We start from the raw sequence: 72089 nt of genomic DNA on the forward strand, positions 1-72089 counted from the left end.
ACTTTTAAATGCAGGGAAATTAGAAACATATGTTTTCTTAATCATACTCTGTTATCTAGGATAGAGGCCTTATGAAAGTGTATTGTGTACAGCCTTGGTGGAGTTTCAGGTGCTTTGTATAATAAATACTGGTGTTGATCAAGTACTTTTTGATTCCTCCGGGTAGAAGGTGTGCTATTATAGGCAAAAGAACATAATGAATTTTGGTCCCTGATACTAGTCACTTGAGTATCAATTATAACCAACATTACAAGAAACACAAAAAAAATAATTGAAAAAAACAAAAAGCAAAACAAAATGGATATATATCTTTTCATATATAGAACTGATATTTCTGTAGGTATTGGCATGCTGAATTAAAGAATGCCTATATATTTGCAAAGTCTTCATGTGCAAAGATTTGCAGAGGGAAAATAATTGAATACATCTTTTTATGTTATCATTGTATATTGGAATGAAAATTTGATGTAAACACTGCACTATTATTGAGGAAGTCTTTAAAATTCCTGGTGGACAGTTTTGAAGCCAAAATTAATTACTTTTTTAATTAACAGGGTGTGTACAGACTTAGTATAGACATTCAGAAATATCTTATAATTAGTTTAAGACATGGCACTACCTTTTGCTTACCTGCCACTGTCTTGTGTATGCAGGACATTTGCTGCTATCTTGACCGCACTCCACATATCAGTATTTAGATAAGATTCCAACTGTATAGTTGCAACGCTGGAGACAAAAGGAGATATAGAGAGTACTATTATTCATTGCTTAGGTCTAGAGCTCAGATTTCTACTGGTTTTCCCAGTATAATCTCCTTTTCCACCTTGGATATTTAACTAACATTATTTATTTTTCTTTAATTCTAATGCACTGAAAAATGAAAAGGAAGAGTGGGATACGTTCATATAACTCTAAATTTATTTGGAGCCTAAAGAGGTAGACTTTATGTTCTGTGTAAACTTTAGGTCACATGAGTGTCCCAGATTTCATTTGAAAATTAAGAGAGTCCTACTTATGTAGCTTCAATAGACCTATGAAAAGGAAACAGTTATTGGTCCCAGGATACCAGTATCATTGCTGCAACTAATATCTCCCACAGGTTCAGGTACAGGCTTTGAATATCATAAAGAGTTCACCAGGTCTGGTAAATGAAGGAGATTCATATGCCTATGCCCCTAGATAATTAAAGCTCCTCCTGCTACATTTCACATTTTGGGATTTCACCCAGCCTTGCAGAGGAGAAGCTGGGTCTTTCATATCTGCTGGTGAGGGAAAAGGAGCCGTTTGGTTGCCATGACTATGAAACAACCCATGAACCAGAGATACAAAACAGCATGAACTGGCTGTTGGAGAGACTATATAAATTGTCTGTTTGGCTATACCCTGTAAAGTCTTGCCCAAGTGATTTAGTAATGCTTTATTTAAATATATATTCTACGATATTTAGAATACATGGGTTGGTATTTCTAATTAAAGTCTGTTTAATTAGGAAGCAGGAATATTTTTAATTTATTATAGTGATGACGAGTGAAGAAAATTTGTATTATTTGCAGTATGATAAGGTTTATCCCACTAGCGGCAGCATTTTCCATTCAAAGTATAGTCTGTGCAAATATAAGAATACTGCATACCATTTAGTTGTTATGGTAGAATAATAAAGGTTTCAATAACCAGCTATCTCAAAGGTGGAAGAATCATATTTCCCCTGTTTGAGGCCCTGGCAATGGTATATTGAGATTACCTGACTAACAGCATTTATTTGCCATTGCTTGCCAATGATCTTAAGAATAGATTGTTTTCCATTTTCTACAACATAACCACTGAACTTGTTTGATTGTAGCATAAAGTAGGACATGACTGTAAACACACACATTAGCTTCCAGGGAGAATGCTGATGTTGACCAAGATTTAAGCAGGGCAGTTGTGGAGTGAATAAGTTTACATTTACTGATTTTTATTTGATGTTCACATGATTAATTATTTACAAGAAAAGTAAACATATTCACACCTTCATTGGAGTTTCAATTTAATTTCATTGAGTTTCAAATATTTAACAAAGTTCAAATACAACTTATAATGGAATATGTAATTTATAATAGTAAATACTGTGAAGTAAAGGTTTGTAGGAGAGGGGTAGGCTTATACAAATGGGGTATTTTAGAGAGAATGTCTACAGTAAATCTATCTATAATAAATATCTATTTAAATAGCTGAGATGTTGCTATGAGACTTGTAGATGGTACATCCATTATTCCACCATCTATCAAGTCATGTTTAATTACCGTTATTATTTTTTGCTATATCAACAAAAAAATAAAGTGTCCCTTTGTTCTTCCTTTTCCTTTACAATAATAATTTTAAGTGGCTCAAACACAAAGTTAATTGTCAAGTTTAACATATTTAGAAAATTTCATAACATGGACAAACTAAGCTGATCTTCATTTCCATTATTTTTCTTCATTCGTTTTGTTATTCTTGACAACGAACTCGCACACGTAAATGCTGTTTCATTATGCGAGTATCTGAGGTTAATATAAATGTTATGTGTTATGTGTATCAAAATTGCTTTGTAATCAATTAGAAGGCATAACTCAAAACAATCATCAAGGTTTATTAATTTAGAAAACTTCTAGATTAATTGATTTAAACACAGCAATAAAACTTTATTGACAAATAATAAATTGCTCTGTCCATATTGATGTGTAAATCACCGGTATTCAAACTGTATTTGTACATGTACAGTGGTAATTCCAGAGCAATGTAGCACAATGACTTAAGTCACTTGTATACATCCTGTTGGCACACTGTAGAGGATAATTCAAGCTTGACCTAACTGCTTGTCATCATTATATGGCAGAACATAGGACAACTAAACCCATCATGATGATGAAAATACAGTCATTAGCGAAGACAGCCCAATGGCAGTTGTGATGGATGAAGACAGGAAAGATAATTGTCATTTAGTTTATACTGAAAATAATGTCAAGTGTCAGTTTTTTAAGTATTTCATGAAACAGGTTCAATACTTGAAATAAAAAGTCTGAAGCAGGACATTCACTGCAAATAAAAATGACTTGTACCAGGGCATATAAAAGTAATGGTAGTTATACAGAATATCATCTGATTTAGCAAGTTATGCTTATAATATATTTAACTTAGAACCTCACATATAAAATTAAAAAATCTGTCAGTAATGTATTTGCTAAATATATACCTCTGGTTATACTCAAAATTATCCAGGAATCAATATTTTTGTTTTCATTTTCTTCATTAAAAACACAGGCCTAATAGTTATTACAGTATTGTTTTAACTTTTTATGTTAACATTCAATGCTTTAAGTCATTTAAGTATTAACCATTTTATTAAAGAATTCACAAAAAGTGTTATAATGTTGGCTTATTTTTTGTTTTAGAAATTGTTCCTATTTTACATTTTGCAAAGTCTAATATTTCTTTAAGAAAATCACATCAAATAAATTAGATAGAATTAACCATATACCGCTACAGGGGCTATTTACTGTGAATTCCGAACTCAATTTAGATACTGTGACTATTTACATCTAAAGAGATTTCATAAGCATTTCATGTTTAATTTTATTGTAAGTATCTTATGTTTTATTTGCATTTTTTGCATTAGTTGGGTAAATCAACTTTCAAATGTAACTACATTAAGCCAATATATTCTCATGACTGTAATTCTCTTTTAATAAGGCACAATATTTGCGTCTTTTACATAAAAGTTTGTAAGACTTGCCAAACCGTGTGTTTGGATTAATTATCTTTAAACATATCCAACATGGCCAATATTCATTGTAAATGGTCAGCCATTTGAAGTATCATAGGGCTCTGTTTGTTCTTAATGTCATTTTTTAGTGTGTGTGTGCTTGTGTTTCTATACTACCTATTTTTGTGGGGACATTAACCTGTTTACACATACAAAATGAGGTCCCCACTAAACTGACTATGCTTGGCAATGTATGAGACATTTCTAATAGACCCAGCATTATCTGGCATGTCTCAAGAAGCCACATTTGACTGATCAGTCATCTCCAGCATCATAGAACTGAGAGGATCCTCAGTGTGCCATAAAAAAGGGGATAAGCAGCATAGATCTAACACAAATCGCCACACTTACCATGAATTTAAGTAAGCCTTGAACAACTGCACCAATTCTAGTGGATGTTTGAGCAGATGTAGGAGAGAATGAAGACTGCTGTTAGCCAACCAATAAGAACTAGATTTGACTGGACCAATGGCAAAAACTTTATGAGCATGACCAGCTAAGTTTTTCCCTGATGAGTCATTAGGCCACATCTCCCTCTTGAAAACAGGACAGCTTCAGCACAGTGATCTCTACATAACAATGTGTAACACCAGGGAACAACTCTGGTCACATGGAGAGATGAGCCATTTAAAAGATTCATACACAATATACAGTAGTATGTCATTTAACAAGGATGTCACAGTTTGTTACAAAAACATGCCAAGTCATAGAACAGGACCATGTGATAACCCAGAACATTTCTTAGGCAAGACAACATTTCTAAATTAGTATGAAATTCAAAAAAAGCCCCAGGCAGTTAGTCTAGAAATTATAACATTATAATAGGTTACCTATCTGTAATGTTATACCTTTAACCCGTTCTGTATCATAAAGGGGGGAATTTTTAAACTACCTTGGTTAGTTACCTTTCCTTACATTTGTTTCCAGGAGAAGTAGCACTTTCCTTTAATTTCTCACTTTAACTGATTATTAGATATTATATAGTTATGAGGCCATAACTGCACAATATAAATCATGTACACTTTGAAAGTGTAGAGCCTCCTAAGCATATTGATAGCATATATGTCTTGTCCAATAAAGTCACTGGAGTACACAATGAAATTACTCCAGTAGAGAATTTTAAAGTGATTTGAACCTTTTATAATTAGAAATATATTGCTGCAGTTTTGGGATCAAGAAATAATTTAAATACTTTATTATTCATACTGCAAAACTTAAATTGATTGGTATAAATTGTACTTTGGAAAATAAATGTATCAAATGGAAAACCCACAAAATATAAAAGCATACTTTGCATTGGCTGAACAGATCATCTAGATTTAGATATGTGTGAGTCCAACAGAATGTGCAAAACAGGATTGCCATTGAAAGCTTTTCAAGCTAAATCAAAAACTGCTGTTAGGTACAGATGTTGCATGACTGAATGTCACAGGTGCACTAATGCATGTAGTTGTAGTGAGAGATGATATATGTAATGCGCTACAAAAACATAGTATCCTCCTGAGACTAGAAATAGTAGTACTTTTCCATTTATAGCTTTGAAGTGTTGTATGGGTCCATTGATGTCATGGGAATGGATTCTGGGTTAATGTTGCACTGCAAATGAGAGTCTGCAGATTTTTTGGCCAATGGAGAGAAACTAAGGGCCTGAGTCATCAAGGCACACACACTGAGTGCATTGTGCGTTTGATTAAAACTGCTGGTAAATTGGCTCTCCATACTCCTGAAGTCAACAAGGAACGGATCTAAAGATGGATGTGGTGTTGACTACAGGTGTAGTTTTCCTCATTTCCTCTACTCTACTAGACTAGACACTGCAGGATAAGTACAATACCTATGTGAAATATAAAATTTCAAAAGAATTCACAGAAAAAAAAATATATTAATCAATTAATGTTACCTGTCAATAATACAGTCATTTATGATTATACATGGAAATTTAAAAAAATAAAAAACATTTTTATATATTTATTTACCCTTTGAAAAAAACATTTTTAAGGCTGTTCTTAATATCTACTGTACATAAAATAAATTTTTACACTTGCTCCTGAGTACAAACACAAGTTTTCGCATACATATTCCGTCTTCAGCACTAGTATTCTGAACTTAAACTAATGTTCCAGTTGGAGCAAGAGATATGGCAGAAAACCAGCTTACTTCTGTGTGCGCCTGAGTGTGACTTGGATGTCCTTACTGCAAATTAACTGTGAATGCGTCCATTCTCCACTCCGTTTACCCCCCATATGTCATACGCCGGGTTTTCAGTCTTACTAAACCGAGACCTGGCTCACTTACCTGACCACCGGCGTTCTCTCACCTTTATGGCCAGGCGCCATCTCTTTTGCAGGTCTGAGCATGCGCAGACCCTATTTCTATTTAAAAACTTCCTATTGGTCCTCTTTTGCTCTCCTACTATTTGAGGCACCTGCTCCCTCTACCCAGTGCCTGTTCTTTTGGTCTAATAACTGTTCTGTGTAGGTTGCATCGCTCTCATCTCCACCATACCAGTGGTAATACTCTGCAGCTGCAGACCATCGCTCTCATCTCACCATTCCAGTAGTAATGCTCTGCAGCCACAGACCATCACTCTCATCTCGCCATTCCAGTGGTAACACTCTGCAGCTGCAGACCATCGCTCTCATCGCACCATTCCGGTGGTATACTCTGCAGTCGCATACAATCTCTCTCATCGCACCATTCCAGTGGTTATACTTTGCAGCTCCGTGACCTACATGGTGGAAGTAGCTAAAACTACACCTTCTTGCGAAGGTCGCTGTAGAGGACCAGCCGCTACGTTAGACTCCGCGCCTCTGATAGAGTAGCCTCAAACTTGGCAAATTAGGATCCGAGTATGCTAGGCACCATGACACCTTAAATTGCAGGCTGTAGTTAGTGTCTTTTGCGTACCTTTCGATTCTGAGCATGCGCAGTGTGCTGACGACACACAAGAATTTGAGGTGCTTCTTAATGACTCAGGCCCTAAGAGAGGTGTAAGTGAAGGTACATGTAATAATTGTGCTGAATAGAGCGTATGGAGCCAACTGTGAATAGCGGAGGCATGGAAGAGGAAAGGAAAAGTAACATCAAAAAACCATATGCAGGGCTCTATGGCTACAAATGGAAAATTGTTGTAATGTTGCTTGCAGTCTATTTTGTAAGTAGTGTATTGAAATTAAATGGTTAAAGTATTGCAAATGAGCTGATTGTATTGGATGATAGGGTGTGCATCATGAGCAGCATGGTGGGATTTGTTATTTTAGGTGTCATAGACCTATGCAGTTTTAATTGCCATTTGAGATGACTTGTGTAAAATAAAAATTGATATACAAAATACTTTTCTTAGTGATACAATTGTTTTCGTCAGGGCAAAGGGTATATTTGTAATTTAATAATATTACGTATTTGTTTTGTTTCTATCTATATCGCTAACACCATCATGTTATATCACATACACAGACAAAAAACACTCATTCCATCAGACTAAGCACTATGAGACAGAAGACACACTCCCATAGCGCTGAAAGACACACATTAACCATTCACTCCACAATTCTGAGAGCAGCATTGAATTGAATGTGTCTTCTTGATCTTTATGCAACAGCATTTCTCAACCTGTGTGTCAAAGTCGTATAATTGGATGAACGAAAGTATAATGGTTATAATTGTTTTGCCGTGCGATTGCGATTCGTACGCCACGTAACACAGATCCGTACGCCACCTAACACAGCGCGTGGTGCGATCGCACGGTAAAATACGCACGCACACACTCGCATGACAACATTTAGTTATTTATGTAATTCATATTCATATTGGATCCATTACACAGTAATTTATGAGCAGACAGTATTTGGTTTATTATTAGTTTATATATTATGATTATATGTACACTTTAGTGTTATCTAAGGTTCAGGTTATGAGAAATGTTTCATGTCTGATATCATACTAATCCCCTATTCATCAGCAGCTGTCCGGTTCTATCGCCGAAGAGATCGCATATTGCATACTCTAGTTATTGATGTTAGGGAATAAATAGCCAGAGTGGTATCAGAATGTGAAATGCTAATGAATTCATTGTAACTGGAGTACATCCCCTGGAGAGACGACCCCACCTTTGGATTCCTTAGATTGAATCAGCCTATGACCTGTTTACCCTGGAACCACCCTTGTCTAGACCTATAGAAGCAAGCTACGTCATCTCTATTCACTCTATAACACTGACTGCATATATAATCATAGCTGCACCCCCACCACTCTCTCAGTCTTCAGTGATTACAGTATTCAAAGGTGAATCCAGGGGTGCCCGTGGTTAGCGCAGTGAGCGCATGCGATAAGAGTGCGGTATGTATGTAACTTTTGGTATTGGCTGTACTGTACTGTACCATAATATAATAATGTATTGAATTGTTGACTATTTACATCTGCTAAAATAAATCACTTTGTGCGTTAGAAACACAATACAATCGCCTATGCAATACTTATTTGAAAATGATAGAATTACTTTAATATGTGTGAAAAGTGAGATTTCATATTAAGAGCATTATGAGAGTTTCAGGTTGACAACAGTATGGCAAGATATGCATAAAGGAGTTTATTTAGAGTCAGACGCAAAGTCTGTGTAAGAAGCGTAGGAGTGGGATTGTGCCGCAGCTTGGTAGGGTATTACGAGTGGCAAGCAACCCCATTTGCGTCCCACTCGTAATACCCTATCGAGCTGCGAGCAGTTCCTGCAGCTAGCTAACGCTTGCGTCACCTAATTACTGCCGCACAGCTTTAGCCCTGTTTTGACGTGTGTTGCATCTGCGCCTCACTGCTACTAGGATGTATTTACATGGTCACGCCTTCACAATTCCGCGTTCCTACCATTCTCTCGTAGTGAGTCACAAGCTGTCGCAAGTGTTAATTGCGTCCAAGATGCAGGCGGATTTGGAGTTTTCTGCACATGCATGGTAGTGTTTTTTGGTTAGATGCACCTAAATCGGATTTTGCGTCCGACTCTAAATGAGGTCCAAAATGTGGGGCAAAGTAACACAGAATGTATGGGCCGGAATGAGAGGACCAGAAAAAGTATAAATCATGTTAAAACAGAAAATCTATGAACATAAAATCAAGTTAATAATAAACTCTAAATTCTATTAATCTTGGAAGCCACCTTAAAATTTCATGTTCAAAAGCATCTGTGCCTTTACAATAGTATAGCAAAAAGAGTTGAAACAATCACATTTGTGACTCAACATAAGTCCCATATGCTTTAGATATTATTTTAACCTAAGCCAATAGCTCCAGGGATAAGCTAAACAATATAATATTTCACCTAGCCTGGCAGGATAAAACTACCTTTAGTCTCATCTTGAAAAATGACAATAGCTTTTACAGCCCTTTCAGAAAGTCCCCATGTGACCCTGCTTCAGTAAAAGGACATGCTGGAAAAGGCAGGCTATGTCACTGTGTTTTTATCCCATAATTCCTTGTTGATTTAGATTACACTTGTTATTTACACTAAGGAGTACATTATCCCATACATAATAATGCTAGGAATTAATAATTACATGGTAAGAGTCATTAGAGTACTTAACCCAATTTATTAATGTGAGATAGGGGCAGAGGCATGCTGGACTGTGTCACCCGGCATTTTTTTACTTTTTCATAGTAGGCTATTGAGTCGAGTCTTGCCCCCTGAGCTAAAATTTATCAAGTCTCCCCTCGATATGAAGCTCTTTCATCATCATCAATCATCATCAACATTTATTTATATAAGTGGATTAGGTTATTAAGCAATGGACTGTACCCCTGTCAATGGCTGTTGTATTGCTCTAAAGGGAACACGCACAATCCCATAAAACATACAAATCAAAAGGAAGAGAAAGGAGTTCGCAGTGCTAATGATTATTTTCACACAAATAAACAAAAAAATGATACTTACATTTTCTTGAAGAATTTTTGGTCTCTCTTCCAACCAATGATGATGTTCACTCAGAGTTTTCAATGTGATTATAGATATGTACAAAAAAGGAAAATATAGACATAGCATAACACTGTAACATCAATAACAATTGTGCTCCAAAACAACACTTCAATTTGTATGGTGTGGTTGATTGGTGTCCAAGTGAACTTCATTATTATTATTCCCCTATAGAGAATACTAGAGAAACTTAATTTCAGTGCCTTATGTGAAGCTTTTTCTTTTCACTTAAGCCACTATCTTCCGCCTTCACCATATATCACCCATTGTGATTACACTTACAAACATTCGAAAGATTTGTAGAGTTGTATTTCAAATAGTGATATTGTCATATGCCCTTGGGAAAGTAGAAGCCTTTAAGTTCAACGCATTTCAACCCTTGGGTAAGGTCTTTTTCAAAGATAAAGGCTTCCTTGTTGATTCACTTCTTTTTATACTGATAGTATCCAGGTCTTCAGTTGAAGGGTCAGAGTTCATTGTGTTTACATTTATATATAAAAACTTTATAATGGGTTTATCTAAATGCATCTGACATTAACTAGATCTATATGAATTAATTTTTTTTTCAAAATGCATAACAATCTGTTTAATATTTCCTATTAAATGGGTATGTGTATGGGTATGTGTTTAACTTCTCATGATTTTACTGGTAAGGGACATAATTAGAATTTTCCTTCATGTCCCACCTCATTCTTTTGATCACTCAAAAAGTGCAATGAGAGTAAAATATGTTTGAAACAATGTGGTTCGCCAACCGGAAGTGAGTCAACAGTGTTTACCTTTCACTGCTGCTTGTGACCATTTCCGGTTAGCTCTCCAACCTCCTTCAATGACCAGAGGTATATGTACTTTCATTGCTATGCTGTTGGCCTTCCCGAAATGCGTTCCACATTGTTCTCTCTTGCGTTCCAACTTAAATACTGTTCCTTGTATCTCTATAGGAATCTTAAGAGGATATAATAATTATATAATTAAAGGAGGTGAACGATGTTCTGTATATTTAAAACGGACTCAGCACCTTAATATACTTCATATGATTATATTATTAAAGGAGGTAATTGGTGTTCTATATGTAGAAAATGGACTCCTCCATTTTACATGCATTTTTATAACATTACGCCATTATATTAAATGATGTGTGATTCATAATTAATTTTGAGCAAATTTTGTAGCGCTTTACAATTGGGAACCAACACAGTAATAAAACAATTCTGCATAATACAGACAGAAGTAAGAAGGCCCTGCTCTCAAGATGACAATCTATGGGGCAATGGGAGCTGCATACACGAGTTTAAGTCTACATATTGCATTTCAGTCCAGTCAGAGTATAAAGGTAAATAGTGATTCATATGCTATATGATTCAGTCACACAGTAATATTGATCCTAGGACCAGAGGGTTGTTGTCTTGTGTGAATCGTGTAAAAGTTGGTAATAGGGTAACCTAGGGTTGTTAAGGGGGTGGTTGAGAAATATTATAAGCTTGCCTGAAGTTCTAGTTTTTCAGAGAATGCTTGAAGGTAGACTAGAGGAAAATCGTATTGTGCAAGGGAGGTAATTCCATAGAGTGGGTGCAGTAAGTGGGTGCAAAAGTCCTGTAAACGGGAATGGGAGGAAGTAATGAGAGTGGATGAGAGACGCAGATCTTGTGCTGAATGGAGGTGCTGAGTTGGGAGATATTTTGAGACAAGTGAGGATATGTATGTTTGTTGATGGTCTTTTATGTTGGTAGAAGAATTTTATATTAGATTTGTTGAAAAATAGGCAACCAATATAGAGACTGACAGAGAGAAAGAGAGAAAGAACAATTTGCAAGGAAATTTAGCTGCTGAGTGCAGAATAGATTGTAGGATTGAAAGTCTGATTCTGGGAATACCAGTAAGGAGGGAATTGCAATAGTCATTGCGGGAGATAATGAGTGAATGAACTAGAGTCTTTTGTGAGATATGTGCGTATTCTGGAAATGTTTTTTTAGATGTATGCAATGATTTAAATACAAATTCGATGTGGGAAACAAAATATACTTCTAAGTCAAGGATCAAAACCTAGGCAGCGAGTTTGAGGGGTGGGATTTATGGTCATGTTGTCAACAAAAATAGAAATGTCATTAATAATATACCCATCCACCAACAGAAGTTACCTAACTTCTGTTGGTGGGTGGGTATATTATTAGCTCTGTTTTTGAAAGATTGAGTTTGAGTTGGCGATAAGAAATCCAAGATCAAATGGCAGAAAGACAGTCAGTAAGGCAGGACAAAACAGATGATAAGAGATCAGGAGAGGATAGATAAATTTGGGTATCATCCACAGAGAGATGATACTGAAATCCATAGGAACGTATTAGTTTTCCAAGAGAAGTGATTATAGATAGAGAACAGCAGAGGGCCTATTACTGAACCTTGTGGTACACCTACTGATAAGGGAAGTGAAGCAGAGGTGGATCCAGAGAAATTAACACTGAAAGAGCGAATAGAAAGGTAGAACTAGGATAGGACAGTGTCTTGAAGACCTAGGGATTGTAACATTTGTATGAGAAGAGAGTGGTCAACTGTACCAAATGCAACAGAGAGATCCAGGAGAATTAGAAGAGAGCAATGTCCTTTAGCAGTGATCAAATCATTGACAACCTTAGTCAATGCAGCCTCTGTGGAGTCTCTCTCTTTTCAGTCTTCTACTCACCTTTTACACGACAAAGATGTAATTATTATGTCAATATATCAGTCAAGTGCACACAGTGACGCTGATTCATCAAGGAAAGTAAAGCAAAAAAAGGAGTAACTTTGCACCTTGGCACAACCATGTTGCATTGGAGGAGGATGTAAATTAAAAAGTGATGGCAGATTTATAGTTGGGATAGGATGTCCTAGATCCACATGACATTTCAGTTTACAAATAATGCTATCAAGTGTGCTACATGAAAAAACAGACAGTATTTAGCTTATGTGCAAAAAATAAACTAATTTGCATCCCTTGCATTGTAATATGGTTTTGTCCAGGAGAAATAATCAGACCCAGTATTTTCATTTGTAAAAAACATAGCTTATAATAAAAATGCAGATGGCTTTATAGTATGCTAGAAATGTGCACACCATATCATTTTGATTTTTCTAAATAGCATACAAAATTAAGAACTCTGCATCTGAAAATGTCTCAATATTTTATCTTAAAATCGCTCACACAATAATTTAAATATTTTACAATCAAAATAATTTCAAAATTTTTTAACCAATGGCATTTTATTCTGTGCCTTCTAGAGCTGCTGTATGATGATCATTAGATGACGACCACAAAATATATAGTACATCATTCCAACTTAATTTCGGAACAATGAACAGGATGAAGGATGCATGTCACACCAGATATACATCCAGAAATGTCATCGGTGATTGGGATGAAAAGTTATATATAACTAACTGTACAGTAACCTTTTTATTGTATTGTAAACATTTTCATTAAGTGAATAATATAATTGTAAGGAGTGTGATATAAAAATGAAGATCTTTAGATATTTTACACGATTGTGCATTTGAAATCTTACTTCATCAAGCAAAATATGTTATTTGCCCCACCACGGTTTTAAGATCTCAGGTTATCCAGATGAATAAAAATATCAATTTATGTACACCAAACCATTTTCTTGAACTACTACAGCTAAAACCTGCCAATAAATGTATAGCTTACCCTTATATCTACACTTGCTGCATTCAGGAAATAAAATAATGTATTTGCCTGACCCAAGAGCAGCACCATGGGGGATTGATAGGTTAATGAATGGCCTAGAATTTTTGTTTCTCAGGCTTGGAGCGGCTAAATGCGACACAGATGTTTTGCATTTTTAGAAGGCTTTGTGACAGGGGAATTATTGTTGTTTTACTCTGCAGCTATTTTTATGTAATAGAGGCGCAAGGTTGGTTAGTGTCATTATTATCATCTTTGTGTCATTATTAGTAAAAAAAACAAATGCAAAACACAAGCCAGGTTAGAAACAAGGAGATAATACTATTTTGCATTCCTTATTAAAATCATGACACTTCATAAAGTTTGGAAAGGCAGCTAATTTATAATGAGTGCAGTAGTATTTTATGTAACATACTGAAACAAAAGTAATTTTCATTAATAATGTATAGCAAAATATTTTTATTAGGATTCTGTTAACTTGGCCGTTAAATACATATGTACCATATCCCACATTCCGACGACATATTTTGTTTCCTGCAGGTAACACATAAAATGTGTTATTGAAACAGTTATCCAACATCCTTTAAAGTATATGGAAATGGGGCATATTACTAGTGCCACATCCTGCATTTTACACATGAGGACAAGAAGTGCTGTCGTGAGAACTCTGTAAGTTGGTTCCTGAAAGTTTTAAAAGCATTTAACTTCAAGCCACATGAATCACAGCAGATCTTAAAAAAGTTTGTTTTAATCACTGGCTAACTCACAATTGCAAATATTTATACGTTTATTAATGTTCCACTTGTTGTACGAGATGTACATTCATACCATGTGATTTACCAAAATACACTCTCAAACTGAACATAACGTGTTTTAGTGAATCTGTGCTGAAGCATGCTGGTATGGAAGTTTGGCTAAGAAAATGTAAAAGTATGCAATATGACAGATTTTAATAACAGTTGACTTTGGACAGGCTATTATTCTTCATATCTACGATCCCTGAAATGTCTGTTAACCCAGACATACAATGTGTATACATGCAGCCCAACTAATTGTACTAGTTGACATGATGCTAACGTATATTTAGCATGAAAGGATCTAACAATTCATGTGAGAATGCAATATACATTATTCAAATTAATGTAATTAATTTATCACATGCAGCAATGTCTCCAGCTACAATTAAAAGGGCTACATTTATATGGGTATAGCCAATGACAGAAAAAAAGTCTCTTTGCAGATTTGGCTAAAAGCCTGCAATATTTTGCAAAAGCAATGAATTTCCAAAATATAAAAATAAATGCAAAGCATTGTAAAATTTACACTCAACATAATTAAAATATTACACAATTATAAAATTTCAAACAGAATAATAAATAAAACATCCACTTACATTTTTTTTTACAAAGAAACAGAATGATTTTCCTGCCTTGTATGTACCGAACACAAATGCCAAACTTAAAATGGTGAAATGCTTTTTTCTTGGTTTTTTAAACAGGTAAACAGAAAAAAAAACTTTTTTAGAGCAAATAATAACATGGTATATTAGACAGAAGATTTTACATTAGAATTAAATTAAAAAAGCAAACACTTTGGTATTTGTTTTAACATAAATTCCTTATTTTTGCAATGTGTATGGCAACCAGCGTAATGTTTTAATTCTGGACTTGACCACTTCAAAATTTTGTACTTACAAATATTGGCAAACAGAAATAAAAACCACCATGCCAGATTTTTAGTCGAGATCATTATAATATGGCACATTGACTTACTAAAAACCATGGCAGCTTTCTTCATACAAGGAAGAAGACAATATTAGTTTATCCATTCCTATGGAATATACTCATTTGGCAAATGAACTGCAACACCCAAGCAAAGCACATAAGGCTGGGCCTAGGTGAAGGCAAATTTACTTATCAACATTTCAAGATTTGATTCTTTAAATCTATAATATTTACAGTATTGCACTTTACTGCACTTAATTGCATCTCACTAGAATTAATTCTGTATCAATATTATTTCCTGACATCGCATTTACATCTTCTTTCCCTATCCAATAAATTAACATTTCTGGGATTTCCAAATCTACTTAATTCTGTATTACGGACATGGCGACTGTTTACAGGTAAATGGCACAAAGCACATGATGCTATGTAATATTAAATAATATGCTGTCTCTATGGTGAAATGTTAAATATTTACTTTTCAATGATTGAAAGCACCAATAAATGGTGTAATATAGCATTTATTTTTCCTTTCCAAAAAATGATCATTGGAAAAAAATACATTATTGCTGCCTGCTTTTGTGAGAAGGGAACTACACAGTATGCAGGGTGGTTCTTGTTTTGTTTCACATCCAAGACTCCATTATAGGTTTGGGAGACTGCATCTACAAAGAAAGATTCTCTCGGCAGTGGAATAATACCATTGGCAACAAAGAGATGCCATTTTAATGGAGACCAGCCCCAATGATCTGTTATGTACAATATAGTGATCTACGTATATGTTTTTTCCGTTATTTATTTATTTTTGCTCAGAAACATGCAGAAGAAAAATTGAAAGCAGCCAATAGTGTAATTGTCAGTCCATTTTTGTTGTCAAGGGTAAAAAAAAAATCTCAGTTTTTCTCTATTTTCCATTCCTCTTCAAATGTTAGCATGTTTCTCCGAATCATGTAAGGCTAAGTTCTTAACTTATTAACTATTTCCTACTGTCATTGAGGTTCAGAATCATTGTGATCACAAAACATCATAAAAAAATCACGATATGTAATTCAAGCTTATTTTGAGATTAATGAACTAAACCAAATGATGTCTTTCGTTAAGTATCCTCCATATTCTTTGTCGATCTTCTAGAGAAGCAGGTACAGGCCCATTTTTTTCTTTTACAATTGCAAAGCATTTTTACCAACACATTTGGTGTCTGAAGAGTCATGTAATGGCAGAAAGGGGAATCAGGAAGTCAGTTCACTGTTTTACAATGGCTAGAAGTGTCAGAGCCCCAAAGCTTCTGCATGTTTCCTGGCTTTGAGCCGCAGGTCAGCAATACTAGAGTTTTTGCTGTTGCTTTTAGCAGCAGCTGCGACCACAGCTGCAGCAGATGCTGTTTCTGCCAGTGATGCAATTGGAAGTCCGAAGGGTGGAGGAGGAAACATTAGATAGGGAGCATGGGCAGCCAGGTGTGGGTGAAGATGTGGATGTGCATGGGCTACTCCTTCTAATTGTAGTTGAGCTTGGACCTAGAAGTAAGAAGAAACATAGGTCACATTTAGTTGTTTTAAACATGATAAAATATGAATCGTAAATATTTTTCAAATCAGGGTGGATTTAGGACACTACACCAATTCAATTTCACTACAGGATATTTGAATATGCACATTAGGTCATCAAATAAGTACATAAAATTTCATAATATGTCCACCTAGTCAAATAATCTGTTTACAAGGGCATGGCATATGATGTATACAGCTTTCAGAGGATATTACACACTGTTATATGGAAATGCTTAGTTTGAGAAGTTTTTCAATTTTGTCCATGTCTATCACTTTATTCAAAAATGTTTGCTCATATCCTTATGCTTTATTACATAATGAATGCGGTTCCAACTATGATTGTGACTAGTTACACACAATCTGCATGTCCAATAAAATAATGTGAGCTGTGCTTTACAGCTAAAAAAAACTTAGGCTTGACAATAGAAAGAAAGCAAATTGTAGAGTTTATTGAAAAGACAGCTGTTTCATCCTTTGGGACTCATCAATTTCAGCAGAGACCCAGATTCTCCATTTAAATGCAGCTTTTTGTTATAAATCAAACAACAAAGAAAGAAACATATTTATATAATTTGCATATAGATTAGATCACTGCATGTTCCTACAAGTCAGAATTAGAATTATTAATAGTGAAAGTTATCCTAACTTTTATTAGGCAAATAGGAAATATATAGATTTGTTTTAAATTATTTCCCTTTAGAGTAAACTCATTTATCATAAAGAATGCCATACTTACTTTAATTACTGTATATTCTGCATAGTTTTTGTAACATAAATTAGTCCTCTATTGGTTTACACAACTTTAATGCCACAAATTACAAGGATATATAATAAATATAATTTTATGATATCAAATATATTGAAGAATGACACCAGTCTGGCCAATCCATGCTAATAAATAAATATTTTTTATAGGAATGGCACTTCATGTAAAAAGAAACAATATAGCACTTATTCAGTATTCTTTTAAAAGTCATAACATATGATGTGTTAGTAGTCTTGCACATATTCCAATTACCTTAAACTATAGAGTAAAATATTTATTGATAGCAAAATAAAATTATTTTGCTTATAGAGCTAAAACCAGATATATTTATTTTCAAAGTTAGTTTTCATATAATAATGCCTAAATACTATTACTTAAAACATATAGAAATTGGATATTCTACCTCTTTCTTTACAGTGGCACAAATTTTAACCAACAAAAGTGATATCTCTCTTTTTTAGGTGTTAAGGATGGAAACATACATTTCAACCAATTTCTATACTATGCTGGGAATTTGTTTGCATCTTTTATTGCCTTCTGAAATTCCTAACTCATAACTTTTCATTACACGCAACTGATTTATATTTATGTTGAAACATTTAAACTGTCTCAAAAACTATATTAGAATGCATCAGGATGCCAGAAAAGTGGCAAAGATTAAACAAAAAATCCTACTTTTTGGTAAATGTCTGCTGGTTCCACAAACTGTGAAATGATCTTTCAATATTATATTTTAATAAAAATTAAAAAGGTGTGAATTTAGGGCCACAGTGATGAAAATATTGCAGCAACCCAATGAAATTAAAAAATCCTAATAGCTTATAACAGTAATAATTTCCCTTCATGTATGTGGTGTAGACATTTTTCACATTCTGCATCTCAGAAATTGGATATATGACACCTGCATCTTTTCACGGTAGCATTTTTTTAAGACTTAACCAAAGAATGTTCTGCATTTATGGAAATAAGTAGCGACACATTTTAAACAAATAAAACCTCAAATAATAACTCTACTTTGCATCTTTTTACAGTGAATCTTCTTTTTTTACTAATTGAAACATAAAACATTTAAAAAGTAGTGAACAACTTTCTTAAAATTAAGCTAGGCCAAAGAATGCCATGCTATAGTGACAGGATGTTGAAATTAAAATAAATTCTAAAAAAAACACTGCTTGGCATTCCCACTTTTATTATTAATATAAAATTATGATTAATTATTAGTATATATAAAAAAATAGTAATATTTTAAAATGATGCAGAAAAGCAAGTAATTAGTACAGTATAATCTATTACCTGAGATTATATATAAAGTAGTTTAGTTAGTCTCAGTATAATTGTTTGTAAAGAATAATCACGTTTCATATAACTATGGAAGATTTTTTTCACTCTCTTCAGAAAAATAAAATAAAATTATTTTCTTTATGAGTTTTCTAAAAAAAATGGTGGTTATTACCCAATTAGCTATTTTTAAATTGGATTAAGAAAAGATATGAGCTTTCTTAATTTTAAAATGAATTTTCACTAAAGTAATTTGGTAAAGTATAAAACAGTAAATAATCAGATAATTTAAATATAAATATATTGACAATTTTAAAATAAAATATATATATACAGATTTTGTTATTTTTTAATAATTCCTAACATAAATGCTATTAACAATTCATTATGTAATTTAATATTATTATTATCATTTTATTATTATTTATTTCAACTGACAATACATATGTAAATACATTTATATTTTTCTATATGTAATAAATTATATATTTTTATCATTTATTTTAGTACTGTAGCTATTTAAAATAAAACTTGGAAATGTTCTGAACATTTTGATACATGCATTTGTTTCACTATTTTTAAAATTATTCAAGCATTAATTCTAGAGTTAAACAATGCCATTGATATTGATGTGGTTAATTTTCTTTCATTTATTTTCCAGATCAAACTAGTTTAGAATGGCTAATATATAGATGTATTTACAATTATTCAGTTGATAATGATTACTGTTTTATAGTATGTTTATACATCTCTGCTCCTTCTGTCTAATATTCCTACCTTTTAAATTAATCTTACTTTTTTATGAACAGTAACAGCCCAACATGTTGATTTTAAAGAGTACAAAGTAATTTTTCACTATATGTTTGAGGTTTTCGCCGTTTTAGAGATGTATACATCAATGCTAGCTCTTTTTAACCTAAACTTATTAGAGGAATATAGTCAAGCATAGATCTGACAAGCTGGGAGAAGTTGCACCATTTGCAAATCTGTCTGCAAATGTAAGCATGTGCCAAAGTAGAATGATTACAATCACAAGCAAAGTAGATAAGCAAACTTACTTTACAGAAAATCATTTTCACACTTGCTGTCATATATAAATGTAAAATCAGGCCTAGCTGCTACAATACATAGAAGCAGCATTTTAAAATATGTGTATGCTCTTGATTAAATATTTGCTGAAAACCTTTAATTATACATTGTTATCTAATCAATTATTTTTTTCTTTTACAAAACTAAAATAAGAACAACAAAGTTGATTCTACTAAACATTGAAATCGAGATATACAATATTATCTCAGCATATTATATTAAATAATATTTTAATTTAAAATTAAGGGAGGGAGAGATAATCTAATATTCACATGGGTTGTTTTATCTGTAATCTAGGCTTAGACAGTTAATGCAAATGTGTGCACCATAGATGAAGGTCAGATCATTTAATGCAGTAGGAAAGGGGAAATGTCAAGTTTTAGTCTAGGATTAAACTTTTCCTGACAACATTTTTTCCATGCATTTTGCTGCCAAACAAATTAGTGAACTACAGATAACATCTTAATTATAATGTACAAAGAAGAAGCATCATTTAGAATATTTTTGAATTATATTAACTAATTATATTACACACTTTTTGTATATATTAAAGTAACTGCTTTAATATTTCATTAACAAATATAGAACTTACTGTACTGGTACTTTAGTTATATTTTTAGCTATAAAATAATGTTTCTATACTCATATTTGGCTTCCAATTAAACTGGATATGGAAGTATATTTACTGTATGTTTAAGGGAATATACATCACTTCTTAGCCATGTAATATATTTACTTATATTTTGATTGTTTTAGTTAAATATCTTATGTAACATCTTACACACTATTGCTGTTTTAAATATAGCAATGTTACAAATGTGCAAGTCTAAATTTCATATTATAAACACTTAATTTTATAGTTATTATTATTTTACTCATATATTGAAAATTATCATACATATTTTAGTCGTTTTTAACTTTTCCATTTTCATAATATGTCCTGCGTTTGTCCAGAGCTTTACTGGAGTTGAATATATATTTTTTATATTGCATTGACTATAGCTGAAAGCTTTATTTTTTTTGCATTACTTACAAAATTCTGTATGAACTTAGCTAATGTTATATATGATGTCTGATTTTTGTCTATTTATATTATATTTATATGTACTATTTTTTCATTGATCACTACTTTGTTATTCTTTTTTTAAAAAAAATAAATGATAGACATTTCTGTCAAAATAGTTTTGCCAAAACTGAATATTTGTAAATTATTTTAAATTTACTAAGCATATTTTCCACCGCAATTGTATTTTAGAATCAGTATTTTCTTCAAAATTAGCAGTATATAGTATTTGAAGTCATTATATTTTTCTTTGTAAAATGAATAAGAACAATGCTTTTAAACTAAAACAAGCATAATAATAGTTTTCTAAAGCAGTTTAGAAGTGGATAACAGTAACGACAGATAAGGAAATGTATAACTAACCTTGTCTTATTGACCTAATTTCTGCTCTACTTTTTTATTCATTATAATCCAAATATTATAGTCAAGATATTATGATGCACTGTATTATTAGACGATGATTTATTAAAGGCATATATTTTACTCTAGCTGTGTGGATCTGTGTGTGCTTCAAACATCCAATCAAGCTAAGAAAAAACTTTAAAAGTAAAAAGTATATTTTTATTTTCTCTTAACTTGAAGGGGTTTTGGAACTGTAAACAGAGTAATGTGTTTAAGTATCATGAAATATACTCCTGTAGTAAAACTAATACTGATGCTGATATTTTTATATGTTATGGATAATGTCAGAAGTGTGGAGTGGATTTTTTTCTGTACAATCTTAGACTAACTAGACACCCTGCAGTTTCTTCTGTACAACCTAATACAAACTAGACACACCATTTTTAATGTCATGCAAAATATTTTTATGGCTGTTTCTTATTTGCTGATTACCCCCAGGAGATTATAAAGCGGGCCTCCTTATGAAACTGGTAAATGTGTAAAGTGTGGAGTTACAATTGTAACTCTATTTTTTTAATACTTTATACAGACCTAATATAACTGAAATAAAAAAGCCCAGCCCTGCCCCAAAATCTCATACCTGCAGTAGTATATGTGAAATCGTAATTGCCAATAAAATGCATGTCCACCCAGAATCATGTGCTATGATTGGCCCAGCGGAAATCTAAATATGGTGACCACTGCCAAGTGAAAATTAGCTGAAAATAAAAAACACATTTTATACTCGGAATATATACTTTTTGGGAGATGCTTTAAAAACATAATTGGAAGCTTATATTAGAGATAAGTGAGCTATTGGTACTGTTGTGTATTCCACATTAATATTGCTGTTTAATGTCTCAGTACAGTGGTTTATTGAGCATAAAAAACTGCTGAGAAACAACCTTCTATCTATCTTTAATGTGGAATTAGAAAAGGAAATTAAATATTTAACATTAAATTTTAAGGCTATCAGTTTGGTTCCTTTTTCACGTAAAGAAACAAAGGTGAGAGATAAAACTATCCATAGATAAAATTGCAGCACTTTTATTCATTTCCATCTTAAGTTATTTTACTAGTTAGTAAGGTGGATCCTCTGGCAAATTAAATGGCTGACCTCTGTATTTACCTGAATATTTATTTACATATATTGAACACATAAAACAACATTTACAACCTTACTTAATTACTGAGGCCAAAAAAATTGTGGAAGCAAGTGCATAAAAAAGAATGATAATTATTGAATAATGTGCCATTGAATAATATGAAGAATGATAATTATTGAATAATAGTTTACATGTAAAAATTAAGTTTGAATTTGAATAAATGAGGATAATAGCACAATGTGAACCAAAATAAGCTGTGCCAGTAGTACATTTTATAGTAAGAATTGATAGTTTTTTGTCGCACTCCAGCAACTATAGGCACATGGCATGCATCTCAATCTATTAATCAGGCCTTAACTATGTTTTCCACATTTCCTTTAATTAACTGATTACATTCATAATGTAATATAACTTCTAAAGAAGAATACAAGTTACAAGAGAGAAGTGTGGAGGAAATATTGATGCAATGGTATCCACCTGCCCTCAAATCTCCCTCACTGTCAATAACACCACAATTTCCTCAGTCTCCCATGCCCGCTGCCTTGGTGTCACACTTTATTCTGCCCTGCTCTTTATTCCTCACATCCAGACTCTCTCCCAGTCCTGTCGACTCCACCTTAAAAACATTGCCAGAATACGCCCTTTTCTTGCTCAACATGCTGCCAAAACTCTAATCCATTCTCTCATTATCTCCCGTCTTAACTATTGCAACCTCCTGCTATCTGGCATTCACCCATATATCCACACTTCCTAAATGCTGCTGCAAGACTAATCTTCCTCTCTCACCGCTCCACATCTGCTGCACCACTTTGCAAATTCCTACACTGGCTCCCTGTGTGCTCCAGAATCAAATTCAAATTACTCACCCTTACCTACAAAGCTTCAACAACAACACCCTTGTATACATCTCAAATCTCATATCAAAATACTCTCCCTCCCTCTTAGATCTACCTCTAAGCTGCGCCTTGTCTTGTCTCTGATAACCACCTCTCACTCCCGCCTACAAGACTTCTCCCTTGCTGCTCCCCACTTATGTAACTCCCTACCACGCTCAATCAGACTGTCCCAAAGTCTTCTATTGTTTAGATGCTCTTTGAAAACACATCTCTTTTTTAGAGGTGACCTTATCCTCGATAACACTATTCAAACTAATGCACCCTCACAACTATCCCAATCTCCACTCTGAGCCACACTTGCTCCTCTTGTTTCAGCTGTGCCCTCTTCTCTTTAGAATGTAAGCTCTCTAATGAGCAGGGTCCTCCATACCCTTTGTTTTCATTTCTAAATTCATTCCAACTTGTCTGTTCTTGTTTTACGTATGTCCTGTTTTATGTATGTTCTTGCCTTCCCTACTGTACGGCGCTGCGGAGCACTGTGGCGCCTTACAAATCTACGATAATAATAATAATAATCCACAATAAATTGTGCATAGATAGATTGCTGTATATTTATTCTGTATGATCTACTTCCACTTTATCATGCTAATGTAAGCATATCAAATTTAGCATGTGCTTCTTTTAGATGAGTCTATGAAAAAAAAACTATTTATTAAAACGCGTTGGGTATTATTGGGGACCAAAAGGTGCTACACTAGATTAGTTAGCAGATCAGCATTTTTATTACTCCTGTCTGTAAGCGGAAATGAGATTGTAAGTGTTGTTTACAAGCACAAGTCACAGTTGCATACTCACTCACATTTGAATGTTACTAAAGTGGATGATGGCTTGATTTTGAGACCATCATTCCAAATTATTATATTAATTGGTTTGTTCTATTTTTCTTTTCATATGATCATTTGTAAATAATTGACTTTTGTGTGAAAACTTGCATATGGGCATTATTAATAGACATAATTTTTTGGTAAATTGTCTTTAAACATTTTTTCTGATAGTTATTTTTTGGGGTCTACTATTGTTGTATTATATTGTAAACCACTTCTAAAACTCCTAACAGCTAGGTAAAGATCCAAGAGTAACAATCTTGATGCCTTATTCATTTTAATTTTAGTGAATAACTTATGAAATGATAAATAATGAAGCCTAGATAAAAATAACCAAATAATTCATTTTGGCTAAATAGTAAACATAATCCTTTGTTAATGTACCCATCCAATACTTTGTAATGCAAGTAGGCATGCAAACTGCTCTTCCATCAGTTGTGTCAGATTATGAGATGTAATATTAAACCATTATCCTTTGTGAACAATTCATTGAACTTTAATTATAGGGCATGTTCTCAAAGTTCAAACGCCATCTTAATATTGGAGACTGTAGAGCAAATCTGAAGATTTGACAGACTTAATTGCAGTTATGTCCTCCTAAAAGTTATGACTCCTTAAACTGTTATATGCAATTGAGTGCAAGAGAAATTGTCAAATAGGAGGAGGGAGGTCACTGGGTAGCAGCAGATCCACACTGGACTAGTGCAATTGCTGGGGTGCTTATACTTAAATAAATATATCCTCTCTTTCAATATTTTGTGGCAGGTTCCAATGCTACGGTGGAAGTTCTCCTTTGACAGAGCAGACAGTGTGAATGGAAGCTGGTAGACTTGTGGATTGGTAGGTTGATACACCGGAGCAGGGATAGTGATGTCACAGCAACTCAAATGACTGTAATTAAAGCTTTTTGAACTGCATCAAATCCCATCAGTACACAGTCCAAAATATGCGGGGATATGTTAAGCTGTCTGTAATAGACTGGGGAGGTAATATTCTTTAACATAGTCATAGTTGATTAACAATTCAATTACCTTAATGGTTTAAATCTGAAATGTTCAATTTTGGGGTTAAGTGGCGCTTTATGTATTAAATAAACTTAAAATCTATGCAATTATCTTGAGTATTGAACTAAATTATTATTATTATTATTATTATTATTATTATTATTTATTTATTTATTTATAAGGTGTCACAGATTCCCTAACGCCGGATACAGAAGCAAGTAAAAAGGTGAGGTAATACACATAAGTAGCACAGAGTAATGCTATGTGAACTCACACAGAGTGCAGCAAAAGACGTGACAGGACTTACGAGGGAGTCAGACAGTAGACAGTCATGGGACAATCGGTAGAGAGGACCCTGCCCACGAGAGCCTACATTTTAAATCATACTACCCATTGAGGAACAACTGGAATTTCATTATGTACAGTTTTATTTATATTATATATAGTAAAATGATAATGTGTTATTTTTTACATAAACAATTTATATGCATATAAAGCATCTTGGAGTTTTAAACACCATTGAAAACTGTAATTACCATATTTTAATTTTATAAAATTTTAGTAAAAATAAGGACAATTTTACAGTGATTTGAATAAATTGGCATAACATGTAAATCCAGCTAACAGCAGCAACATTGATAGTAATTTTACATTTGTAGAACTTGATGTTATCTCTTTCCTAGCCCACCTCTATCAGTAATATATGCAGGATATTATGAGGCTATATTTCATTACTAGCAGAGAAAATGAAATATGTTTGCAGCCTCTTCTAAGATTGTGTGTGGCACAGTGTAAATTTGTTATGAGGTCCTTGTGTTTATCTACATTTTTTGTACCATAAAACTCTGAAGCTGAAATGGCCAAAGAAAAATGAACTTGATTGAAAGCATTTGTTTTGGACATCTGTCCAGCAACCACATGTATGCTCGTAGTTTGCCACTTTCTCCATACAAACATCATTTTAGTCAATATGACTTTAGGTGGCCAACAGACTCTTATAAAGTACTGATTGTATTGTGAAAATGAGTGGCAATATTTATCTTTTTAACAGAAGACAAAGAAGAGCTTTGATACTTCAAAGAAATGCCCCCAATATTTCACATTTTTGCAAAATGTGTTATAATTAAAGTGAATTAGTAAATATGAGAAATTTTGCTTTTGCTTATAAAATATTAGTACTTAGTCCTAGATTTACTAAATTATTTTTTTTCCTCAAACGCATAACATTCCACATCTGGAAATTAAATAAAATTAAATCAGCCTCTTTCCTTGCCAAAATTCTACTGAAACATTGAATTGTGCAGAAATCATCAGCTACAGTTTAGTAGCAGTTTGCCACCAAATGAAAATATGCACAATTTTGGCAGCCCACATATTAGTTAAATTGACTTTGGGGGGAATTACTAAAGGTGAAACTTTAAGTCAGATTGTCAGATCTATTTTCAGCTCCATTCTAACCAATCAGATGTGAACTAAAAGACTAACCTCTTTTTTTTTTGCTTACATCTGATTGAACAGGATGAAGGTGAATTCAGATGTGTCAAGTTGCTGAAAGTTATACAGCTTGGTACCGAAATATTGCTTATTTCAGTAACAACATATGTATAGAATAATGTTTTGTTTTTTCCTTGAGTAGTGTAGCTATCTTTTTTCATAATAATCTGTCCACAAGAGCAATACAAATGACAATGGGTGTAATTTATGAAGTAGATAAATACAGTCTTGTAGGGCAATGCAAAAGTTTTCTCTTTAAGTGAATACATTGGATTATGCTACCCTCTTACATTGGGATGGTTTATTTAAGCACTTTTGTATGACATTCCGTTGATGTGCGGACAGCAAGAGAAATGTACATGTCTGCACAATTTCACATTTTCATTTCTCAATCACATATTCTTGCACTTCTCTTATAAACTGATGTAACAAAAGGAGCCCCATGGAAAATATTGGCTGAGTAACAATAATTGTCATAGCCCTGTTGTAGCCATATAGAGGCTCTATGGGCTTCCACAGAGTCAGAAATACCTGTGGCAATGCACAGGGTACATCCCTTGCAGTGCAGCCTCATAACCACCTCTGCGAATAAAACCTTTATTTTTTTACATTTTTATGCATTTGCCCCTTTCTCAAAATTCCTATTGAGCAAAAGATTACTATTTTAATGTCAATCATGAAACTTTAGGGTAATATCACAAATAGTGTAATTATAATCTTCAGTATTAAGTATTTTATTGTAATGATTTCTGAATTGCTGACACTAACAATTGTTTATACTGATATTATTTCCAAGCATATATGCCTTATGGCATTATATAGAACACATATGATACATTTGATACTAATATTGCTGTAGATTCATAAAATAGGCAGTTCTGATGTTACCACTGTTGTATTAATTTTGAACAAGTTTGTATTAACAGTGATAACATTCCCCTACTATACATTATAAGGATAATAGACTTGACCTTGGATTTGCATGCCTTCTATAAAAGCATTTGGCCTTCTGCCCTGCGGCTTTATATGGTCATTGAGTTCCTCTGTGATGTCTAACGTCCTTATAATTTATACATGGTGGTGCATTAACCCTTATAAAAAGAACTGTAAATAATATCTATATAAACAGGTTATTGATCACTATTTGGCTAACAGCAGCAGTAATCACTCCAGCATTCATTAAAAATCCTAGTTGTTTCAGTTTATAATGGTATTTGAAGTAACCTCAGGAGTTAAGCCCTGTACAGATGAACTGTGCCTGAAGCCTAGTTTTTATTTATTTTATTTTATAAAACGGTCAAAGTGGGCTGGTATACGGTGGAATGCTATACTGCTATTTATCTTAATGCTTTGATTGTAAAACCATCAAATTCCATTCACTTGCATTTTACATACAGCCACCTCTAAATTTCTATGCCGCCACCTCTAAATTTCCACTTATGTTATGTTGCAAGAAAGCAAAAATAAAATATCTGACCTATATTCATTACACATTAACTCAGCTCATGTCTTAAATACATTCTCTAGCCATTCTGGAAAATAAGTTAAGAATTATTATCTAAAAGTAACAATGTTGAACATGTTGAAAATTAGTTGAAATATAGCACAAATAGATCTCGTGTACATGGCAACTCTAATTTGAAATTCTGATGGTTCTTGTCAAAGCCACACCAAAGGATAGATAAAGCAAGAGCAGGAGCAATGGGTAAATACAACAGTCATCACCGCTTGTCCATTTAATATTTAAAGGGGCACAATCATCACCGATATCTGGAGAGTAGTGATGTCTGTCTTATCATATGACTCTTTCTAAAAAGTGTTCCCAAATCAGGTGCGTAACAATAGAGGTGGTGGGTACATTATAATTATTATAAATAAATTTAAAACAGGGATATAAGATTTACAAAAGTTCTATAGCTGGCTGATTGGGTTCCTGAGCTCCCCATACAATTAAAGCACCATATACCGGACTACTTCCTTTACGGTATATATATATATATATATATATATATATATGTAATATTGGAGCAATATATATATATATATATATATATATATATATATATATATATATATTGCTCCAATATTACAATCCATTGTCCCTGTATATATTTGTATATTTGTACCTGTTGGAAAGGCATCCTCAGTGCTCCCATGTTCACGTATGGTGCAACTCTACATATAAGATTTGCAAAAGTTCTGTAGCTGGCTGATTGAGTTCCTGAGCTCCCCATACAATTAAAGCACCGTATACCGGACTACTTCCTTTACAGTATATATTTATATATATATATATATATATATATATATATATATATATACATACATATATATATATATATATATATATATATATATATATATATATATATTGTTCCAATATTACAATCCATTGTCCCTGTATATATTTGTATATTTGTACCTGTTGGAAAGGCATCCTCAGTGCTCCCATGTTCACGTATGGTGCAACTCTACATGTTTCTAAATGACTTGCTGTTCCTAGAATGACACCTACAACATAAAGAGAAATATATAAATACAATATATAGGTATATCAGTTCGGGTGGTGATTGTATTGAATGCTATGAAGGAGCATTATTTACACTCTCCCAGTAACAATAGAAGAACTGGTGCCAAGCTTACCACTGTTAAGGGCAATATCACTAAATGTTTTTACCAATGCGTGTTATGTCTGCATTTATGAAAGTGATACGTTTTGTTATATATTTTAATAATAGAACTGAAATATGTTCCAAGGACTTTATCTCCCTACTGTGCCACCATAATGAAATTAATTAATTGCATGTACATAGTGAGGCATCAGTTTATGGAACACATTCACTCGTTCAGAAGAGTCCATGTTAGGTTACTTCTTATGTATGACCAGTTAATTATTAGCAGAAACTCGCACAAATTTTTATTTTTATTTATTTATTAAAAAGGAGCCTTGTTTTATAAAATGATAACTATTCAGGTTTTTGGAAGGTGTGGGCATGCTATTATAATTGTGCAAATAATTAAGTAATAACACCACCAAAAAGTTTCAGAGGATCCAGCATTTAGCAGCCGGCCAAAGTACTGCATACTCCTGGCATCGCTACGTTGGCCTCTGCTCTCTCTAATGCTGACATTTTGTTGTCTGTGAATGGCATACTGCCTCTCTGAAAAAGACCAGGATGGCAGGAGCAAGGAGAGCGTGGCAGACATAGTGGGACTCTTTTTGCTCTCCTTCTTCAGACAGGTAGCATATTGTCCATTGATATTATGCTGCCAGCCTGAGTAAGCGGAGGGTGCCAGAGGGTGCAAGATGTTGGAGGACCTGTTGAATCTTGTAAATGTTGGACCCTAGGTAAGTAAACTCTTGGATGATGTTTAGCCCAAACTAAACTTTTAATATTGGATGTAATTATATTTTATTCATATAGGGCCTCATTAGGAGTAAGTTAGGATTTAGGAGTAAATCCCTTTAAAAAGGTGCAACTTTGCCACATGCAAAAGCAGTTACTTTTTCCCTGCATACAAAAGAAAATTGAATTTGCACCCCCTGCCTCGCAACATGGTTTATCCAGATAAAACTCTTCATCCTCTAGTTGAATTTACTCATAGCTCTAAATGAAGCGCACATTTAGAGTCGGACGCAATTTACACGTAAATCATGAAGTATAAAATGCATTCCATAATTTACACAGTACTTAAAGTGGCACGGATCTTTAGATCCTTGCGACTTAGAATACTGTGCAAATTGCACAAACACACCTCTTTATCTGCCTTATGGTTCGGCGTGCAAGTGTTTAATGCACAGCGCCCTTTAAAGCAGATATTTACTAAAAAAAAAAAAATGTAAAAAACAACAAAACATTTGCTCTTTTCTCCCCCAAACAGCACAAGGGTTGGTTATGCTGTTTGCGAGGGGGTGCACAACCTTTTTTTTTAAATGTAATGTTTTTTAATATACCAAGGTCTCTTGCACCACAAAAGATACGTCTCCTAGAGACCTATCTGTGGTTGCTTTCAACTCAAAATAGCATGTAAAGAGCGTGAATACGACCTTTACATTGCTAGACTCGCCCACTACCTTCCCCGTTCCACCTCTCTAAGAGCAGAGAGGTGCAACGGGTAGATCCGTCTCAGTCGGAGTGCAAACTGAGACAGATCTTTGGCCAAAACTGTTTTTTGCGCTGATCAGAAGGATTTGCGTCCAACTCTAATTCAGGCCCAATGTGCACAACATTAAATCCAATTATGCTGCAGAGTTTCACTAAAATATTTTTCATGCAATGCCCACCAACAATTTCTATTACTATCATCTCACCATTGCATAACTTTTATCATGTGAGATTTATGTACTAAAAGGTAAATATTTAAATAAGTGCAGGAATAAGCACATTTTGTAAAATATTAATGATATTCTTCCCTTAACAAATGCAATGTGGATTGCTTGGATTAGTCTTGCTTCCAAGTGACTGGTAGTCATATCATTTGTATAATGTAATTACATAATAGAAGAACCCTCTACTACCTGGATTGTCGAGTCAAGAGTGCAGCGAATTTGGAGGTACTCACCATACCCACCTTTATGCATTTGATTTTCTTGTTTTCTACACTTTGCTCTTCGATTCTGGAACCATACCTATAAAATATATTTTAGTGGGTTAAGTCATTCAGCTTATAGGGGTAGTCTGTAACATGGCTGTAGGTAATAAATACATCTGTGGATTATAGGACTACTGTCATCATAATTGGTGAAAATGTTGGTCCAATCTTCTGTGCCATTATGGGGAAAAAAAGCTTACTAAAATTAATATCTGATTTACATCCATATATGGTACAATACAAGTGGTATATAATACAATTGTCATGAACAATGTATGTCTATTTTTATATTATATTTTTTCTGTTCAACTTTGTGAAATATTTCTCATTGTGGGCCTGATGTAGGGTCAGATGCAATTTACACTGAAAGTATAACAGATCTGTGTGACTTGGAATACTATGCAAATTTCACAATTCTCTAACCTTCTTATGGGCCATTGTGCATGATACACTTAAGTGTATCAGTCAGAGCGGCCCTGTACAGCATATAATTTAATAAATAAATGAATGTTAAGAAAAAAAAATGTGCCTCTCCCCCCAAACAGCACTAGGGTTGGTTATGCTGTTTGGAAGGGGGTGCACACATTATTTTAAATGTAATTTTTTTTTTTTCATTTTATTTTTTTAATACAGCAATGTCTGTTGCACCAGGATAAAGCATAAAGCACCCGCAAAAGATACATCTCCTAGGGACCTATTTGCAGCTGCTTTCGACTCAGCATAGCATGTACAGAGCCTGAACACGCCTTTAGAGTGCTAGGCTCGCCCACTACCTTCCGCGTTCCACTTCTCTAAGCGCAGAGAGGTACAAACGGGAGATCCGTCTCAGTCAGAGTGCAAACTGAGACGGATCCTTGGTTAAAAGTGCTTTTTGTACTGGTCAGTTGGATTTGCGTCCGACTCTACATCAGGCCCTGTATCTATAAAAGATAATTTAGCCAAAAGCAGTCAATACAGGTGACTGGAATCTTCCCTCCAGACTAGATAGACTGAATGGATAGTTAAACTATGAAAGTAATGCTGCATTCACCAGAAGGTGAATGTAGCATCAACAGTGTCAGTTCTTACAGTACTGGCTTAAAATGTCAGACAGATCAAACATGCATTAAGCTGTGTTAAAGGTCCATCCGGCATTGAAGTTAGTGCCACGGGTACTGACAGTGTGCCCCTTAGAGTGATCAATTGAGTCTAACATCCATTCATGCTTCATTCATCTTCCAGTAAATACACTGCAAAGCAATCTACCACAAGCAGCTATAACAGCTGCATATTTTACTGTAAAGCTAAAACACAATATTTTTTATTATTGCAGAAGTATTAGCACCAGCTTCTCTTTACAGGGCTATTTGAATTGTAGCCTATTCCTGGGCAAAATACCTATATATTTGGCATTTATTTACAATTTGTTTGAAATATAAATGTTGAAAATCTACTGGTTTGATAAAGTGGAAATGTTGCCTGTAGCAACCAATCAGATTCTAGCTGTCATTTTGTAGAATGTACTAAATAAATGATAAATAGAATCTGACTGGTTACTATAGGCAACATCTCCACTTTTTCAAACCCGCGGTTTAGTAAATATACCCCTTAAAGTCAAGGGTATCACACCCATCTCATGAAATTCCTATACTTCTAAATAAACATGTGTTACATTAATTGATATCACCTGATTAAACTCTTCCTAAGATTTAATTTGCAAATATGCTCCAATAGTAGATTCATAACACTCATTGTAAATATAATGTTATAACTACCCTAAGAAATAAAATGTATAATACATACATGTATCTTTCACTATAAATCATTGAAGTGTGCTGTGTTTGAGTTTAGTAAATTAGTATATCTACAGTATCAGGTTGTGTTAAACTTAAACTTTGCCTGCCCTTTATTACACTTATGTCATATGATTAAATAAATCATATATATTAAATGATAGAATTACTTTGTCTAAACAATAAACCAAAATAAATAACAATTCAGTGTTACATAACTGACATTTGTTTTCAATAAATTGACAAGCTAAGATACTTCCTATTTTATGTGCTTAATCATTTTTACATACTCAACATTCTGATTCTACAGAGGGACTTGATTACTTGTTTTACAATTGCTTATTTTCCTAAACCATAAAGGCCATTCATAATTTATTATGCTGATAATGCACAGATAATACAGATGCAATCATTAATATATCAGTAGAATAAATTACTGAGATGGATAGATAGATAGATAGATAGATAGATAGATAGATAGATAGATAGATAGATAGATAGATAGATAGATAGATAGATAGATAGATAGATACTGTTACCAATGTTATGCACATATACAGCAGAAACAGGATTTTTCCTATATTCTAAAATTAATTAATTAATTTGGCTACAAAACTAATTTGGCTGGCAGTTCTGATCAATCTTACAAATTTGCTTTCAGGTGGGTCTGTTTGTGTCCACATATGTTCTAATACCGTTTTATTTTTCTACACTTCTTTCAAAAATCAAAACTGGGCTTCTACTTTTATTAGTAAAGATTAGTCGTTTTTCCAATTTTTTTTCCAAATTATCTACCTCATCTCATACACAAACAAAATATAACAAATTACATTTAGATTAATTAGTATTAATTGTTAATAATCAACATACGTAATGTTTAAGGTAGGTGAAGTGATCACGGACCTGTCTTACATTCTAAAGTAATTTAGTCAGAGTAGCTTAAACAGTAAACATGTTACCAGTGTGGTTTAAATAAGCGCAATAGTCCCACACTATCTACGATCATTTTATACAGGGTTTTTGACGTTTAAAAATAAAGTTACTGGGCTAAATTAATTTTACCTCTATTGCTTGCTAAATAGGTAATGTGAGCGTACTTCTGTTACAAATATTACATGAAAAAAGTTCACTCATTTTCTCGCCATAAAAATCAACATCGATTTCAGACGCATTATGCAGAATCATTAGTTCCTAATATCAATGTCAATAAACAAGGCAGTCAGCGCCAGCAAGAAGGAAATCTCTTCCCTTAGTGTCCGCAGAAAGGTGAGAGCTGATTCACCGTGACACCAAAGTTGTAATCACACTTTGCAATGTTCTTACATAAGCGCACATAGCCATAACAACATGTACTTATTGTAAACATCCCCAAACTTGGACGTGCTTAGAGTCTGTCAAGTGATCCTACCGTTTAATTAATTCTAGCTCCGCTGTCTGCATTGCATTTCCCTCCAAGCTTTGTTCAATTGCCTTAATGACGGTCATTTACAAGCCAGTAATTAGTGCAAAGAAACTCTCTTAAGGCATTCATCACAGTGCTCAATACTCCGCAGTGCAATGTCACGCTATGCTGTGTGTGATTAGATGTCCTGAACATTCCTATCAGACTTTAGTTGGTGGTTTAATAGGGGGTCTGTGTGAAAGGGGGCAATGTAGTTTACATGCTCCTCAACGATCTATGTTTGACCCTGAGATACTGATCTCCTTTATCGTCCACCAGCACATTGATTGGGTGGACACAATAAAGTCACTAGGATGAGAGACCGAGTTAGACCCTGTTGTTTATGTAGATCTTGCAAACAAAGAGAACTGTATACGCACAATCAGCGTGTAATATGATTATCTTATATTGATATGGTGTCATCTTGTGGATGCGCTTTGGATTGCTCCTGGCACATTGGCACAGGACCTTTGGAAATAATAAAACGACTTGAGTGTGAGAAATGAAGCGAGTTTAGCTATCGGAGATGTAAAAAAAAAAAATCAAGTTATGAGAAATAAAAGTGATAAATTAGCCAGTAGGTTAAGCAATAATAAATCAGTATTTGGCGCGATTTGCGATCAATTCCAATTAGGCACGAATATGCTAAGTAAAGCGCAGTACACTGTTTTAGACAGTTATTTCTTCATTAAGGATCACTCAGTGATTTCTTTCACAAATACTCTAATCTGATTTCCTTTTGATTTCCATTAGAGACAGTGAATAATGACATTTAATTTAGCTGTGCACCATAAACCAAGAGATATTTCTTGTAATTGAATTACTGCCTGCTCCTCACTATGGTCTCATAACTTTCAATTATAACCCTGACAGCTGGGTGGTATGGGGTTCCAGGACACGCTAAAAATAAAAGGTTAATAAGGACCAGGCAGGCATAGGAACATCAATTTATTTACAGCAAATTTCCACTCTAAATTGAAACTGTATCCTCTAACAACAAGGACAGTGTGTGCTGATAGAACGGTTATTACAACAAGCAAGAAAGTATTAAAAAAATACCTCCCTGTCTTCTACTCCTATATGGTGCCCCTCCTCTAAAACCCTTCCACCTCTTATTTTCATTTGCTAATACTCGTTATTAGGAATGCTCTTATTTTCTGTCACATAATTAGCTTCCTTTTCTGAAAATATCCAACTATTTTTAATGCAAACAGATTTTTTTTTTAAAGCTCCCTTTTTTTCATGCCCCACCTGAATCAATATAGACATTTTGGCTGAGATTTTCAAGATCTGAAAGCAGTTTAAGGAGCAATTTTCTGCAACTTTGAACATCCTGTTAAGGTGCTACTCTGTAATAAAGTACTAAAAGAGGGAGTGCGAAATTAAATTACAAGTAATTTGTTTTTATAGAAACAGTACATCAAGGAACTGGAAGATATTACAGATCTTCAACATCAGAACTGGAAATGACATAAAAGTTGATATCCCCTTTAGCTAAATAAAAAAGACACCTCTTTTATTTTTTTTGTAAATTCATTTTGGGTAGTGTGGTTAGATCAATCTTCCACAAGAACCAAGTTTAGTATTAACATCCCCTGCAACTGTGATGTGCTTTTGTAATAAACAACTTAGTTTGGCCAAGATATTTTAATATACACACCCATGTCCGCATCTATACCAAATCAAAAAAGAAAAATGGTAGACGATTCGTGCTTGTCTTAGCACATATTTTAATTTATTTATATTTTGTTGCATTTGAAATATCCTCCTTGTAAATACTTATATCAAGTTTTTTTTATTTGTTTTGGGTTTTTTGTTGCGTTTTCTGTTTCCGCGAAGGCGTTATTTCTGGCTTCCATCAACACACATCTATCATATGTATATAATTCTGTAATTATCATCACTATTATATTGTGGTATGATATTTGTGGCTGCTTCAGTTCTGTATATAATTGCAATGCTTCATTTGCTCTTCTGTTTTACATACAATTAATTCCTCTATGTCTTTCATTTTTTTTTTTAAAGTCCTTGAATTGTTATCTTTATCGATTAATTCTCAGACAGGAAAAGTTATGTCTAATAGAGATTTAATTCAATGCGTCCTGTCATAAACGTCGACCGTTCAGCTAAAAGCTCGTAAATACGTTTTACTGACTAAATAATAATTTTCAGGATTGTGTTTCCAGCACTTTCAAAGCAGCGAGGGAGCAGATGGGATAGACTTGGATGTCATAAATCCATATGCCTGTCAAGTAGGTCAGCTGGGGCACCTTTACCCCCCGGCTCATGATAATCCAGCCCCAAAGCAGCCAAATAACCTTTTAAAGAGGCCTATTTTATTCGGCGGTGGCAACGACATAAGGTGGAAAATTGTGCTGAAAACTAATAAGACGAGATCTGCGTTTTGTGCCAAAATGTTTTTGATACAGAAACTAGTATGGAGCTTAAATATACTGGAATCTAGTTGCCTACATTGTATATGCATAAATAGGAGGGAAATTAATGTCTCTTATTAGAACGGGAATAATAATAATAATAATAATAATAATAATAATAATAATAATAATAATAATAATAATAATAACAACATTTTATCACTATGTGTGTTGCTTTTACTAAAGATACAGAAAGAATGCACGTGTCTTGAATGAACCTCATCATCCCCATAATTTCAGATACTTTGCATTTATACAGGCTCTTCGTTTTCTTTGTTACCAGAATGCCAAGATAATACACAAGTGATGCACTGTACAACAGGCTTACTGTACATCTAGAATATGCCAGGGAACTGACTGTTCTTCGGTGTTTTCCTTACCTGTACCCTGGCTTCAGAAAGTCCCAATCTTTGACTCAGCTCCTCTCTCATGAAAGCATCAGGATAGTGAGTTTCATCAAACAGTCTCTCAAGTTCGTTTAACTGCTCTAATGTAAAATTCGTTCTGCTTCTCCTCTGTTTCAGCTTAGTTTGTCCATCTTCATCCTCTGATTTCACGTCTTCTCTCTTGTCTTTACACTCGTAGATCCCTGGCAAGAATGAAGACAGTGTCATTAATGCGACAGCTCGGTGGGGACCAGCAATCAAAGCTTTACTTTCTTACTACTCCAGCAAGTTTTATGGAGCAAAATCCCCCTATTGCTTCAAACAGACAGTCTCTCTGATAAATGTGCCCCCCTCCTCTCTTTGCAATAAGTGGAGAAACCCTTATGACAAATGACCCAATGTATGAACTACAATTAACAATGTGTATTTTCTCATATAGTTATTATTTATTTGGCCCTAGAATAAAATGATCGATGAAGTTTGATTGTCATTTTGTAGGAAGAAGCCAACCATCTTAATAATTACTCTTCATCCGTCATGTATTTCATGAACTACTCTGCTCTAACAGATATGTTCTAATGTATTCTCAATCGATTTATATTAGTCCAATAGCAGTGTAGAGCACACAGGCAAAGAAATCAATTGTAGACATACTGAATGCAAATACAAAAGGATCAAGGATTTGTATCTATTTGCAATCATTTAATAATGATAATGAATCCAGTCAATGGCACTACAGACTCTGCAATTTTGTTTCATTACATATGATAAATAGATTAACAGCAAATGTTACACTGTGCCCGCTCTCTTGGGTTCTTATTTTTTCACATTGTGGTTTGTTTAAATCTCAGGAATGACTCGTATTATAATTATATTTAACTTTTCATCCACATACAATAAACTGATTAAAAAAAATCAACTATGTCGAGTAAATTCTATAAATAAATATAGATGGGAATAGATAGATAGATAGATAGATAGATAGATAGATAGATAGATAGATAATCAGGAGGGACTATTGTACAGTATATAGTATAATAGTGTAAGTGTAAGAATGTCTCTCAGTAGGCTCTTCTGTCACTAACACAGCACAGTGCTGTACAGAATCCCAGCTTTTATCAATGCTTCTTCAATCAGCAAGTCAAGAAAGTGGCTTTGGAGGGGGTTAATGGAGCCTCAATTAGGAATATGATAGTCAAGTGCCAAGCATTTTCCTTTATCTATAAACACATTTATGCTAGTGGTGTGATATATACAACTTTAAACATGCTAATATTAATAAACAAAATAAAACATTGCACATCAGAATAATAATAATAATAATAATAATAATAATAACTAATAATATTGTTTTTGTTCCTTTTCTTGTGTACAGGTACTATTTAATGCATATTGTTGGTAGTGTTTGAATATTTAAAAATCGTAATTCTAGGTAAATTGTAAAATACACGAAGACTCTTTTTTAGGCAGTTATTTGAAACTCCTGTACAAAACTTCTCTCAGGTTGATGTAATCCATTATATAAAATTAACTTTGCAAAGGTTGTAAAGAAAATGGATGTGTAATTGTTTCCATGTGTTTATAGAGTACTTCTATGAAGTTTTAATCATCTTTTAATCCTTTTGTTCTTTCAGTACACTTAAACTTTATTACATTTGCAGTTAGGCTGAAAAGCATTGCATGCAAGTGGCTTTACAAACAGCGAATTGAGCAATCGCAGAACACAGCTGACCGAGACAGTATACTGACATTTAATTATTTAAAGAGGATCCCATTTTCTCCTTAGTGTGATTCATAAGTCTATCACGGCCACGTGTTGACATTTGGCATTGCATTAAATATCACAATTTCATACTTGATGCAATTTTCAATGCTGCAATGATTAATTCGGTAACAATACATTTATTTGAAACTTGTGCTTAGTTTGTAGTATAGGCACAAATACATTTGTTATTTTATTGGCCTTTCATTGTTCAGTTTTCACCTAGGATGTAGAAAATGTATACATTACAAAGTTATCTTACAGTAGGAAAAACACATAACGAATGCTGTAAATAGAGATGTGTGAAAGTATATGTATGAAAACTGTAATGTTTGCCTTACACAGCTGGTATTTACTAGCACAAGGGAAATACATAGTAACAGAAAACTCATTTATGCATCCATCCTGCTCTCTCACATGTCTTGTTTATAATTTAGTTTCACCTTGAGTCACAGCAGATGAAAACGTTTTGGCCTTCTCTCCCCCACAGCCACATGTTTTGCAGGCTGTTTGCAATATGTCTTTTTTTTTTCTTAGTATGGAACTGCCATGATAGCAGTTTGAGACACCTGTGTGCCCGGGTCAAAAACTATTTTGTGAGTCTTGCCCATATGTCTGGCCTCCTGATGGGTCTGAGTGCAATTAAGGGATAGAGAGCGTCTCTCTGCTTGTAGTGTATCACTGGGCCGCACTGTCAAATCATCCCCTATCATTAACATTTACACAGCCAGGAACTTCGAAAACATTAACAACAGCAGAACCGAAAATAGCCACACGCCCTTCTCATTTCAGACACATATTTCATCACGATCTTTGCTGTAAAAACAATCTGCAGTGAATAAGGTATGGATGGGGCTTTGATTCTTTGCTGAAAACACACTACAAATTACTAAATGTATCTAGCCTGCAACCAAACTACAGTCCGAAGCTACTTTACTAAATGGAATGTAATGCATAATCAGGCCTGTATAGAACAAAATGTGTGAAATCGTTCATAATGAATTAATATCTGTAAACTCTTCTGCCAGCCTCATGCAATATATGGAATGTATTATGTTGGGTGTACTGTAATCGACGTGTTGTTAATGTATAATATAGTTGTCATAAGCTGTCCAGGTTCCCACGAGTGAACACAGCACAGAATAAAATCAGAATTGCTCTGCATGCACTGCATGTCTGTTGTGTCTCTATATGGCTGGAACTTTTCCTGACCCTTCTCTAGCACAGCAGCAGGAATCCAGTACAATAGATATGCTGCGTTACATCCATAGATATTTCAAATACTTACCTTCAGAAATCCTGGTAGTGCTGTAGTCTTTCAGCTTGTCTTTGTCGATGTCTGTGTGCTCTTTGTAGAGATGCAGCGAGCAGTGGTTGTTGTTCTCTGTAATGTCCTGAAGGTTTGTATCAGAGTTCCCCAGCTCCCTGGCCCGAGCCAAGCCCGTCTCCAAAACTTCCCTGTATGTAATGCTCTCCTTCTTGCTGCTACCACTGCCACTGCTATCCTTGTTTTTTTGGTCAAAGGATTTAGATACAAAAGCTGTAAGTTCTTCCATGGCTGCCCTGTGATCTTGTAGCACCTATCCACAGAGATCCACTTGGTTTTCACTAGGAGATCTACACGTCCCCTGGAAGCTTTTTATTGTTTCTCCCCCTTTTTTCACGTCGAGGATGAACTGCATAGGGTTAGATCACTCCTGCTGTTATTTATGCCTTTCAATTTGAGATCACACTATTTATACATGGATACCTCAGCCCAGCCCCCAGCTCTCCCTGTCTCCAGCAATTACTGAGTTCTCCACAGTTGCAGGCGGATTCCTAGCAGCTATCCCCCACCTCAGTCCAGCAATTGGCTTTCTTCTTATTTCATCACTGTTTGGCATCAATGCACCTTGATTTAGAGAAGTAAGCTGCTCCAAAAAGAGAGAAAAAAGACAAATAAAGCAAGCAAAAGACAGTCAGGGGGAAATCAGGTATCTGCATTCTTGAATTGTACACTGAAAAAAAAAATACACACCAAAGTCAAGAAATGTATAATCAGGAGATTCTTTCTAAGCAGCACTGTGAGTAAAACATACTGGAGCTAAACGCAACTGTCTTGTGTCATTTGTTGTGCAATGGTGGTAGGGTAGTAAATAACAGTGGAAGACAATTGAAACAGATAATTGATTTACTGCGGGATCTTTGTAGATTATAATAGTTTTGTGTAATTGCTTCTGTTTTGCATGTTGCTTTACATGTGTGTGTGTTTAAACAGAACAATGGCGATTTGGTCGCCAGAAACGAATCAGTATTGCATTTATATTTTCTTGATATAAAATATTTGAATATCTTAAATTGATTCATTTTAATCACGAATTGATGTTTTAATTTTTATTTTTAAGACCACCGGCAAATGTCAACGTCACCCATAACTAGGAACAGTTTCGTTTCATTTTTCAAGCGTTTTGTGTATGTGGAAGTATCTTAGCTAATGAATTAATGCACAATTTGTCAAAATACGAATTATTCGAACTATTCTAACTCGTAAAATGAAACTCACTAACTTGTAAACTTTATGTGCCAATCTCCTTCACCTGCAGTATATATATATATATATATATATATATATATATATATATATATATATATATATATATATATATATCTTCACTGTACTTACACTGTAGTGTTTTTTATTGCCTTTGGGTGTGATTGATTTTTACAATAGGCTTGCTTCATATTAAAAGAAAGATAGAAATTCCAGTTGATACACCCTCCAGGTGAATCTATATTGTAGTGTTTTGCCCACCTTATATTGCCATGGTGAACCATGATTTCATCCTCACACTCTGATCATTTAGTCATATTACATTCTTAAGCTCCCAAACTGTGTGAGTGCACTCTCAATAAGATGTTTGCGCAAGTTGCACATTAACTAGTTGCAATTGTTTCCTTCCCCTGAAGTGTCTAATTGCTAGACAAATGAAATGGTCCTAACGGTACACTGATGAAACGTGTTGAATTAGTCAAATAATGGAAAGTGGCTTAGCTCAAGTTCAGAAGAAAATCCAAGATCAAAGTTAAGTCCCACTTATTGATTAAAATAGCTACATTCATCCAAGGCGGTTAGTAAGAACATGCTTGTTTATTACCATCTTCATTCACATCGCACTACTAATAAAAGGACTTGTGCTATTATTTAAAAATATGTAATCGCTTTCAAACACCATTTGCTGTTTTTATAACAGATCTGATCGGCCATCAGTTTATAGAAAATACATGTAGCAAAGCGCTTGTCCTCCCCAAATATCAGGAGACGTATCTATTTTCAAATACATTAAATTATGTGGTTGTAAAAGACATTATAGCTATGTCAGTTTCGCGTAAATATTAAAGCATATTAACATGTTTACAAGGAAAAAAATAATTACATAGAACATTAACTATAAATAGAATTCACTTTACAGAGTGCTGATGGATTGGTAGGATAGTGGATAATGTGATCAGGGGCCTGGCTGAGGGAATATTTCCACATCCTGCTTTATCCACATTTCAAAGGACGTGATGGGTTAAATGACTGATATGTGACCACAAGACCTGCACTTACTAACAATGTTTCCCCTTGTAGTGTTGTTTTGCTCGGCTGTACAAGGTAAGGTACAAGCAGGTTTGGGAATTAGCGATTGAAGCGTCAATCTAGTCATTGATCTTTTTCTTTCAGTCAATTTCTCCTCTAGATTAGCTGCTGCTTGGGTTCAATGTCTGGCGGCTCAATACACCCTGGTGAAGTCCATGTGGCAAGGTCACGTAGTAAGGTGATGCTGGCGGTTGTTTGTGGATTGTAGCAGATGGGATATTCCTACCCTACACTACCCATCTTATATTTTACTTTTTTTAAGATAATGTGTACTTTTACTGTTCATCCACTTGTATCAGTTATTTTGGCGCTTTACATCTATTGGCTGTTGCTTATATTGCTACGATTGTTCAGCGCCACATAATATGTTGGCGTTCTATTATCTATCTATCTATCTATCTATCTATCTATCTTTTTGCCTCCTATATATTTATTAATCATCTATCTATATGTGTATCTGTATATATTTTCCTAATATTGTATACATATATATTGTTAATTAATGAGCCAAACGGTACCTGTCTTATTATAACTTTTCTTATGGTTTTGCATATTTTTCATTAAATATTAAAATATTACCTATGGGCAGATTATATCAACAAATGGTAACGCTTTTGCTGATAACTGATGTAGAATGTTATATGAGTGATTAACTTTTCTTAATTTTAGAAACATTCTAACATTAATTGTAAACGCCTGTCTTTATGTTTCAGCAACAAGCAAAATAGAACGTTCTAGAAGGGCCGGGTTCTGGAGAAAGGTTAGTTGCTAAATTACATCTGGTGAATATTAAATAAGAGATTGGATTTATCGTTTGGCACAGCAATACATGTATAGCTAGTGTATACTTATTTATCGCTTTAACGTAATGTATCAATAAATTATAAAAAAAAAAGATCTTCTTTTGCAAAAACATTAGACATTATTTATTTTCTAGACGTAAGATTAATATAAATATTTAAAATATTGTCTCCGCTGTCCCCGTTCAACATATTCATTTGCAGTGTGTGTAATGTCCGCAAATAATACAAAAGCAACGTGTGAACGTACAAGAATATCGAGAGCCATCAGGACTACCAGCCCATATAAGTATTAAAACAACATACAGACAATCATAGGACATTATATGCCCTGGGAATAAAAATACATCGTTTTACCCTGGCTACCAATACTCGTGGTGCACAAGACAGAACTAGGGCAGAAGTTCTAAATATAGCTAGCGCTAAGTAAAAAATGAGAAGTTATACTCAACTTCCCTATGAGATAGAGCAAAATGGTAGCTTGCAATTGACGTTGATAAGCATCATGCAAAGTGTGTGTCTTTACTAACGACTCCTGAACTTCATCTATCATCAATCACAAAGCAGAAATAGCACATGAAACTCCACCCTGAGTCAAATGAAGGCTCCCAATGCGCAGACACTTAAATCCTTGTAATGTTATGCAAAATAGCTTGTTACATACAAAACAGAACTGAAGATCGGGATGTTCGGGGAAGATTGCATTATAAAAAGATACAGTTGTTACCATTTTTGTTCCAAACAGAACGCATCACAAAGGAAACTCGCATAAACAATTGGATAGGAGTAAAATAAACACATGATTACGTTAATTAAATGTTGGGTTTATGACAGGATATTTGCAACTTGAAAGGCTGAAATGAATCACACGCCTGACAGCAAGTCACGTGTTAGAGGTGACCTGCCATGGGGATTGCATCCCTTTTGCAAGTGTGGCTAAGATCCGATGCACATACCACATTGGCTCCAAGTAACAACTGTAAAATCCACGTTATGTTAAATATATATCATGTTTGGAATGGAGATTTATTTCACTTCTGCGTTTCCATGGTAACAGAACGCATAGATTCTCTGGTGTTCTGTGCCTAAAGCGGATGGACTGGCTCTGTCCACGAACGCTTCCTGATGTCACTGTTTAGCTTGCCCTCTGTTAATGGGAGTGAGTGAAACCTGTTATGATTTGGTGCTAAAATGAGTGTCACGCACATTAATTAAATAATGAACTAGCTGACATATAAATTAAAGTCATATAAGCAAACATGGCCACCCTGTGAAAAAAACATCTAGATTTGCACAATCCCCATTGCTTTTATGGAGCTACATAGAATAAATCAAGTAAAAACTGAGATACAAACGTTTTCATAAAATGCAACACAATCCTTTTTCTGGAATTGTGTTAGAAAACAGACACGATAACACCTTACACTATTTCCTCCACGTGTACATAGAGGGTTTCCATGCTGTCAGGCACTGGTCGGGTCGTTGCTCCTATTAGTAAACTGTGAAGCTGTGAGGTGATCCGAGGGTACAAAGCCATTTTAATTGCAAGTCACTATATCATGGTTGGATAATACCACGATCGTATGACAAAAGCGTGGTGTATGGAAACGTCTTGACCTGTTTACATAATATAGTGCACGATAAAAGCAGGGCAGGCGCAATCCATCAGATTCAATTCTGCGATCGCAGCGCACTATGAGAAAAGGCCTTTGACATTGCTAAACAAAAGTGTCTTAAAAAAAACAGGCCATATGTGTAGACCATGTATATTGCTCGTAACACAGCTATACATACAAATCTACAATTTGCCTGCCCTTTCTAGTTTAAGATATATGTTTTATTCTTCATATATCCACAGCAGACCTCCCACATAGACTCCGGAAAACGAACAAGCAGCAACTGCCCATATATACATATATGAGCATAATTCGTAATAAATAATCTTCTCCGTGGGTGGGTGAAGTGAAAAGGCCGAAAAGGGATTTGCAAAGTTTTACTCCACTGCTAGTATCATTACATTAAATGTAATTTATATTTTACAGGTAAAAAGTCTTGAGCTTTTGCATTACATTAGACTGAACATAGAAGTAACTAATCATCACAAACAGAAGCAGCAATCCGTTATATTTGAAGGCATTGCTATAAGTGGTATACGTCATATAAACTGAAAATAGGATCCCTGTTATAATTGGGCAGATAAGGAGCACAAAACTGTTAGGAGACATAGTTAACTACACTGCTTCATAGGGTCAGTGATAAATGCTAAAATAATTCGATTAATTGCGGTAATGGATTTGTTTAAATGATATGGTAGCATATAAATATTAACCTAGACAGTGGGACTTATAATACTATCGCATTCATGCAGACAGGATTTCTCTACCATGTTTGGCTGTCATACAGCTATCAATAGGCTAGTGTATTTAGGCAAAATACGAAAGTTTAAAAAAATAAAGCCACACACACGCACCAGCTATTGCATCCAGACCAACCACATGAATGGCATTTCAAATAGTTTACTATAAAAACAATTTTGAATTTAAAATAATTTTCAAAATCAGACGATTGCATCGAACTTGAGGTCTCTCCTCATTATCGAAGAGGTCACTTCTGTGTAATATACAATTTGCACATTAAAGTTTGTTTCCTAGATGTTTCTGACGAAGTCCTATAAAACTCAGACCTGGTAGAGTTTTGAGGTCTGTTGATTAACATTGGGGTGTTAAAAAAATCTGCAGTGCTCCAGGAATAACGAGAGGCATTAATGCTACCTCAATCTGCTAACAGCAACATGCTAACAGCAACTCTGGATAAAAGGTAGTGCACATAGATTATACATGCGACCAGAGAGTGCATATGCAGTTTTTCTGCAACTCCACAGCAAATAAGTCCGAGGGCGTTTTATATTAATAATAAGGTAGAATGCAGTGTTAATGGATTTCAATTTGTGTCTTTGAAACATTAAATATTCATATGTATTGATCGACGGGTTAAGGATTGTACAGACGCCTAACTCTTTACAAGTCTTTGGATGAAAGTTTTTTTTTTTTTTTAATTTAGCAACCTATGTTTTGCTACTGCCTCCCTTTTATGCTGTTTATTGATTTACGCACAGAACCTGTGTCTGAAATGAGACGCTAATAGATTTCATTGAATGGACTGTTTAATCCTATTTGAGGTTGATTGATCGTGAACGCTTCCGTCACACAAATAAATGACATTTTCATAATTAGACCGGATTCTTTTAAACGCATAAACTTCATTTCTTTCCTACCTATGTTTCCTCTCAGCTAGAGGCTGCTTTTATTAACTAGTAGAAGACTGTAGAACAATCACACTACTACTGATTTATTAAATCATAATACTATAGCAATCGGTCATACACGTAAAGATACAGGTCAATTTTTTCAAATGTAGATTATATCACTTAAAAGTACAATTTAAAATATACTTATAATCAAAGAAATTACGGACGGTAAAATCGTTATTTTTATTTAACTTTGTATTATTTTTTTCCCGATATATTATTTTAGTGATAAACTGAGCCACATTTCATATAACCAGAAAGTACAAAGATTGCAAAAAGTTTTTAAAACAGCGGTCCTGATCTGCATATTCTACTTTTAATTAAAAAGTACTATTTTGACAGTTATGCTGGTTTACATAAGTTTTTAAGGGACCCTATTGCTCTGCAATAGACACGAATATTTAACTGAGGCAATTAGTAAGCAGACACATGACAGACTGTGACACGATTCAAGTTATTACTTTTAATTGGGGTACAAGTTTTAATCATACGGGAACTTAGTAGTTGATTTACATCAGTAAATGGAAAATATAGGGGACATTCTGATGGGTCATTTGAACTAGTGCTATTTACTTTCCGAGAAATGTGCAACTCATGGGAATATTAAGTACAAGTTGTAAAATAAGTTTACACACAAGCCTAGAATTAGCATCCGGGAAAAAAAAAATGGAGCGTGATTTGAACTGACCTACTATATAGGTAGAGACAATTGTCAAGATACCGTGTCAATAGAGAGTTGTGTTTTCCAAGCCCAGAAGCAAGATTTACACGGGAATTGCTTTTTCAAACAGAAATGCTTTATACCTGAATTTACATCCTACATTTTTCTATGGCTTCATTTGTACTTATTAACTTTTACACATACAGCTTTATCCACATGTATATGCTTGAGTTTCATTTTTCACCCACAGTGGGATGCAGATTTACAAATGCGTAAATGTGAAATTAATTCATATACATTACAATCCCAGATACCTAATTGTTAAAAAAAAAAACCCTCATAGTCAACAAAATAAATATGCACTGGTGTCGGCCATATCATGACTCAAAAATACATAAGTATTAAACTAAAATATATAGTCTGATCAGATGTAACGACATGGAAATACTTTGTCTTTAAAAGCACTGTTCATTTCCTACGTTTATTAACAGCGTTCATCAGGCAATATATCATGAATTCAAATCCCTGGCTGACCAGGCACAGCAATATAGTGTTATATGTGCAGAGGGGAAGGTGCTCAGATACCTTTACACACAGTTTATTCTAGCTTTTTAAATAAAATTATTTTATTGTCTTAATGCATCCCATATATATATCAGTTACAAATTCAGTGTTGCCCTTAATTACATTGCACCTTTTTTCAGTCAACTGCTTACTACAGATCAATGCAGCTCAAACATTCTAAAACAGGCATCTGTGCCATATATTATTTTCAGTTATTTTAAAGACAACGCAGCAAATACAAGCATACAATGGGACATAGACTTATTAAAGTGTAAAGGTGACACTAAAAACAGACAACTTAAACATGTTACAGATACCACTTAAGTACTTAAACTTTCCCCAGGCCTATTAAAGAAATAAAACGCTTATCAATCTTTTTTTATTTCTAGAATATAATTGGCGGGTAAAGTGCGTTAATGGAGCAATCAGCTCTTTTACCTGCTCAGTAGACATTGGGTGATGGAGATTGGTAAAGAGTAGGTTGGGTGCTTATGCTGGTCATTTTAAACCAGAGCGCTGAATTTTAGCCCCAGGCAAAGCTGAAAGCTAAGAATCGGCTGGACTTGGCTGGGCAGAAGCCAGCCTCCCACCTTGCAGCAGAGGACTGCATATTTTGCACAATTTGGGGGATCCAAATCAGGAGGGGGTAGTGGTTCCAATTAGTAAGTGTTCTTTATTGAGGACGCAATACTCTGGCTGCATTGAAGCCCACTATATGATAATGTACATGCAGTACCTGACAGCTAAACTGCAAACTATACAATGGTAATACATTTTTACAGTTTAATTTGGCGAAAAAGTGCAAAATATGGCCAAGAAAACGCAGCAAGATGTTTACACGCCTATAATTATATAACACACAATAGGCAGATTAATTACGCATTCCAAAAAATGTTTCAGTGGATTTTTTAACGCTATCAAATTACGTTTCCAATATTTTAAGAATAAGCAATGCCGACATATTACAACATTTTGTCTTAGCATTAGCGCAGGTATCCCGTTTCTCTAAATACGGTGATATATTAAGCACGACTATGTCACATTCTAAAATTACAAATTTGATTCAATATTTAAATTTTATGCTGAAACATAGAACAATATTGCACTGGGTGATATAGTTAAAAGGTATCATTACAATAGTTTCCCTTTGTCAGATATATCAACTGTATCTAAACGGGCAAATTAGCAATTTTTCGCATTTTTAGCCTAGACTCAACCTTCACCTTCAGCCATGCACATTTAAAAAAATTATTTGAGCAACAAAATAGGCCAAACTAGTACAATGTCCACCTTCGCACGGTTTCTAACGCGTTAATATGTTTATATTTAACACACCCTCTTGGAAAATGTTGGCTATTGAAAGGGGATGAACGCTGAGGGAACGTGCCCCAGTTAAAAATCACTTTGTCATGCTTTGTAGATGTCATTGTATGTTCCGACCTTCTATGAAGGAACTGTAGACATCAAAGTGTCCTAATGACAGTCCACCCTTGACTTAAATGCACGTTCTGTCTCCTGTCAAAGTAAAATTGAATGGGACATTGGACATAGGACAGCCTATCAGATGCCACACAAACGCTCCATCCTCTTTCCTTCCATTAAACAGCCTAGTTCCAAATAAGATCAATTTGTGTTAGTGGTGAAACACAAAACTGCACTCATTGGGAAAAATATATTTGCACGTGTAAGTAAATTTACCAGCTCCTAACTTAACATTTTTAAAAATGAATATCTTGCATATACCTTTCCCCATCTTTGTTTTCTTTCCTTAATACTGAGAGCATTATCATCGTCAATATGGCATTTGAATGACATACTAAAGGTACAATAAATGAAAATTGACAAAGAAAAGTTTTCTCGTCGGCACTAATCTGTCTAAACTAATATTTTATGTGCTTCAGATTGATTTAATTGCTGTTTTATCACATATCAGATCCTTACATGTATAATCAGTGTAACCACAAACAAGAACAAACAAGTAAACAAACAACGAGCACATCATATGCAATACTGTAGCATCCCTGCCCTGCCTTCTTAAACTTCTACTTCACAAAAAAGCATGTTCATTAGGTACTAAAAAGGCCTGGTGATTAAAGGACAATTATTGAAAGCAGTAAAATGTGTTTTTTTTTTTTTTTTTACTGCTTTAAAACTAGTTAAAACAGAAGGGAGCAGTCGTTCTTTCAGAGGGGGTGATTCTCGTAGACGTTTACTGTTAAGGACAAATACTTATCAGTTCAATCGGAGTGAACTATTCAGCTTAGCCTCATTATCACCACGGCGCAGTGAACGGGACATGTAGTGTGTGCTGAAGAGGTGCTGTTATATTACAGTGATTATAGTGGGGATTAGACTCTATTGGATTTGAAGCTGTCTACCTTAATAGTGTACAATAAATGCTAGTTTTATTGAGTCACCTAATGCCCCTCACATGTACTGCAAATATATGACCATGATCACATGGAAATCACTGGGATCTGCTTGCAGGTATCAAAACTTAAAAAAAAAAACACTGCCCCGGGACATTTAGAGCAACATAACAGTTTACACTCCAATATTATTCAAGCTATTTTCAGATAAATTTAATTAAATTAAGATGCAGCATGTTTTTTGTATGTTTATCTTATTTATTCGTAGGATTCTGAAACATGTGTAATCGCATTAGGTATAACTGATGTTGGCGTTGCGTAAATAAAGCTGACAAAATACACTGCAATATCACAACTGATATCATGCTTAATATCACAGCGTGTGTGGTATGAAACCAACCACAACCAATAATAATATTAATTCAATCAGCTGTCTAGCGAACACGTTGGATGCATGTATGGCCACAGAACGAGTATAACGTCTGACAATAATCCTATTATACTCGCTTAGCAATCGGACAAGCTTGATTGGAAGATGACAATTATCCACCTGTGTGTTCCATCACCTTTTGAGCACTATAACAGGCACTCAGGTGGTCCAGAAATGATCCAGCAACTCAGCCTTATGTCTGAACTACAAGTTTCCGTCTCATTTTGCAAACCACGTGCGTGAATAAATTGGACAATAATAATAATGTCACGCAGCGTTCAGACAGCTGAGTGATAAGATCGGCCCATGTCAGACCTAGTTACCCCATGGTACAGGCTTTACGTTCGACTGACTGTTGGGTGACGTCAGAGATGCAACTCAGTTAGACTATCAGCCAGATGTCAGTCAAACTTCCTGTCAGTCTCATAGGTGAACATAATATCAGGACTGATGAGATAGTGTGGTGTGGTTGAAGTCAGTGTTATTTTTAAATTCTGAAGTCAAAAATCACTGTCCTGACTTTATGTAGACATCGTCATGGTATTTTCTATGATATGATATATTTTTTGCTTCTGCTGCTCATGGAGCCAGAGTAGAATCAGTTATTGAGTGCAAAATTTGGGGTCCATTAAAATTAGTTATTCAACATCTTATTTGGAAAATACAGGCCATAGTGTAGTTTACTTTAAACTACTAATCTTGTCAGCTATCTTCCCTCTTTCATTACATCACTGTAGGTCAAACTTTAAACATTTCCCTACACATCTTTGCACACCCCATTATTGCATTCTGTGCCAGCCCCTGGCAGATATTTTCATCTCTCCACCTTCCCATTCCCCAACACCTCATTTTATTACTCTGTAGGTACTCCTGTGACATCCCTTGTCTATACCACCCCTTACTACTTTGTCTTCTCTTCACTCTCACCTGTCATTTCATTACTATCCTAATCCCCAAATTAGTTTTCAACATTGAATAATTATACCTAACATGTGTAAGAAGAATGTAAGAAGAAATTAATTGAATTATCTGTAAGAAGAAATTAATTGAAAGCTTTTTTATATATACTCACAAAATTAGCCATGGTTATGAATAATGCATTAAAAACAACAGCACATATGATAACACTCAAAGGTTACATATTACACAAGGGACAGTATAAGTATGTAGTGCAGTTGTGGGAAACTACAGTTAGAAGCTACATGACCCATCTGCATAGTATTAAGTGCTATTCTTTTCTTTACCCCCACTTACTTTTCAATTTTAACAACCTGAGCTGAATTAAGTAACTAATGCTAATTATATTTTTATAAACAGCAGTTACCTAACGAAGACCATGTTAGTGCAATTGGAAAATAAATGGTGAAAAAAGGTGCTTAAGATTATCCCACTGAGTAAATAAATCAGGTCTGCAGGTCTGGAGTGGATTTGGGAGAAGGATTATCTGATTGGAAAGCGAGTAACACTACCACTTACTGGATAAATAGTTTGATTTTGATGTGTCTGTGTCCATTAGCCGGTGATTTCTAGTATAAATGTTTGTTACGTATGTCCAATACCACTTCTAATTTTGTATGCTTGATGTAGTCATAGCTATATGTTCTTGTTCCATATATAGTGCATATTTCTTAGCAATACAGTTAATCTTTTAATCTGAATGTATGCATGCTCATTGGTTAAAGGCTATACCTAGTGACAGTCTGATTTTATGCATGCTAGAAACTGTTAAAGTCATCTAAACAGACCAAAAAGGCCAGAAGACAGTCGTATCCTCAATTAAACTGTGTCTCTCTGAACTTGTACAACCCAGGTATGCAATTATTTTGTCTTTGGTGCGTTAAAATATCAATTTGCTCTGTATGTTTGGAACATCTCCAAATTCAAGCTTATTTAATTTAGTTTATTATTGATTTCTAAAAAGTTGAAAGGAAAAGGTCTGAGATGTATAAGTTGTCTGTGTGTATCCAAAATAAAGTGTGTCAGGTTGTATGCATGATCATTTGCAGTATTTATATTTATTTATTGGTGCATAATAAACATGCAGGTATATACACCGATCAGCCACAACATTAAAACCATGTACAAGTGAAGTAAATAACATTGATTATCTTGTCACAATGGCACTTGTTAAGGGGTGCGATATATTAGACAACAAATGAAAAGTCAGTTCTTGAAGTTGATGTGTTGGAAGCAGGAAAAATGGGTAAGTGTAAGGATCTGAGCGACTTTGCCTTGGGGGTGGGGGCGGCACGGCAAACCGGGGGGGGCCCTCAAGGGGGGAATAGAGGCCCCCTTAGCCCAGGGGCCTCCATTTCCTTAATCCGGCCCTGGCTATGATAGAAAGGTGTCAGAACACACAGTGTATTGCAGCTTGCTCTGTATGGTGCTGCGTAGCCGCAGACCTGTCAGAGTGCTCATGCTAACTCCTGTTAACAGCTGAAAGCACCTACATTGGGCACGTGAATGCCAGAATTGGATCATGGAGCAATAGAAGAAGGTGGCCTGGTCTGATAAATCACGTTTTCTTTTACATCATATGGATGGCTGGGTGTATGTGCATCGTTTCCCTGCGGAAGGGATGGCACCAAGATGCACTATAGAAGAAGGCAAGCCGGCAGAAGCATTCAAAGTGTTGACTGGCCTAAAAATTCCCCATATTTTACACTTGTTCAAGCATCTGTGGGATTTGCTGGAAAAACAAGTCAGAGCCATGGAGGCCGAACCTCGCAATTTACAGGACTTAAAGGATCTGCTGCTAACGTCTTGGTGCCATATACCACAGTACACCTTCAGACGTCTTGTGGAGTCCATGCTTCGACAGGTCAGAATTGTTTTGGGGTCATTAAGGGGGCCTACACTATATTAGGCTGAGGGGTTTTAATGTTGTGGTGATCGAAATATATATACATATGAGGTGTGCCAGTGTGTATTTCACCAGAATATTTGATGTAGAAATATGTTTTCTAATTTTTAGCATCTCAAAATGCTAATTTTATTGTTCTATTCATTATAGAATCTGGATACATCATAAAATCATGATTCCTCATCTAAACTCTGCTGTGCCATTATTAGCCACATAGAGACTCATGTAGAATCGGTTGCAAATAGCGTTTACCGCATATAATAAGCTTTTTTACTACTGTGCATGGCCACACAACTCTACTTATTGTAGAATAATAGACTCAGAGACATATCTTGTGCATATGGCCGCTTGCGGTCCCTTACGATTGAAGAGGTGGAACTGGAGGAGGGGGCATGTAAGGCATGATGGAACAAATGCGACCTAAGTAGACTGACACTCAGATGCATATGCTCCTGTCTGGAGATGGGAAACTTGTGGGTGCTTAATCAATAGTGTAAGCTACAAACTGATAGTGATAACTATCAGCTTCGATGCGTCTGGCTCAACATGCCGTGTAAGATGTATCTTTTTTGGGGATGCAATTACCATCTGCGTTTTAGATGGAATTTGCATCCAAATATACATGTGGCACATAGTTATTTGGTATGTGTTTTCATTTAATTAAAAAAAAGTTTATTTATTAAATTATTGTTTCCCATGTTACTCCTGTTTAAAATAACCAGATATGTGAACATTGTCACCTGTTACCTATGTCTTTTGCTTTGTCCTAAATTTTAGCTAATTTTAGTTCATTATGCTCTGTTTGACCAAGATAATTTTCACACTAGGTTGTGCTATTGCTAGGAGACAAGTTAATTGTATTATCTTTCAGGTTAATCTATTGCTGGCTACACACACTGAAATATTCCAGACATTATCTGGTAATTGGAAATTGGTTTAACCATCATTGGCGATGTAGGTAAATTCACGTGATGGCAGATGAATGCTATTGCAAAGGTAGTCAAATCATATAAAAAATAAGTGCATCTCCAGCCATCTCTTCTATTGGCTGGAAAATGAACATTGACCTCCTATAAGTTGAACGTCAATAAAACAACATATAATTTAAAGGCTATAAAACAGGAACTAGTATTTTTTATCATAGTTGTACATTTGTAACGTTTCTCGGTGCTCTACAGTGTTAAACAGTGGGCTGAGAAAACCAATACATAAAACAGAGATATACAAGGTGGACAAAATAAATGCAGATATGAAAACACAGGACAGTGTGGGCTCTGCTAGAGCCTGGAAACGCATTTTATACTAGTATAAAGAGGTATAACATGTGTGAAAAGCTGTAAATTTACCTAAGAAGCTGACCTGAGGACAAAATCTTATGGAACTGAATTTGCTGATATGTCCCCATAGGCAGTTTAGTAATATTTGCTTGTTTTAGATCATCTTTGGTTTGGTTATATTAGTGGTATATCCATTATTATATATTCTGCACGTCACAGGGTGCAGATCATTTCTTACCTGTCATTTGCCAGAAAGATGTAAAAATGTTTGTTGCATTACTGTAATGTTTAACATTTGCTCAGTGTGCACTACAGAAGACCTCTGTCCCACCCTAGCAGTAAATTGTTGGCTAGTTGTTATCTAGCAGCTGCACTTATCCACTATCTAGGTTACCTTATCCTGCAAGTAAGCTTAACATTTTAGATTTCTACAACATGTGTACAGCTTGTGAGTTAATGTGGATAGCAGGTTCTATATAGTTCTCAAATTGTTTTATATTAAAGTCTCATATGAACATCCCTACAGCAGACAAACTAACCACAGAGAGCTGATAATCTTCTAATTAATATAATGGAGTTAGTGAATAACTCATGCTTTGCAAATAAGTCAGCACATGGAAGTCCCTGGACCCAAGTGATTCCAAAACAAGCCCAAGAGACACTAATTGACATCTGAGGGGGCTGAAAAATCTTTTGGCTAGCCTTGTAGCTTTCCACAGCTGCTCATGCATACCCAGAGGAACGCAAGCGAGGTTGAAGAAAGCCAATTTTTAAACAAAAACAGAAATCTTGTAGGTATTGGAATTGGGTGTATATTTGCATGGACTTAGTGCTAGCTGTAACACATATTGCATCTACTGCTTAAGCAATACAATACAGACAAGCATAACCAGTTTAATATAACATCTTGATGGGAAATTGATGAGATGATTATTTTCAAATGTGTGGGTGATTTAAAAGGTTAGGCTTTGATTTAAAACAAAAATCGAAAAGATGAAAGACTCAAATAGAGTAAATAAACTGTTTTGTATTTTCTAGCAATTTGCATGGGCTGCTCAAAGGACCTTATTTTTGTGTTTTATATCAGTATCAAATAAATCAATAATGTTTGAACAAATAATGAAAAGAAAGAAAATGAAGCACTTGTGTTGTGTTTATATATACCTTCTGTAACCCCTAAGACTTGGGGGTACCTTTACTAAACTGCGGGTTGGAAAAAGTGGAGATGTGGCCTATAGCAACCAAGCAGAACCTAGCTGTCATTTATTGAGTACATTCTACAAAATGATAGATATAATCTGATTGGTTGCTATTGGCAACATCTCCACTTTTTCAAACTCGCAGTTTAGTAAATATACGCCTTGGAGTGTTTTCACCCCTAACTGACAAGACTCATTTTCACATTTTGCATGTTATTTTTAAATACTAGACATCTAATGTACATTTTATATTTTTTTGGGGGACACATGCATGGATTTCTCTTTGTAGCACATTTTTAAACTATCTTTTTAGTTTATGGGCATTATGGGGCTCATGTAGAGTTGGATACAATTTCAGTGTAAAATGAAGACATAAATTGCATCCAAAAAAAAGACACATTTTACACGGGTATGTTGAGCCAGACGCATCTAAGCTGATCGTCATCATCATTATCAGTTTGCAACTTACACCAGTGGTCAAGCACCTGCAAGTGTTCTGTCTCCTGACAGGCGTATGTACATTGTCAGTCTATATAAGTCACACTGGCTTTGTTCTACCTTTTCCAGTTATTAGGGTCCACAAGTAGTTGTAAGTACAAGATGCGACTCAGTCTATATATGGCTGTAACTGTAACTAGCGCTTTATGGGTATGTGTAGAAGTCAAATGTGTATTATAGTCAGCAAACCGCAGTTTGCGTTCAACTCTACATGAACCCCCATGTAAGTAAAAATAGGTGAAAATCAAAGCAAAATACATTTCAATGATTATTTTCTTATTTTCATTCATGCAATTAGTAAAACATACAAAACATACCCTTTAAAATGTTTCTGTAACTTTTAATGTTGATAATAATACCATTTAGAACCACTGGATGTAATTATGAAGTGTTCTGTAATGTTTTTATATAAGATAAAACTTAAGTCTTGGAGCAGCACGGTGGCTAAGTGGTTCGATGATGATAAGGCTGGGTGTGGTCGCTGATGTAAATAACAGTTACGCAGTCACTTGCAGCTGCTGCACGACTGTACAGTTTGCAAGATGAGTGCAATACCTAAGCAAAAGCATTGATTGTTCTGTCTAGTGCATTCATATGTGCATGCACACATTCAAGTTTCAATAACTGCCCTTACACTAAACCATTGGCACTTATTTTGTGGAATTGATAGGTCAGAATGGAAATGCGAATTGTGAAAGCATAACTTCAAAGTCCATTCTACTATGATTTTAGCAGCATCCGTCTTCATTTTTTTAAACATTTCTATTTTACTCCTAAAACACTGCTCTGTTTAGCCTCATTTACATTTTTTTCCTGAGAATGAGGGGACATCAAGACTGTCTTTATTACATGTCATTTTGCATTTAAAATATATTTTTCACATTGGGTAAAGTGCGGTGAGAAATATGCTTTCCCTTATGAAGTGCACCTGGAAGATGCAAATGGGATGAACTTAGTTTCCATTATCTCAGAGAAATTCTGCAAGTCAAGTAACAAACTGTTCTCAAAGTGAATGTTTCCTAAATGTGTCTGCTCCTTCCATTGACTAGCGGGCGATCGGGGGCAATGGCTCCCCCTGGCAGCAATCTTCATACCAGGGGAGGGTTGGCAAATTTTAGCTCAGGGGGCAAGACTCGACTTAGCAGTACTCGACTTTTGTGACAGCACATCCCTCCTGTCCCGCTGTCACAACACCCCCTTCCTCCCCATCCCGCTCCTGCCCTCTTCCCACCTTCACCCCTCCCCCTGTCGCCACCCTCCCCCCTCTCTCCCCTGTAGTAGCACTAACCCTCTCCACCGCTACTGCAGCTCCCTCCATTTCCCTGGAAGATTTTCCCCCTCTTGTCTCTGCAGGTAAAGAGAACAAGCTAAGGAGGAAGCGGAAAGAGCTAGACAGCCAAGCTGGCGACTCTGACCCTTCCAAGAAAAAGGCGGTTGAGCTCGGAGAGGACCCCCTCCCGGCGGAGGAGGCCCTGGAAGAGATGGTGGATGAGTTGCTGGATTCCAAGCACAAGGAGGAAGGGGAGGAATTCCTGCAGCTGCCGCACATCTGCCTCTTCGACCAGCTTGAAGAGCGAGGTCTGCTCCCACCCCAGGGGGACACGGGCAAACTGGACCAAGTCCCACCGGACGAAGAGGGTAACTAATGTATTGACTGTGCTAACTCTCTTTTTTCTCCCAACTAATGGCTTATTTTTCTCTTTTTACCATTAATGTGAGGAGTGTGAACGATAAGATTAGACATCAGTCTGCAGGGGTCGCCATTCTTATCAGGGGAAGCCTCTTCACACTAGATTCCGTTCAGGAGTTTGTCTGTGGCAGATTGCTTATCGTAGACGGCTCCTGGGCAGGTGAGCCTATTAGGCTTATCTGTGTGTATGCATCCCCGGGTAAGAATGAGCGTTTGGAGCTTTTCCAGACCCTGCAGGCCCAGCTCGCAACCACCAGGGCGGTAGTGATGGCTGGGGACTTTAACTGTCCTATAGAAGAAGATGGAAGGAGTTCTAACAATAATGCTAAACTTGATGTTTCTTCCAGGTTGTTGCAAGAAATGGTAGCCGAAGCATCCTTGCATCCATGCAGTGGGATCCATGGGGGCCAGCTCTGTGAATTATATTTGGAGCCGCCCCGATGGATCAGTGCGTTCCCGGATTGACTTTGTGTTTACCTCGAGAGCGGTAAGACAAAACAGGCATGTCATGGTTCCCTGCTTCTTTTCTGATCACAGGGCCATTCTCTTTGAGGGTGTTCTGGGCCATGGTTTTCCTACCGGTCCTGGCTCCTGGAAGTTGAACTGTGCGCTGCTGGGAAGAGAGGAGGTGATGGTTGAGCTGAGGGATGCCTATGTAATGTGGAAAAATGTATTTTGAACGTGGACTACAAGATCCTGGCCAAGGTACTAGCCAACAGGCTAAAGGTTGTCATTGGGCGAATTGTTCATCCTGACCAGACTTGTGGCATTCCTGGTCGCAGGATTGCAGACAGCCTTGCGCTGCTGAGGGACACGGTTCATTACATCAAAGACCACCATGCACATGTGGCCCTGGTCAGTCTTGATCAGGAGAAGGCCTTTGATCGTGTTTCTCATGGTTTTATGCGTAAGGTTCTGTGCAGGTTTGGATTGGGTGATATGTTTTGTTCTTATGTTAACCTGATGTACCTTGATATTTACAGCTCGGTGTTGGTGAATGGCTAGAAGACTGACCCCTTCTCTGTATTGTCTGGGGTCAGACAAGACTGCCCTCTTTCACCTCTTCTTTTTGTCTGTTGTATAGAGCTCTTTGCGATGTCCATCAGGCGGAATCCAGAGATTAGAGGCATCACCGCACCGGGTCCAGATCGTCTAGAGGCCAAGTGTTCGCTCTACATGGATGACGTCACTGTCTTCTGCGCTGATCAGCGTTCGGTGGCAGCACTCGTCCAGACCTGCAAGAACTTCGGCCGAGCTTCAGGGGCAAAGGTCAACTGCGGGAAGTCAGAGGCGATGCTGTTTGGTCAGTGGCACCTGTCATTCCCCGCTGCATTCCCCTTCACATTCAAGCCGGACTTCATCAAAATCCTTGGAGTTTGGTTTGGTGGAAAGGAGGCGGCCCTGAAGTGCTGGGAAGAGAGACTGGCGACATTCCGGCAAAAGATTTGACTGTGGAGCCTCAGAGACCTTACCATCGAAGGGAATGCACTGGTGCTGCGCAGCGAGATTCTTCCTGTTCTGCAGTGCAGGGCCCAAGCTTGGCCACTTCTTGCTGCCGTCTGTAAGACCATCACGAGGACAGTCTTTCACTTCATCTGGGGCTCCAAAATGGACAGAGTGAAGCGGTCAGTGATGTACAAGGAGCCCCACAAAGGTGGGAAAGGGATTCCCGATATCCCCACCATGCTGCGGGCCTTCTTTGTTTGCAACTGTATCCGCAGGACACTCCTTGAAAAGAACATTTGCTCTGCTGGGAAGTCCATGTCCCGCTTTTTCCTTCTGCCTCTTTGGAGGAACCTTGGTTGGGACAAGTGGGACAGCTCCTTCCCTTACAACTGGACTATACCTTGGTTTTACCTGGATGTTGGACAATTTGTGAGGGAGCACCATCTGGAGGGACTTAGACTAGACTTGTGGAAGCCAAAAACTATCCACAAGATCATCAGAGCAAAGGACGTTATGGAGTCTGTTCCAGGGCTCCCTGTGGCTACGGCCAAACATGTTTGGGAGAATGTGGCCTCTAAGAGGTTGGCTAATAGACACAAGGACATTGCATGGATGGCCATCCAGGGGGGTCTGCCTCTCAGGACATTCATGCACTCCCGGAACCTGTGCAGAAGTGTTCACTGCCCCTTTTGAATCACCAGAAGGGAGACTACTCAGCATATCTTTTGGGACTGCCCCACTGCACAGGCATTGTTGGATGCCCTGGAACATGAACTTAAGGACAATGTGCCCAGAACTTGTCTTTCATACCATTCGGTATTTTATGGATTATTTCCTGGGACACACACCGTTGAGGCAATCCAGGAGGCCTGGCGCCTTATGAACTGTTTTAAGGACGCTATGTGGCTTGCCAGGAATCGCCTCATCTTGAAGCGGGAGAAGATGACCATCCAGGACTATCGCAGGCTGATCCACAGCCTGCTAAGAGACTATAACACCCTTGACAGTCCTGAGGAAGATGAAGACGACGATTGATTGTAATTGATTGTTGTCTCCCTCTTCTCTATCTCCCCATTGTGTCTATTTTTCAATTAAAATCTTTGGTTTGTGCTTCCCCTCCCTTACCCCCTCCAACCCATTCCCCCTTCACAGCTTGAAGTTTTATTGACTGTAATGTCTATTTATGCACCCTTCCCTTTGTGTCTGTCCTCAATAAAAACTTTTTGCTCGTGACTCCCCCACCCCACCCTTCTCACCTACCTCCCCCTCACATTCAATGTAATTTTATTGCAGTGTAAAATGGTTTAAAGTTTGAATGGATAGTGCAGTACTTGATGTATATAGTGTAGGATGTCATGTCTTGTACTTTATGCCCTGTATTGTACTAAAATGTATGCATGATCATGTATTGCGGTGTATGTGTACACTTGAATGAAACATATGACCTGTGTTTTTTGTACTTTATACAAAATAAAGCTACTTTTTCAATCAAAAAAATGGCTCTCCCTAGCAGCAATCTTCATACCAGGGGAGGGGTGGCAAATTTTAGCTCAGGGGACAAGACTCGACTTAGCAGCATATTAGGAACATTTTAAAGGAAGAAAAATGCAGGTGGCCCAATGACCCAACCCAAGGTAGCCAACTCTGGGACAGGCCAGGGGGGAGAGGGGAAGCGGATGCACCCCTGTCCCCCAGCCCAGCCTGCCCCTGCTTCATATCTTAAAATTGCTGCTGAGAGTTCCGTTTATCGGGAAGAAATGCCAGCAGGGGCCAACCAATCAGAGAGAAGGAGGGGAGTGGTTATGCACCCCCAAAAAATTAAATTCTAGGTCTGCCCCGCTCCCATTGAATCTGCAGAATTGAGAATCATTTTTATATAGGGGTGCATAACTAGGCCTATTCATGTACCTTGTTGGCCTTCAGTCAGGAATACTTCCTATCTGCGCAGCTGCTGAGAAGATACCAAATTTTGCACCCAGGTGGATTGTGATCTTGGCCAAACTACCAGGCCCTTCTTACAGGTGAATTAGCAGAAATATAGGAGCAAATGGCATAGGCCCTACATGAGAGCTTCAGTGTTTATGCTTTCTCAGTACAGTATAGATTTTCTGGTCAGCATGTGAAGTAGTCTAGAGGAATGCTTAAAGTAATTTCTTCATGCAGATGAAATTACTGAAGTGTAAAGCGAACCTGTCATTTACACACAGCTACACATTAAACAGACATCATAATGATACATATGTTTACATTTACTACATTTACTATGTGTTACAGCTGTTTAGTTTCTTCTATATTCACCTTATTTTTACATGTCTACATGAATTTAGTCATCTTCTGGGCAGCTATGAAAATTTGTCAGTATAAATGACAGTGAGAAAAGCCTATGTCTTGGCAGAAGCTAGCTCAGTCCTGTAACATCACTAGGGGCCAGCTATTAGTACATTGGTTCGGAGTGATAACATGAGATCAGTGTCACAGGAACTTCTGCCTGTACCAATAGCTAATTTAAATAATATCTAGGGCATTTAAAATAAAGAGAGGTAGGTATACAGTTTTATAGCTGTTTTAATAACTTTAAATTGCAATTATGCTGTACTACTAATATAAGATTTTCAAAACTGTAGGACAGGATCCATTAAGTATAATGATATAATTTCTAGAGTGCTAATAATGCTGAGATTGAAGCAGAAACAGAACACTGACATTAAGATAGAGCTCAAATACTTAATACCACTGATATATTTTGACAATTGCAAAACCCCTTCACTCTTTCATTACCAAAAGATGGTTTTATACACAGTTATTACCGTCTTTAAAAACCTATGAAAGATTTTTGAGAGTTACACCTAGGGGTATATTTACTAAACTGCCGGTTTGAAAAAATGGAGATGTTGCCTATAGCAACCAATCAGATTCTAGCTGTCATTTTGTAGAATGCACTAAATAAATGATAACTAGGATCTGATTGGTTGCTATAGGCAATATCTCCACTTTTTCAAACCCGCAGTTTAGTAAATCTAGCCCCTAGTGTTTCCAACATGACATCCTTTAGGGTCATTCTTTTCTCTGTAAACCAGCAAATGGAGCATGTTGATCTGCTGTATGCCTCACTTTGCTACATGAAAGTGTAGTTTTTCATCACTATAAACAAACATCCTGCTTGATGGCACCATGAGCGTACACTGCATTGACCGGCCATGACTGTTTGAATTTAAAAAACATGTCTCTCTGCACATCACTTTATTAATACTAATGCTCAAAATCAAACAAACACAATGAAACATATTCTACATTATTATTACATTATGAGCACTGTGGTCTTGGTGTATCGCACAAGGAGGCTTTTTTTTGCCCTTACACCAAAGAAAGATTAAAAAATAATCTACTCAAGACAAATTTGTTTCAGACATCGTAGGAACCATCTGATTGGAAGATTGCCATATCCCTCAGAAATACGTGGAAAGTATTAAACATGGCTTTACATTCCTAAGTTATCTTAGTTGATATCTCTCAATTTTGTCATTTCCTTTGTAAGCTTCTAAGCTCAACATTGCAGTGCTATCAAATAATCAAAGAGAGACATTGAAGGATGGACATTTAAAGAGATGTATGAGAGGCCTGCAAAGAATCCTCTGATTAGTTACTAAGCCTGGTTCTCATTCTGAATTTTCTCATTTAACATCATTATAGTTTGTTCATCCAAGCTCAAAAATGAATTTATCTTAATATATGTGGCATCACATGAAATTTATTATTGATATCATCACTTACTTGTCAAATTATAATCAGCAAAGAAAAGTCAAAATTCCAAAATAATCTATGGGAATTGCTTTCAATACCAGGAGACAGTTTTATGTTTTATCTTGGTAGAATTTCATTGTGAGACAAAATGTGCAATATGAAATGGAATAACTGGAAATTTAACTGTGATTTTATTTTATTTTCATGTTACATTTCTTCCTTTATATGACTTACACTGATATAAAACTATATTAGGCAGAAAAAAACAGGAGCTCATCTTTTGGCCATAAAAGAGATCTCTGCATATAAAGGGCTGAAGATAAAATCATTGCTCTTCTACATAACATTCTTAACAGTTCTGCATTATAATCTTACTCTTAATCTCAAATTATATTTAAAGGTTATTATTTTTCTCACCTAAACTTTTCTAAGGAAGTCTAATCCTTTCCATACGCAACATTACCAAGAGGGCAGCAATATCAAAAGTACAGACAATTTATAAGTGGAAGCACCTCCTCAGAAAAATATATGCAATTTAATTAATAACCTTTGACACACGTCCCAGCAAATAAAATAAAAAATCGTAATCTTATGATGATAAACTGCATAGCGTGGATGCCTCTTTCCACCTTCAGAATAACCTACAATGTATTGATAAACTTATATAAATAAAATAAGACTTTGTAGTGGCTAAATAGGTCACAGTTTATTAAATAATTAAATCTTGGCGACAGAGAAAGATTACTGCGGCACAGCTAACCAACTGATTACCTGAACCAAGCGTGGGTGGCAAAATTGCCCTGAATCTACCTAAAACCAGGATAAACTCCCTTACTGCTTGGCCAGCGCTAAATCTGGTGTCAGAGTGACTACACCCCCTCTAATCTCACAATGATGTGCCCTCATTAAGCAGGTCAAGGGATCATTTCTAATAAAGGACCAAGAGTCACCGTTACCTTGAAGGGGGCAGTGACCTGTGGCCAACCATTGATAACGCCGTGTGTAACAGCCGCTGATCGCAGTGTCTTCCTACCAACTGTGCCTACTTTGTGGTGATGGGGAACAAAGTGTTAAAACATGAGATTTGCTATCTCTTTTAAACCCAGGGATGGGCGGGCGGGAGCTTGTGCAGCCAAGTGAAGACAGGTTAGCAGGAAGAGGTAACCTATGACAATCTCCAGGACACTCCCCCAGGACTGATTGGTTGGTCTAGAACTGAGGAATTAACCATTATAGGTCAGTGTAAAACCAGAAGCATCTCACATGACATGCGTTTAAGTGTCTTCGTCTATAGGGACTCTTTTGCCATAGACGATGTTTGCGACTTAAACTTTGAATACATATATAGTTCCTCTTTGCAGTTATTCTATCTATGTGTTTATATCACATTTATATTATATTTTTATATTATGGTTGTATACCAACATTGAGAGGAAATAAAGAGGTACTTACTCATTTCCATTGTATGTATTGAGCTACTGGTGAATGTGATCATTGAAGCAAAATTGATAAACCTTTATGAATAGTTTTGAAAGAATTTGCTCCTTTCCCTATCAACAATTTGCATTCTAGATTACAGTAGTGACAGGGGAGGATTTTAAAACTTTTGCTATTCATACAAAAAAAATAACTTTGATTAGGACAACTATACTGCAGGGGCAAAGTAAGAACTGAAACAAGATGAGAAAGTGCTGGAAGAACTATTCTGTCTGCTTGCCAGCAACTCAATATAGATCTAGTGACATATGTTTAGGTAGCCCCATATTTCTGAGTGCTGTTATCAATCAACTTTTTTTTAATAGCCTTCTACATGTTGTATTGTGCAAAGTGCAACACATTTTATATGTGAATATATTAGTACTGCAGTAAGAGAATATGTAAGTAATGAGGGATTTTATTTTACACTGCACTTTATCACTAGAAAATGTTTAGAGTGCTTAATTCTAGAACTGGGGATTTGTGTGGATACTTCATGACGGATATTCATCATTAAAACTATAGTATTTCTAATACAAATACTTTACTGCTTTATAAACACAGTGAGAACATTATACTGGAAAATCTAAAGGTTGACAATTGTGTTTTTTGCTTCCCCTAGAGTGAAAGAAGAATTAAAATACATTTAGAGTCAGTAGTGATTTTCCAGAACAATTCTGAAAAGGCGCCTCTTACTTAAATGAGTTAGATTCAAATTTAATCCAATCAATTTTATACAAGTATGTCTTTCATCATTTAGCAAACATTTATTTTAACGTTAAATCTGTTGCAGCTCAATGTGAATGTGAAATACACTGAAACATAAACCGTTCCAGATTTCCCTAAATTTTAACTTTACATCTGTCCCTAATTAAGATGCCCGGTCAAGTCATTAAATTGAAGTAATCTGCGGCTGGTTTGTCAGTCAGTGCAGGGAAGCAAACCTGCAAATCAAGTGGAAGTAGACTGCATAGTGTGGTGTGCTATACTTTTTAATAAAAAACATGAAGCTGTTTTTGTGGTACAAATTATTTGCATGCATGGACACTTAGTTTTTCTATAAATGTTCAGTAAAGCATATGTATATAGGTTATTCTACAGTCATACTTTCCTCATGTTTATATTTATTAAGCTGACTATGTATAGACGAAAATAATACTTATTTTGAAAATAATGGTCGCTAGTTACTACCACTGGTAAAAAGTGCACCTATTCATTAGCCTTTAGCAATGGAACAGGCATTTGATATCATTACGCTAACTTGCATTTTATTAATCAAAATAAATTACCTATAGGTTGCTATAGGTTACCTCACTTCAACACTTATAATGTTAAATATATGTCCATTTTAGGAAAAGTTCTTTTACCAATTGTTCCTACCCCACTTTATATCTGTCTAATGAGGTCTCTCCCATGGGAACCCTTCTTTGGCACTGGTGAGATCCCTGAATTTATATGGACTCCAAAAATAAGATGCGATGTAGAGAATTGAACATAAAGGACTATTCTGTCAGGCTTGTCACTATGGCATCAAAACACTGTTTAATTTTGGAAATATGATTAGATTTGAAAGTTCAAATACAGTTATTAATTATGCTGGTCTTTCAAATCTCATTGTGGCACTAAAATGAAGTGGCAACATTATAAAAGGGTTATGTTCTTCAAATAACCACCAGAAAGTTTTGCATTGCTGTTTTTGCCAATCAAAATAAAGATGCTCAAATGTACATATAAATATACCCTCTTCATTTCACTTAGCCAACAAATTTAATTTGAGCCTTGGAATTCTTAATAGTGTCACCCTACAAACGCCTATTAGCTCATAAAGCTGCACTAATCATTGTTTGTTCAAACCCCAAGTGAATATATGGTGATACAATGGATGCAGTTCTTGGCTGCAAAATGTTTGCATAGTGGCTATACAGTTTATGTGTAAACAGTGGACTCATGTTGGCTTTACAGAGGTAGTTGCTTTTAATAAAATTTACCCTAATGGGTATAATAAAATAAAAATGGGTCAATGGGTAAAATAAGTAATACAGAGTATCTAACGTATTCCTACATATAACCCAGTAACACAGTAATTACCTTATTAACATTATAGATTCGCAATACTCATTGACTATGCTATATTAATCCAATCTGCTCCAGAGTCCACTCTGTTGTGCCAATGTACCCCACAAAAGCAATAGAATTCACCACGTTAACCTGTTTGTACCAATATATGCCCAATGTTCAATATTTTTCCCAAGTGTACCTAATAGCTACCACAGTGTTCACTGTGATATCAATGTTGCCCTACAACAGCCCTAGTAACCACCATATTACTCAAGGTGCTCCAAAATAACCTACATCAATGTACTTCACAATCAATCCTTTGTCCAGCCTAATGTATACAAATATCATTAAAAAAGAATGATCTCCCCTACTCCTCCCATATTCCATCAATAAATTATTTATTACCATCCATTTTGCATATATTATTTCAAGTTTACCAGTCATTAAAGACACCCTCTTTTTTTATCTGGTGAAGACTTTTTTTATTCACAAAATATGAAATATAGGTTAGCACAGGTTTGAGAAGGGCTGGAATTAAAGGTCAAAACATACACAAAATAAACAGGCACAGCACAGTCTTAGCAATCTGTCCCCAGTTTGTCTAAACTCAGCCTTTTTATTAGAGATGGTCACTGACCCCCGTGTTTTGGTTTTGGATTCGGTTTTGGATCTGGATTACCGTCGTGTTTTGGTTTTGGTTTTGCAAAACCGCCCTTGCATGTTTTGGTTTTGTTTGGTTTTGTTTTGCAATTTGTTAAAAAGATTACATTTATTGGTGCTAAAATAACATAATTTAGGTATTATTTTGTAGCTACATTATTATTAACCTCAGTAACACTAATTTCCAGTCATTTTTTATTCAATTTTGACCACCTCCTATGTCACAATATGATTTTCATACAGTTGAAAAGAAAAATTACTGCAGTTCTTGCCAGTGATAACAAAAAGGCCATTGTCATGCCTGGGCATAAGACCAAAAATCCACCTCTCAAGTGTGAATTTATTTTTACACCAATCACGGCAAGAGTTGTCTATCTATTTGTAGCGTTTTTAAAGCCACACTCAGTAGAGGTAGGGACCTTAACCATCTGGGATACTCATCCATGTTTCGTCATTTTTCAGCGAGTTCTTGGAAAACTGTTGGGGAAAATCAGAAACTTAGGTTAAAAAAAATAACAACAAGCAGTCCAGCATAATCTACCTCCCTTCTCTCATCTACATCCAAGCACCTGCAATCTTTTCCCCCCCCAAAACCTTCATAATCAATATCCCCTGAACCAACAATTGCCAGTTAAACAATCCTCTGCAAGAGGAAGCAAGAATGAAAGCTGTCACCCAGTCGCAAAGTGGATCACAGACGCCCTGGGTACTATGCTAGTGTTAGATCTGCGTCCGATGTCCACTATTAATACAGTTGGTTTAAGACATTTAATTGAGGTGTTATGTCCCTGTTAGCAAATGTCATGACTATACCATTTTACTAGAAAAGCTAATTCTCTCCTGTACCGGAAAGTTCCTAAAAATTGAATTATTGGGCGACAAAATGGCATTCTACCCACTGTACACTTAACCACAAATATGTGGACAAGTATAACTGGGCAAACTAAAGATTATATGACTGTGAAAGCCCACTGGGTTGGTCATTTGCCTTCCCCAGCATGGACAGCAGCAGCATGTACCCAGGTACGTCACATTTTTGTGAAGTAGGCTACTCTGTGTATCAGAGGCTTCAGTAAGAGGCATACAGCTGACAAACTGTTCCAAAAACTAAGGGATGTCATTGAAAGATGGCTAATCCTGGTTGGATTCTCCTGAGGATATGTCATTTCTGATTATGACCCCAATATTGGTCAAGCATTACAGCGGGGTTGAATTCCATCACATTTCCTGTTTTGCACACACTATCAACTTGGTGTTACAGAACTTTTTAAAAATGACATGCAGGAGATGCTGTTTGTGTCCAGAAACATTTAGGGTCAATATCTGGTTACTGCAACAGCATGTAGGAGAATGCAGCATCTGCAAGAAGACTAGCATTTGAGGGGAATATACTTTAGTCCAGCGAAGTAGTTACCTGTGAAGAAAGTGCAGAGACGGTTAGCTTGAGTCAAGTCATTGCCTTAATAATGCATTTTTAAAAGGTGCTACAGAAAATTATAGTGTGAAATAAAACAAAGTAAATGTGCTAACTATATTTTAATTGTAGATTAAATACTTAATTTTCTTTGCAAGTATCCCAGACTTATCAACATCTTGTTTGGACGTCTTTTCCTTCAGTTTCTCTGGCAACTGCTTGTTGTAAAAAAAAGTGCTTTCCCAAGACACCCAGTGGTGATGCAGATGAGTCCGCACAAAATTTTGATATTTGCTCTGCTGTAAAAGAATTGACCAAAAATCGTGACAGCTTTGCCCTAAAATCAACTAGTCATTCCATTTGGAAGGCCATTATCGGCAATTACATCATACTACACAGACTTCTATGATGGTGGGATGAATTAGTATTGTTTGAGGAAGATTATCACTAAACCCTGCCACCTATCCTGTTTCGGAGTGAGCTATGGTACAATAAAATGTAACTGCAGATTTAGACCAAGACTGTCAGCCCTATTATTTCTATTTCAGCAATTACAATTAGAAATGGAACAATGGAGCTCTTCTCTTTGGGTGTTACCTATATAATGCAGCACAATTTTTCCTGCAAATTCTACAGACAAGCCTGCTTGTCTTCCTCTTCATCAATGACTCTTAGCAATTTAGCACTTGTCTTTGGATGTATATTACACCCAAACATTATTAGTGAAAATGAGGAAAAATACAGTTTAATCACTGATAGGCCCTCCACCATCCTTTGCATATTAATAAAATTTTTTGACAAATCCTTCAAACCAGCCCAGATGTCAAACTGTTGTGGTCTGCCACCTGCGACATCCCTGCTTCTGTTTGGAAAGTGCAAATTGGTGCCAGAACCTCACGTGCCAGAACTGCTGCCACTGGTTCCACACAGCTATCTCTGGTGCAGGACTTACACAATCAACCACATCATCATCAGCGCCCTCGTCGGATACCCAAATCTCCCCCACATCCTCTTCTAAAGACAAAGTGTCATCATCACTTGGTGTATCACCGGCTACACTCGGGCTGTTCAGGCACACATCAGCAGAACTGCTGAAAGGGCACCTCTTTATGGGTACACTAACAGAATGCTCATGATTAAACATCCCACTGTTGGATGGACTCTCCACAGGGATTGGTGTCATTTCTGATTCAGAGCAAACATTATTCTCTAATGCCTTACTGTTATCTTGCAGCTCGGCTTAGACGCGTAACAGTAGTTGTGCACCCCTTGTAGGCTCGGTAACATTTTTGGATCTGCCACTAATAGAGAAAGGCGAAGGCCTCATTCTCTCTTTGCCACTGCGTGTATAGAATGGCATGATGGCTATTTTTTTTTTATCAGCACTTAACTTTTCCTCAGTTACACTTCTTTTTCGCTTCAATACAGTACATTTTTTTTTTTTTTTGGACTGATTTCGAAACACTGTGTAGTTTGACATCGCCTTGCCCAGATGACGTACTGGGAACACTAACATCAGGTCTGGTGACAGAACCTGGTTGCTCATTCTGATCATATGTGGATTGCTTTGAATCCATTCTGAGCCCAAAGCACTTGTAGTGCTAAAATTATTTGGTAAGATACTGCTGACAGAGAGTAATTTTGACAGCCAGAAATATTTATGCACAATTATGGGGGTGTCACGATCTGCCTGCTACATCTCGCTTTTGAATGCTGCTTGCATCCTGCAGCCCCTGTTTGTTTTGCACTGTGCTGTATTTGTGTTTATTTTTATGTGCTGCAGCAGTACCTCCACTCACCAGAGGTGCTGCTATTGTGCTTTATTGTGTGCATAAGGGGTTAACCTTCCTGTTCACTAATCATTCCATGCACCTGGGTGTGTTCCATTTAAACCTGTCTCTCCCAGCAGTCGCTGCCCTTACAGTCCGTTCCAGAGTTGCCTGTCCATGCGGTTCAGCCCGAGTTGCCTGTCCCTGCGGTTCAGCCCGAGTTGCCTGTCCCTGCGGTTCAGCCCGAGTTGCCTGTCCCTGCGGTTCAGCCCGAGTTGCCTGTCCATGCGGTTCAGCCCGAGTTGCCTGTCCATGCGGTTCAGCCCGAGTTGCCTGTCCATGCGGTTCAGCCCGAGTTGCCTGTCCATGCGGTTCAGCCCGAGTTGCCTGTCCATGCGGTTCAGCCCGAGTTGCCTGTCCATGCGGTTCAGCCCGAGTTGCCTGAGGCTTCTCACAGCGCTGTCTGCCCTGAGGCTTCTCACAGCGCTGTCTGCCCTGAGGCTTCTCACAGCGCTGTCGCCTCCGAGGCTTCTCACAGCGCTGCCCCTTCTGAGGCTTCTCACAGCGCTGCCCCTTCTGAGGCTTCTCACAGCGCTGCCCCTTCCGAGGCTTCTCACAGCATTATCCAGTCCAAGTCTTCTGCCCAGTCCGGGCCTGCTGCCATGTCTGCCGCCCAATTCTGGACTATGATTCAGATGAACCCAGACATTCTTGATATTTTGGCGTCTGGAATCCGCCCTTAAGGGAGGGGGTACTGTCACGATCTGCCTGCTACATCTCCTCTTTTTAATGTTGCTTGCATCCTGCAGCCCCTGTTTTTTTTTGCACTGTGCTGTATTTGTGTTTATTTTTATGTGCTGCAGCAGTACCTCCACTCACCAGAGGTGCTGCTATTGTGCTTTATTGTGTGCATTAGGGGTTAACCTTCCTGTTCACTAATCATTCCATGCACCTGGGTGTGTTCCATTTAAACCTGTCTCTCCCAGCAGTCAGGGCTGGTTATTGTTGTCATTTTCTGTTGTCCCATCCTGTGATGTCATATCCTGTGGTTTCACCCTGTGATTCTTCCTCCTGCATTGTTCCTGTGTTTATACTGGAACTCATCATTCATTCTGCTGATCTGTTTCATAAGTGAACCTGGGACTTACCTGTGCATTTCCCTGTATGTGCTGCGTGGAATCTTCCCTCACCTTCCATTTACCTGCAACTACTGAATATCTGGTATTTCTGCAAACTTATGATTTCATCACCTGTTTATATTTGCCAGC

General features: G+C 36.1%; 1 protein-coding gene across 1 annotated transcript; it reads right to left on the minus strand.

The window, feature by feature from the left end:
* Positions 1–14155: 14155 nt before the first annotated feature.
* LOC142141513 (short stature homeobox protein) lies at positions 14156–40782 on the minus strand. Its single transcript, XM_075200060.1, has 5 exons — positions 40269–40782; positions 37213–37421; positions 31164–31221; positions 29014–29102; positions 14156–16657 (listed from the first exon to the last, which is right to left on the minus strand). The coding sequence occupies exons 1-5, from the start codon at positions 40534–40536 to the stop codon at positions 16412–16414; spliced, it is 870 nt and encodes a 289-aa protein (XP_075056161.1). The 5' UTR covers positions 40537–40782; the 3' UTR covers positions 14156–16411.
* Positions 40783–72089: the final 31307 nt, after the last annotated feature.

The sequence above is a fragment of the Mixophyes fleayi genome, chromosome 2, assembly GCF_038048845.1.
Source record: "Mixophyes fleayi isolate aMixFle1 chromosome 2, aMixFle1.hap1, whole genome shotgun sequence".
In the NCBI taxonomy this organism is placed as follows: domain Eukaryota; kingdom Metazoa; phylum Chordata; class Amphibia; order Anura; family Limnodynastidae; genus Mixophyes; species Mixophyes fleayi.

Bases quoted from the DNA above. Each gene is read 5' to 3' on its own strand.
- LOC142141513 (XM_075200060.1), bottom strand. From the start codon at position 40,536: ATGGAAGAACTTACAGCTTTTGTATCTAAATCCTTTGACCAAAAAAAC. The intron at 31,222-37,212 runs GTAAGGAAAACA...TATATTTTATAG, and splicing joins TTTCTGAAGCCAGGGTACAG to GTATGGTTCCAGAATCGAAG. The intron at 16,658-29,013 runs GTACAAATATAC...TCTTACTTCTAG, and splicing joins TGAGGATGCCTTTCCAACAG to GTCCAAGCTCAACTACAATT.